This window comes from Papio anubis, chromosome 13, assembly GCF_008728515.1.
Source record: "Papio anubis isolate 15944 chromosome 13, Panubis1.0, whole genome shotgun sequence".
Taxonomy (NCBI): domain Eukaryota; kingdom Metazoa; phylum Chordata; class Mammalia; order Primates; family Cercopithecidae; genus Papio; species Papio anubis.
In genome coordinates, this window is record NC_044988.1 from 24,166,545 (window position 1) to 24,238,633 (window position 72,089).

The window sequence follows — 72,089 nt, forward strand, 5'->3', positions numbered from 1 at the left end:
AAGCAAATAAGGCTATTTAGGATATCTATCCCCTCAAATATTTGTGTGTGTGTGCGTGTGTGTGTATGTGTTGAGAACATTTCAAATATTCTAGCTATTTTGAAATGTAAATTGTTGTTAACTATAGTCACTCTACTTATGCTATTAAACAATAGAACTTATTTCTTCTAGCTAACTATATGTTCATACCAATTCAACCAACTTCCTTTCACCCCCACCCACCCTTCCCAGATTCTGATAACTATTATTCTGCTCTCTATCCAAGTGAGATCCACTATTTATCTCCCACATATGAGTGAGAACATGTGATATTTATTTGTCCTTCTATGGCTGGCTTATTTTACTTAACATGATGACCTCCAGTTCTGTCCATGTTGCTGCAAATGAGAAGATTTTATCTTCTATTAGGAATAGTATTGAGTTATGTTTATATCTATTTATCTATTGATCACATTTTTATTCATCATCCATTAATGAACACTTAGATTGATTTCATATCTTGGCTATCATGAATAAGTTGCAATAAACATGGGAGTGTAGGTAATTCTTTGATTTACTAGTTTCCTTTCTTTGGAATAAATACCCTGTAGTAAGATTGCTGGATCATATGATAATTTTACTTTCAGCTTTTTAGGAAATCTCCATACTGTTTTTCATAATGGCTATCCTAATTTACATTCTCACCAACAGTGTATAAGTGTTCTCTTTGGATCATCTCTAGAATTTGTCAATTTTTTGTCTTTTTGATAATAGCCGTTTTAACTGGAGTGAGAAGATATCTCAATGTGGTTTTGATTTTCACTTCCCTGATGATTAGTGATGTTGAACATTTTTTTACAAATATCTATTGATCATTTGTATGTCTTCTTTTGAAAAATGCCTATTAAAATTCTTTGCCCAATTATTTAAAAATTATTTGGTTTTTTATTTGCTGTTGAGTTGTTTTAGGTCCTTTTATATTCTGGATAATATTTCCTTGTGAAATAAATAATTTGCAAATATTTTGTCCGATTCTAGAGGTTCTGTCTTTGCTCTGTCGATTGCTTCCTTTGCTATGCAGAAGCTTCTTAGTTTAATGCAGTCTATTTATCTATTTTTGTTTTTTTTTTTCCTGTGCTTGTGAAGTCTTAGCCATAAAAATGTTGATTTGAATAATTTTCTGAGCATTTCCCCTATGCTCTCTTATAGTAGTCTTATAGTTTTAGGCCTTATGCTTAAACTTTGATTCATTTTGAGTTGATTTTTATATAAGGTGAGAGATGAGAGTCTAGTTTTATCCCTCTGCATATAGAAATCCAGTTTTTCCAATGTGAAGAAGAAAATATCTTTTCCCCAGTATATGTTCTTGGCACCTTTGTAAAGAATGAGTTTGCTGTAAATACATGAATTTGCTTATGGGTTCCCTATTCTGTTTATCGTTCCATGTGTCTGATTTTAGACCAATATCATGTTGTTTTGGTTACTATAGCTTTGTAGTATATTTAGAAGTCAGGTGGTGTGATGCCTCCAGCTTTTTTCTTTTTGCTCAGGATCACTGTGTCTATTCAGGGTATTTTGCAGTTCTATACCAACTGTAGGAAATTTTTTTCATTTCTGTGAAGAATGTCATTGGCGTTATGATAGGAAATGCAAATGCACTGAATCTGTAGATTGCTTTATATAATATGGTTATTTTAACAATATCAGTTCTTCTGATCTGTAAGTGTGGCATGTCTTTCCATTTATTTGTGTCCTCTTCAATTTCTTTTATTAAATAATTGAATGGAAATTTTACAGTTTTTCTTTAAGAAATCTTTCATCTTCTTGTTTAAATTTATTCCTAGGTATTTTTGGTAGCCATTGTAAAGACATTGCTTTATTGATTTATTTTTGGCTAGTTTGTGATTAGTGTATAGAAAAACTACTGATTTCTGTATTTTGATTTTGTACCTTGCAGCTTTACTTGTTTATCAGTTTGAAGGGTTTTCTGGTGGAGTCTTTAGTTTTTTCTATATATAAGATAATCCTTCCTGCAGAGAGGGACAATTTGACTTCCTCTTTTCCTATTTAGATGCCTTTTATTTATTTTTCTTGCCTAATTGCTCTCTCTAGGACTTTCAATATTGTGTTTAATAGAGTGGTGAAAATGCCATCCTTATCTTGTTCCAGTTGTCAGAGGTAAGGTTTTCAGCTTTTCTCCATTTAGCATGTTAGCTATGGGTTTGCTATATATAGCCTTTATTATGTTGACGTATATTCCTACTATGCCTAATTTGCTGATAGTTTTTATCATAAAGGGATGTTAAATTTTATCAAATGCTTTATCTGCATCTATCTAGATAATCATACGGTTTCTAGGCTTCATTCTGTTAATGTAATGTGTCACATTTATTGATTTTCATGTGTTGAACTATCCTTGCATCCCTGGGTTAACTCCTACTTGATTATGATGTGTTATCTTTTAGATGTGCTGTTTAATTCAGTTGGCTAATATTTTTGTTGAGAATTTATGAATCTGTGTTCATCAGGGATATTGTCATGTAGTTCTCTTTTTTCGTTGTTGTATCCTTGTCTGGTTTTGACATCAGGTAATGCTGATCTGGTAGAATGCATTAGAAAAAATTTCCTCCTCTTCAATTTTTTGAAATAGTTTAAAAAGAATTGGTCTTACCTCTTCTTTATAATTTGATAGAATTTAACAGTAAAGTCATTTAATCCTAGGCTTTTCTTTTTAGGAAGATTGTTTATTGCTGATTCAGTCTCATCATGTGTCACTTATTTGTGCTCATTTTCTGTGTCTTCCTGGTTCAGTCTTCATAGATTGAATCCAGGAATTTTTCCATTTTCTGTATGTTTTCCAACTTGTTATCATATAGTGGTTCGTAACAGTCTCTTATGATCCTTTGTATTTCTGTGGTATCAGTTGTAATGTCTCCTTATTTGTTTCTAATTGTATTTGTTTGGGTCTTCTTTCTCTTCTTTTGGTTAGTATAGCTAGTGGTTTATCAAATTTGTTTATCTCTTCATAAAACCAATTTTTGGGGTTTTTTATTTTTCTGTTATTTATTTAGTTTCTGTTTTGTTCAGTTCTGCTCTAATCTTTATTATTTCTTTCCTAATTTTGGGTTAAGTTTGTTCCTGCTTTTCTAGTTATTTAAGCAGCTTCATTAGGTTATTTGAAATCTTTCTACTTTTTGATGTAGACTTTTATGGTGATAAACTTCTCTCTTAGCACTGTTTTTGCTATGTTCCATAGGTTTTGATATGTTGTGTGTCAATTTTTATTTGTTTCAAGAATGTTTGAAGTTTTTTTCTTAACTTCTTTATTGATCCAATGGTTGTTCAGAGGCCTATTGTTTAATTTCCATGTATTTGCACAGTTTCCAAAGTTCTCTGGTTATTGATTTCCAGCTTTATTTTATTGAGATCTGAAAAAGTACTTGATATAATTTTGATTTTTAAAATTTGCTGAGACTTGTTTCATGTTCTAACATATGATTTGTCCTGGAGAATGTTTTATGTGCTGATGAGAAGAACATATATTCTGCAGTTGTGTGACGAAATATTCTGTAAATGTCTGTTAGGTCCATTTAGTCTATAGTACATTCCAAGTACCATGTTTCATGGTCAATTTTTGTCTAGATGATGTGTCCCATGCTGAAAGTGGGGTGTTGAAATTCTCAACTATTATTGTATTTAAGTATCTTTCTCTTTAACTCTCATAATATTTGCTGTATATATTTAAGTGCTCCAGTATTGGGTACAGATATATTTACAATGTTAAATCTTCTTGCTGAATTGATCCCTTTATCTTGTATGTAATAATCTTCATCTATTTTTATTTTTGACTAAAAGACTATTTCTTTCTGGTAAGAGTGTAGTTACTTCTGCATGTTTTTGGTTTTCCTTTGTGTGGAATATTTTTTCCATCCCTTTTCTTTCAGTCTATGTATGTCTTTACAGGTTTAAATGAATTTTTTGTAGATGGCATATAGATGTGTCTTGGTGTTTTGTGTGTTTTATTTATATATGTTTTTATCCATTCAGCAAGTCCATATCTTGTAATTGAGGAATTTAAAACATGTACATTTAAGGTTGTTATTGATAGGTGAGGACTTGTTCCTATCACTTTGTTCATTGTTTTCTGATCATTTTGTATATTCTGTTTCCTTTTGTCTCTTTCATTGTTTACCCTATGATTTGTTGGGCTTTTTTCTGTGATAACATTTGACTCCTTTCTTCTTCTCATTTGTATATCTGCTCTAAAACTTAGTTATATACTTTCTTTGTTATGTTGATGATAAATATTATCCTTTCATTTTCAAATGTAGAACTCACTTAGGCATTTCTTGTAGGGTCAGTCTAGTGGTGAGGCATTCCCTTAGGGTTTGCTTGTCTGGAAAAGATTTTATTTGTCCTTCATTTTTGAAGGACAGCTTTGTTGGGTGTAGTATTCTTGGTCATTGGGGTTTGGGGTTTTTAATACTTTGAATATATCATTCCATTCTCTTCTGGCCTGTAAGATTTATGCAAGAAGTTCACTGTTATTCTGATGAGAATTCCCTTACATGTGACTTGATATTTTTTCTTGCCGTTTTTAGAATCTATTCCTGTCTCTTTTTGAGAGTTTGACAATAATGTGCCTCAGAGGAGATCTTTTTGAGTTGAATCTATTTGGTTATCTTTGAATATTCTGTACCTGAATGTCTATATATCCTATAAGACTTGGAAAGTTTTCATTTAGTTTTTGTTAAATAGTTTTAAAATGTCCTTGGCTATCTCTTCCCCTTCTAGAAATTCCAAAATTCAAATATCTGATCACTTTATTGTGTCCCATATGTGACATAGGCTTTCATTCTTTTTATTATTTATTTATGGGTTTTACTGGGTTATTTCAAATGACCTGTCTTCAAGTTCAGAAATTCTTCCTTCTGCTTGATCTGGTCTATTGTTGTGGCTCTTGATTGTATTTCTTATTTCAAACATTGGACTCTTCAGTTCCAGGATGCCTATTTATTTCTTTTTAATATTTATATTTTTGTTGAATTTCTCATTGAGAATATATATATATATATATATATATTTTTTTTTTTTTTTTTCTGATCACTCTGTATTGTTTACCTGCTATATCTCTTTGAGTTGTTTATCTGTTCTATCTCTTTGAGTTTCTTTAGTATCATTATTTTGAATTCTTTCTCAGGTATTTTGTGTGTGTGTGTGTGTGTGTGTGTAAATTGTTGGTATCTGTTACTAGAGAATTATTGTATTCCTATTGAAGTGTAATATTTCCTTGCTTTATCATGCTTCTTTGTCTCATTGATATCTGTGTATCTGATCTAACAGTCACCTCTTCCAATTTTATTGATTGACTTTCATAGGAAAAGACTTTTCAAAATAGAAATATCTATACTGGTTGAGTAAAGTGGTTGAGTAAAGTGTTTTGGCTCTGATTCTGGTGAATGCAGTAGTGTAGTCTCTGATTTCTTCGGCTACAATCAGTGTTATTGGTGCCTGTGAGTTTCTCAGTGGCTTAGGCTACAGCTGTAAGTGGATGCTGTGGTGAGCCTTTACTGGGGATGGAGACACCAGGTGAGCCAGTCCTCAGTCACCAGTGGTGGCAACAGCTGAATAGGCAGGCTGGTTCTTGGAACCTCAGGCAGTATACATGGGTGTTGGTGGTAGTGAGTCCAGGCAGACCGGTCCTCAGGCTTCCAGGCAGTTTGCTTAAGTAATGGTAGTAGCAGTGGTGGGCTGGGCAAGTGGGTAGGTCCCTGGGTCCTTGGGTAGTGCGTGGGGGGTTGGCAGTGGGCAGAATGGGCCTTTCCTCAGGATCCTTACGGTGTACATGGGTGCTAGCAATGGCAGTGTATCAGTCTGTTCTTACGCTGCTAATAAAGACACACCCAAGACTGGGTAATTTATAAAGCAAAGAGGTTTAATTGACTCACAATTCCACATGGCTGGGAGGTCTCACAATCATGGTGGAAGGTGAAGGAGAAGCAAAGTCACGTCTTACACGGTGACAGGCAAAAATAGCATGTGTAGGGGAACTTCCCTTTATAAAACCATCAGATCTTGTGAGACTTACTCACTATCAGGAGAAGAACATGGGAAAGACTCTTCCCCATGATTCAATTACCTCCCATCTGGATCCCTCCCATGCCATGTGAGAATTATGGGAACTACAATTCAAGATGAGATTTGGGTGAGGACACAGCCAAACCATATCAAGTGGGCAGGTGGATCAGTCCCCAGGCCCCAGAATGATGTGTGTTAGCACTGGTAGTGGTGATGATGGCAGAGGGCATCGTGGGTCTTTCTTCAGGCCTCAGAACCAGTCTTTAGGTCCTCTGAAGGCATATGCAGTTGCATAGTATTCTTGCCACTAAAGGGGATAGTTGCCGTCAGTGGCAGTGGCAGCCATCTCTCAGGCTCTGAGGAGTGCACACTTCTGATCTCTTTGTCCTGGGTCAGCCTCCCTAGTGCGCCTCACCACACATTCACTGGGGTGTAGGACACTGTGTTGGCTAAAATGCTGGAAACCCTGTCTCACTGCCTGGTCTAACCAGCATTGTGCTGCTATAGCCCTCTAGGTGAATGTGGAGGGATGTCAGTGGTTCTCCAGGGATGTGGGGATGAATGGGACTGTTGGGCCCAAGGGAAGAAATGCAGTCTAGTGGGAGCTGAGTTCTCCAACTGATGCCATGGTGCCAACTTCTTGGGACTCAGTGGGTGAGGGTGGCCCAGGATGAGTTCCCTCTTTGGAGTAATGCCATTGTGTGGACTCCAGATGAATTTCAGTGTTCTCTTTTAGACGCTCTTTTCAATGGATGTGTGGTTATGTACTGCATGAGTTGTTCTTTGTGGAGGAGATGAGTGCCAGGCACCTTTATTCAGCCATATTGAAGCCCCCTCCCATCCATTAATACTATGCACAGTAAATCTGAATTATCTTTCTAATGCTTTATTTCAAATACATACTATAAATATATTATACAAAATAATCATTTTATATTTCCACAGTGTGTGTATATATATGTGTATGTATGTGTGTGTGTATGTATATACACATATATATAATACATAGTTCTTATCCATTGTTGACAATTTTAGTTCTTTTATATTCTTTAAATTTTTCCCCAATATTTTTCATTCCTAGGGCTTATGTGTCCTAGGTTAGACTGCATACCTTTTGAAGCAACAGAACATGCTTTTACATTTTACTTTTACATTTTATAATACAGTATTTTTTCATTTTGTAATATAGTTCTTCTTATACACTTAGAAGGAATTTTTTAAACATTACCACTAGATGGCAGAAAAGATTAAAAGTTGGACGAAACCAAAGGCAAAAATTTTCATGAGTGATCATTTAAAATAAATATTTATTTTTATCTTTTACTATAAATTGACAATTTATAATTATAGAAATTTATGGAGTACAAAGCAACATTATAATTTATGAATACAATGTGGTATAATTAAATTAAGCTAATTTATATATCCATTACCTCAAACACTTAATATTATTTTGTGGTGAGAACATATGCAATTTGAATTGTGAAATGTGCACTTCTGTATTATTAACTATATTTCTCATTCTATGTGATAAAGCTCAAAAGAATTCTTTATCTTTTCTGAGATTTTGTACCATTTGACCACCATCTTCCCATTCCTCCCACTTCCTGGTCTCTGTAACCACCATTCTGCACTCTGTCTCTATGAGTTAAATTGTCTTGGACTCCACATGTAAGTTAGAACATGTGGTATTTGTCTTTGTTTCTGGCTTATCACTTAGCATAGCGTTCTCCAATTTTGTCTATGTTGCTACACATGAAAAAATACCCTTCTTTTTTAAGGTTGAATAGTACTTGATTGTTTATAGGTACCACATTTTCTTTATCCACCCACCTGTGCCTGGTCACTGAGGTCAATTCAAAAACTTGGCTATTGTGAACAGTGCTGTAATGAACATAGTAGTGCAGACATCTCTTTAACAGACTTCAATTTTGGGGGGTGCATACCCAGAAGTGAAATTTTCAGATGATATGGTAATTCTTGTTTTTGAGGAACCTCCACCAGTTTTTTACAATACTTTTACTAATTTAAATTTCCCTCAACAGTGTACGAGAGTTGAAATTGTACATTTAAAATCATTGTCAATTATACTGCCAAATACTATAGCTAATGCATATCAAAAAATATGCTGACATACTTGGGAAATCTATGGAAATACTGAAGCCAACAGATTAAAAATTACAACCTAGTAACGCTATGCCTGTTTGTATCACAGTCGTGTCTTTTACAGATCCCTAGAGACAAACTTACAAGCTTTGTGCATGATATGAGAATCATGTTGAAAAGATTATAGTTCATTTCTGTTCTTTCTGTCAGAAAATATGTTCTGCAAAAAGTACAATAGATAAATTTATTTAGTATTCTAACATTCTTTATTCCAACACTTTCCTCATTTTTCTAGAATAATTGGCTAATATCAAATAGTATTAAGATAGTACATCATCATTCTATAGTAAATATATTTACTAGCAGAGTTTTTTTATTTAAAATAATTTCACAGTTCTTAATCTTTGTGCCACTATTTTATTGGAGAAAGGTTATACTATTTACTGTCAAATATGAGTAGTTATGATAGGATATTTTAGTTATTAAGGCTTTGCACTCTGAATAACACCATTTATCCCCTTTAATCAAAACTCAAAGGATCCTTTTAACACCCACATAGATATATTCACCTCCTACCACAGAAGTAGGATAGTCTGGTGAAGAACCCAGTGAATCAGAAATTCCTCCTCTCAGGTCTGTTTTGATGTCATTTTTCACTAAACAGCCCTTATGATGACTTACCCATTACTTAACTGAAGTGGGTAATGCTGTCCTTAGCTTACGGTGGCAGCAGAAGCCATGGGCATATATTAGATCAGACGCTATTTAGTTTTGCTTTTATTTTTTGCAGATGGAAAATTCTTAAATGTTTTAAATGAAGACCGAAGAGAACCAATAAAGGAAGATTTAAAGTACAAAGGAGCAATAATATGCCCCACCAATGTCTGTTCCTGCTAAATTCATCAAAACAAGTCACAGAGAAACAATGGGCAAAATGTATCCGCTTTTTTAAAATCTTCACTTAATACACGGTTTTACTGCGCTGTTCTTTTATATAGGAAGTCAAATTTGTAGCTTTTAAATATAAATGAGATTTTTATTTTGTCACCTCAAAAATTTTTACAAAAGTCACTGAAAGTATAAATAAATATTTTTTCATACATTTAAAATAATTTTAGAAAAACTATCACATATGACTAGGACGTACATTTACTATGAATCACAGCTTATATGTACAGCAAATGTACAATCCTTTTATTTTGTCTTTGGTTAATCTGGTCTTTCTCCCTAGTTTTCATACACTAGAAAAAAAAATAACTTTGTGTCTTACCTTATTTAAGATCTGATGATGACAATCCTTCTTGGAATAATGGCAGTCTCCCAGTTAGCCAGCTGCAGACTTTGGCCTCCAATATCAAGGATTCCCCAAGTGAATAAGAGATGTTAACAAGCAAACAGTAGAGTCAGAAGACACTGGGCCAGAGATATCTACAGTGATATCCGTCCCCCTGTACACACTTCTGAGCCAGGGAAGGAAGAGGTGGAAGAGAAATTGAAAACTAAGCCTTGTTTTTCTAAACAAATTGAGAAATAATAAAAGGTAAATTATCGGAGCTGACCTGGTGGCTCACACCTGTAACTCCAGCTATTCAGGAGGCTGAGGTGGGAAGATCACTTGAACCCAGGAGTTTGAGACCAGCCTGGGCAACATAGTGAGTCCCCATCTCTTCAAAAAAAAAATTAAAAATTAGTTGGGCATGGTGGCGCATGCCTGTAGTTCCCAATACTCAGGAGGCTCAGGTGGAAGGACTGCTTGAGCCCAGGAGTTAGAGGCTGCAGTGAATTATGATTATGCCACTGCCCTCCAGCCTGGGTGGCAGAGCAAGACCCAATCTTAAATATGTAAATAAATAAATAAATAAATAGTAGATTATCAGATCAGACTAAGAGTCATACCAGATGGCAATAAAAGTTAATGTCTCTCCTCCTTGAGTATGAGTATTCATTCTGGAGAATAGATTATTTTTAAGCAAAAAAAGAAACTGTATTCAAGGCCATCTTCATGGATGTACAATCTGCACACACACACTCACAGGGTCTTGTGCTCAGAACAGCCCCACATTTCATTTAATAATCCACCCTCATCTTCTTGAAATTAGTAATTTTTGATAGGGGCCCCCATATTTTTATTTTGCATTGTCCTCACAAGTTATGTAGCCATGCTTGACTATATTTTCTTGCTTTTTTCAAATTATGATGTGAGTTCAACTTTTTATCCCACCACACACAAGCCAAAACCTTGTATTCTTTCTCCCTCCCTTTCTTCTTTCTCTCTTTTTCTCTTGAGAATTAACATACAATTAAGTTTTCTCTGACTATGTAGACAGATACTGTGTGTGCTTCTTTGATACTTTTCTTCTATAGTAATACATTTAGAAAGACTAATCTAAAAGAAAGGTACATAGATGATAGATAAAACAGGATAAAGATAGTTAAAGAATAAAGTTGAGGCATTTGAAATCAACAGCTGGTTTGCATTCTGCCAACATGGAGTTTCCAACGGTCACAATCTCCATGAAAATGAAACGACAATAATCGTTTCCAGTTAGACCCAAGAGACTAAAGTGTATTTCCATTAGTCTGGCCAAAACCAGTCTGCTCTCCAGATGGGTTGTTTGGTTGATGACTCAGCTTGGGGCTAAACCTGAATTTTTTTATAGACTTCATAGTTGGGGCCTAAAAACAAAAGAAGTAAAATTATTAATATGCAGATATATTAATGACATTTTCATTTCCTTTCTTTTCTCTCATATCTAATTTTTTGCATTCTACTCTGCTATTTTTCACAAACATATTCTTTACTCCTGCATTGGAGCCATTTGTAGTTCCATATTTGCAGAAAAGAACAGCCTATAAATAAACTTTCTACTACTTAAAAGACTAACACTATTAACTTTAATCTGCAGTGAGACAAGAATATAATGAATATAACCCATAACTTAGCTTACTACATGTGAAAAATCTCATTACATTTTTCTTTGCAATAGCTGGAAATGATCTAATGTTTCAAATAATATAGGATATTTCATAATGTATTATCTTGTTAAAGGAAAGTTTCTTGGTTGGAAATGCATTACAAGCTTCTTACAGTAGCAGCAGCTACTATGTATTAGTATTTACAGAGTGCTTTCTGTGTGCTAGATATGGACTATCTCATTTAGTTTTGATCGTGACCTTCAATATCCTTATTTTACAGATGAGCAAACTAAGTTACATAACTTGGCCAAGTTTCACTGCCAGTGAGGGGTCGGGCTGGGATTTGAATCACATAGCCTAATTCTGAATTAGGGTTGTGAAGACACTGAACTCTGAGTCAATCTTCAGGGTCAAAAAGTAAGTAATGATAATAATTGTATGAAGGCACGTTGTTTACACATCAAAGCCAAAGAAAGGATTTAGCAGGCAGGTCACTTGACTATTGAGTCAACCTCCCACATCTTTACCATTGAAGTTAAGAGAAAAGGATCATTTCCACATGACTGCATTTTGGGTTTCCAGTTACTAAAAGCCCTTTCTCTTCCTGTATTTCTGGCAGAGCCTGTAGCTGGTACACAAACTCCAGTCCAAAAGTTCCTTCTCAGATCATTCTGTCTTCTGTACAGCAGTTGGTAGTAGTAGTAGCAGTATTTCACTGATGAGAAACTATCACTTAAAAGAAGCAATTACTATCTTTGAGGTCACTTAACCAATAAGTGGTGGAGGCTTGATTCAAACTCAGATCTCTCTGGCTCCCAAGTCACTATCCACTCTGCTCCCATACTATAATGAATCCTTAGCAAACACATACAAATGTTTTTTTCCCTCTTATTGGCTAGCAATGTTTCATGGCTTTTGCAAAGGAAAATAATCATGATTCATCTCAGTCTTCATTTACTGAGTATAATTTTCAGCACAATGTAGCTAATACATTAAGCATGGCTTGTCAGCATCCCCCCGCCCCCCCGCTGGAAATATTGCTCAAGGCGGTTATTTCTTGGGTTAAAATATTAAGAATACGAGAACCTTGGCTTTCTTTTTTAAATTAACGATGATCTATGAATTTTCATAGCCAGTCTATGGAAGATATTTCAAAGGAAGTACAAGGAATGTGATTAAATAGATTATTGTCCTTTATACAGGGATAATAGTGTTTCCTCTAAATGGTTGCAACGATCTCTCTGCTCTTCTCCAAATCATCTAGGACCTCACTACTCACCCTTTGAGAGGTGGAATCTAATTACTGTTGCTTTGAAACTGAGCCTGTAACTTGCTTGTAACCAAAAGAATGTGACAGGAGTCATTTGTGATTTGTGAGACTAGGTGGTAGAAGATAGTGTAGCATCTGCCTCGGTAGCTGGAACACTTGTATTGAAGCCCTGGGCTGCTGCCTCAGTGGACTGACTTCCCTGAGACTACCATGCAGGGAGGATGCTGAATCTAGTCTCCTTCGACAAGCCCTGAGATTATTATATAAAGAAAGAGATGCCTGGCCAGCCCTGAGCTGCTCCATCTTCCATTTTTCCAGCTCCAGCCACCATTTGACTGCAATTGCAAGTGATTCCTTTAGCCAGAACCACCTGTCAGGAAGAGAAAGATTTGCATATATTTCCCTGCAGCGGTCTTGGTGACAGCAGAGTGGTGGTCTCCTGATTAGGATGTTTGAGCAATGAGAAAGTGGCTGTACGTTTGTTTCCCTCTGCTTCTTGTACTTCGTAACTCCTAAATTTCTTGCCTAGTTCTCAACCTGGGCTTCCAATCCTACACCCACTATGAGTTCTTTACTCTAACACTCTTATATGCTTCTATAAGTTCCTCTTTCATAAGTTCGCTCATCAGTTTCTGTTGCTTGCAACCAAGGACTCAACTGCTACTCCTCACATTTCAGCTTTTAGAGGCCTATTGCTTCATATCAACATACTCACATAATCACCTGGTTTTGTTTCCGAGTAAAAGGATTAGTTTAAGGAGCCACTTAGTCATCACTTTTAGAACTGTATAAAATTTTTGGCTAAGTACCTAAATTATTTTCTCAAATTATCAGATATCCTATAAGAAAGCATTTTGAATGTTTTTTTAAAAGTATTCATGTTTCTATAAATCGAAAGGCAATACAGGTTGCGATTAGATGTCACTAGATTAAAAAAAACAAAAGACAAATTTCATTCAACAAATAGAGGGTGAAACAGCTTTGCTTAGCTAACATTCATTCCCAGAGCTCTTTGTGTGTTACAATGAATACATAAATAACAATACAACTTTCAGTTTACAGAAAGCCTAATCTTTGGTTTGTGAATGTGGAAGAATGAAGGAACGTAGACCAAATAGCCAATGTAGGTAACACATATAGTATTGAAGGAGTTGAAGAAATAGTAGTGTTAGATTAATTATTCTTTAAACCCAGTGTTCAAGAGAATGTAAAAGGGACATTCCAGAGGACCAAAAGAAAACTGTGTCCATGATTCTCCCATGGTGCTCTCCTGATCTTTCTAGTCCTATTTAGCTCTCAATCTGTCTCACATCAATCTGGATCTTGTCTATGCTCAGACCTTCAATAGAGTTTAGCAATGATGTTCATTCAGCTCATCTTATGATTAGCAAAAAAACAAAATGCTGAAAACAAATGCTCCCTGTCAGTTGGGGCTATGTTGAAATGGTAGAACCACTCCATCTCTAAGGGATCTTATAGAAGCATACTAGTCCTTGATGTAAAGCAACTTTCCTGCTGCAGTTGTGGCCCTGGTGGCTTCTCTAGAATGGATCTTTCCTCCAACGTGTTGGACTAGCCAAGAAAAGAGAGCTAGAGAGACCATATGACAATGCAGTGCTCTATTCTTGTATACTTGGTATTTGAGTATAATTCTTAATGTCCACCAAATGCCTTAGCAGTAAAAAATAAGCACTTTGAACTAACATGTAATAGTACAAGCTATCATTTTTGGTCATCATTTTACTAAGTGCTAGCTATTGTACCAGACAATAGCAATACAATAAAAGGCAAAAAAAGAAGAAAGGAAAGAAATAGTCTATGCAAAGAAACTGTTTGCATTCTAGAAGAGGTGACAAATATTAACTAAATAATCACTTAAACATAAAATTACAACTCTGGCATTTAATGTAATACAGAGATATGTAGTATTAAAAGGGTCAGTGAGATATTTGAGCTGATATTTGTAGGATTAGCAAAGTTAACAAGAATGAAATGAGAAAAATACAGTGTTTAGGCTGGGGAAGTCCAAAGCCCCTGAGGCAGGCAGGAAGACAGAGTAAGGCTTGTAGAAGGCCAGTGCAGGGGAATACAGAAAGTGCTGGAAAGTATGCTGCCCAAAGAAGATGGAAAGCTGGGTGGAAGCCATGCCATACTGGCACTAAGCTGAGTGACTAATGAGATTGGCATTTTGTGGAACCACAAACAAAAGCTTCTCAGTATTCTAAGGTGCCACCCAAGGGGTTGCATGGGGCAGCCACATTAACATCTGCCATCTGGGCAGAGCAAAGTGCATGAGACGAAACATAGACATTAGTCACTCAGCTTAGTGCCATTATTGAACTGGCAAGGCTCACACCTTCCCCTGGTAAGGCTCTGTCATCTTTAATCCATTCAAAGTGGATTAAAGAAGTTTCAACATGTGGTATCTGGGAAAGATGGTTGCCCTGAATTAAAGAAAAGATAGGAAAGGGAAAGGAGAGAAAGAGAGAGAAAAGCATAGCCTATGGTGAGGTAGGGAAGGCGAGTAGCTCAGGGAGGCCAGAGAAAGACCCACCCATTTTAGCAACACTGAATCAAAAGTTTAGGCCCTTGCTTGTCAGTTGTGAAGGGATCTTTTCCAGGGGTCCTATCAGCTCTCAAGGTTCCCGCTTTGGGGAGGAAAAAGCTCCCCATGTCCCATGATCCTGTACACACCTAATCCTTTCACCTATAGCCACCAGCAAATAGTGCAAGGCAGATTAATCCACAGAGAATAGTGGTTAACATTCCATAGGGTCAAATCCATTTTTAACAAAGAGGGACTTTACTGAGAGGGGCCTCTAAGTCCCTACATTTTAGGAAGGACTCTAACCTTCCTATGCTGGGCCTCAAACCCAAGTTCAGTCAAGCGTCCTTGCCTTTTATTCATGGCTGTAATCCCAGCACTTTGGGAGGCCAAGACAGGTGGATTGCCTGAGGTCAGGAGTTCCACCAGCCTGACAAACCTAGAGAAGCCGTGTCTCTACTAAAAAATACAAAAATTAGCTTGGTGTGGTAGCACATGCCTGTAATCCCAGCTACTCGGGAGGCTGAAGCATGAGAATCGCTTGAACCCGGGAGGCAGAGGTTGCACAGCCTGGACGACAAGAGTGAAACTCTGTCTCAAAATATATGTAAATAAATAAATAAATAAATAAATAAATAATTTTTAAAAGGGGGGGGAACTTTAACCTTCTTTGTCTTAGGATAGACTCTCCTAAGTTGGGCCTCTAACTGAATCCCATCCTTTACTGGGGCAAAATGTACCCGACCACTTGCTCAAAGTTGATGCTGCAATCTGTTTCCTTTGGGTCGGGGGTCTTCTCAGTATACTCCCTTCATGGTCACCAGGAAGATGTTACCAGAAAAGGGTCCTGATCCAGACCCCAAGAGAGGGTTCTTGGATCTCACACAAGAAAGAATTCCGGGCCAGTCCACTGAGGAGAGCGAAAGCAAGTTCATCAAGAAAGTAAAGAAATAAAGAATGGCTACTCCATAAGCAGAGTAGCCTTTTCTCCTAAATCTTGACAATAAATATATTTATTTCTAATATTTGACAGTTACAACTCTCATGTGTTTTTTTCTTTAAACCTAACCATTTAAGGGGAATATGATATCCCCAAAAAAAGTGGAAAATATACAAATGCCCTTCATGTCCTTGTTTATTAGATTTGCCAAAAAAAAATTCACTGTATCTATAAGCAAAAGACAATATTTCTATTTTTACTTTTTGGGTAAAAAAGTATTTATTTATATATAGTTCCTAGGTTTTTATATATTCGAAAACATGATTACAATTTTGTTTAAGAGATTTCTCACTGTTTGTACAGAGTTTCCACTACTCCATGCCATAACCAACTTATTTTGTGATAGTATCTTGTAACAAGACCTGCCATCTGAAGCAGGTTCTCATTTAGTTTCATTTCTTCCTCATGCCTATGGTCTTTCTTCTCACAATTTTCTTCCTGTAACTTTAGTGAAATGGATCCATAGTCAGAAAGCCTGTGTTCCAATTTGTGTTTATTCATTCACCTACTGTATGAACTTGGACAAGTCCAGTGAAATCTGGAAACTTTGGGGTCTTCATTTGTAAAAAGCAGATAACACCTCCCTCCCAGGTTTATTTGAACACTGAATAATATTTTTGTAAAAACGCGTCTATTTATAGCTTTTAGCTCTTAATTCTCAATACAAAAGATAATTAATTCTTTCAGAAATATGAAATGCCACTAGCCAATCAGGGTTTTGCTATTTTGTAGCCTTTCCTGATTCCGTTACTCTCTCTTGATTTACCAAAGCACTTCATATGTGCCTATATATTATCCTTATTACATTATACCATCATCTTTTGCATAGTTTTTTTCTCCTTGGCTATATTATGAGCTTTACAATTAGAGAACTATTTTTAATAGACTTTATTTTTATAGAGCAGTTTTAGGTTTACAGAAAAATTGCCCAGAAATTAGAGTCTCCACACACCCTTTCTATCTCTCCCTTATATTTCCCTTGACACATTATTATTAACCAATATCCATAGTTTATATAAGATTCACTCTTTGTATTGTACAGTTCTACAGGTTCTTAGAAATGTGTAACTGTCATGTATCTACCATTATAGCATCATACAGAATAGCTTCATTGCCCTAAAACTGTTTTGTGCTCCTCCTATTTATCCCACCCTTCTTCAACCTAACCCCTGGAAATCATTGATCTTGTTACTGTCTCCATAGTTTTGTCTTTTTCAGTATTTTCAGTATTTATATAGTTGGAATCATGTAGTATGTAGACTTTCAAACTGGCCTCTTTCACTCAGCAGTATGTGTTTAAGATTCTTCCGTGTGTTCTGCTGAATGGCTCATTTCCTTTTATTATTGAATAGTATTCTACTGTTTGAATGTACCCAGTTTGTTCATTCACTCACCTTTTGAAAGACATCTTGGTTGCTTCTAAGTTTTGGAAATGACGAGTAACCCTGCTATAATCATTTGTGTGCAGGTTTCTTGCTTGTGGACATAAATTTTCAACTTGTTTGCATAAATACCTAGGAGTATGATTGCTGGATGATGTAAGACTATGTTTAGCTTTGTAAAAAAAAAAAAAAAAAAAAAAAGCCAAATTGTCTTCCAAAGTGGCTGTACCATTTTGCATTCACACCAGGAATGAAGAAGAGTTTCTGTTGCTTGATGTGGAATGGATTTTAGTCATTCTAATAGCAGTGTAGTGGTGTCTCATTGTTTTAATTTGCAATTCTCTAATGGTATATGACATTGAACATATTTTCATATGCTTATTTACCATCTTTATATCTTCTTTAGTGAGTTACCTGTTCACATCTATTGCTTATTTTTTAAATTTTTTAACTTTTTTTTTTAACTGTTCAGTCTTTAGAGGTTTTTTTATGTTTTTGTATATCAGTTCTCTATCAGATATTTGTCTTGCAAAAATTTTCTCCAAGTCTGTAGTTTACCTTTTTAATTTCATAATAGTGTATTTGCAAAGAAGTTTTTAATCTTAGTGAAATTCACCTTACCATTTTTTTCCCATGGATTATGGAAAGCTATATATTTTTATTGTCCAAAATTTTGCTTTTTACTGCTACTTACTGAGGTGGCTCTACTATTCATTTGTGTATCCACTTACCTATCACCATGTCTAGAATTTATTCAGGAGCCTTCCAAGTAGTTTTGATAAAGTAAGTAAGTTTAGCACTTTCGGAAGGTATATCAGACAGGGTCCTAGAAGGAAATGGCTAGTATAACAAGCTGGACATTTCAGGAGTGTTTTAATTAAGGGAGTACCGAGGTGTACTTCCTTAGAGGTGTGGGCAAGTTAAGAGAACCCACATGCAATATTGCAGTATCTACGGACCAGCAGCAGCAGGAATCTCAAGTCCAAAGGGCAAGGAGAGGAAATAGTTGAGAGCTAGAACCTCAGACAAGGTGACACCTGATGAAAGTTGTGATTGTAGAAGAACACAAATGTTAATCAGTCTTTAGACTCAGGGAGGGAGCAGGAGTACCTCCGCCTCATTTCCCATCTCCTGCCAGGTTCTTCAGTAAGCTGAATTCAGCCAGAAATCAGAAGGCAAGAGAACCTGCATGATAAAGCCTTCAGAAGTCACATTTCAGAGCAGAACAGAAAAGAGCAAATGATGGGCAGGGAGGGAAAGAAGGACACAGAGAGAGTAAACAGCTCAGGCGGTTTCTTTAAAATTAATTGGAAGTAGGAAGAGGTGGGGATGCAATCTTAAAAAAGTAGCTCTCTTACTGACTGGCAAAACTTTTGGCAGGGTGCGGTGGCTAACGCCTGTAATCCCAGCACTTTGGGAGGATGAGGCGGACAGATCACCTAAGGTCAGGAGTTCAAAACCAGCCTGATCAACATGGTGAAACCCCGTTTCTACTAAAAATACAAAAATTAGCCAGGCGTGGTGGCATTTGCCTGTAATCCCAGCTACCCTGGAGCTAAGGCAAGAGAATCACTTGAGCCTGGGAGGCGGAGGTTGTAGTGAACTGAGATTGCACCATTGCACTCCAGCCTGGGCAACAAGAGCAAGACTCCATCTCATAAATAAATAAATAAATAAATAAATAAATAAATAAATAAATAAAACAAAACACCTGTCCCCAATTATTAGAATAGTGCTGACAAAAGTATCTTGATAACTTCATCCTGCCTTGATATAACAGCTCCAGGTTCCCTCCGATTTACCACATAGGTACTTCTTCCAAATCAAGCATAAAAAGGCAATATGATATATAATAGAATCCAGGGCCAAAAGAGGTAGCACATCTGTCAACCCATTTGCCAGTATGCTGTGCACCAAGTAATCGTGACTGTAACACATGATACGCAGGACAGGTGTGTGTAGCAGAAAGTTAAGGTCAATGATCAAGACAAGCTACAAGCAGGTGAAGGAGGGTTAACTCTGATTGCATCTCAGGGTGATCAGAATATCCCATGGCCAACCCAAGGCTTTTTTTTTTTTTTTTTTTTTTTTTTGGAGACGGAATCTTCTCTGTTGCCCAGAGTGGAGTTCAGTGACTCGATCTCAGCTCACTGGAAGCGCCGCCTCCCGCAACCCAAGTCTTTTGAGGATGAATAAGTTGTTACCACCTTTATCCAGCTCTACCTGGTAAGAAAATGCTCACGGGAAAGTAACTCTTCCTATTGTCTTTTTAAAAAAGAGCTCGTACCATAGCTGATGCTCTCCTTGAAATAAACAGCGTAACTAAATTGATATCTATAATCTATTCTTAGAGAATGAGAAATTGCAAGGTCTTATATTTTCATTAAACATAAATATCAAAAATTAAAGAAAGACCAACACAAATATGTCCAATTGTTTTTGACGACAGTGCAAAAGCAGATTAACAAAGGATACCCTTTTCAACCAACAACAAATGGTACAGGTGCAATTGGACATTTATAACGACGCCAACCAAAAAAGAACCAGACCTAAGTCTCTCCCTTTATACAAAAATCAACTCAAAATGGATCACAAATTTACATGTAAAATGTAAAACCATAAATTTTTTAGCAAAAACATGAATTATTAAAGCCAAGGGTTAAAGAACTTGTAGACATGACATCAAAAGTACAACTATAAAAGGAAAAGAAATAATAAATTGGATCTCATTAAAATTAAAAATTTTTACACTGTAAAAGAACCTGCTAAGAGGATGAAAAGAAAAGCTATAGACTACCACAGAATATTTGCAAACCATGTATCTGATGGACTAATATCCAGAATGTATAAAGAATTTTCAAAATTCGACAATAAATTTTTTAAAAAGTGCTGGGCACAGTGGCTCATGCTTGTAATCCCAGCACTTTGGGAGGCCGGGGCGGGTGGATCTCCTGAGGTCAGGAGTTAAGGCCAGCCTGACCAACATGGCGAAACTCCATCTCTACTAAAAATACAAAAAACTGGGTGCGGTGGTGGATGCCTGTAATCCCAGCTACTCGGGAGGCTGAGGCAGGAGAATCACTTGAACCTGGGAGATGGAGGTTGCAGTGAGCCGAGATCACACCAGTGCACTCCAGCCTGGGCAACAAAGCGAGGCTCCGTCTCAAATACATAAATAAATAGCAATGCTAAAAATACAAAATAGTGACAACTTCAAATGCTGACAAGGATGTGGAGAAACTGAACCAATGTTAGATTTATGGTGGTAAAGTGGAATAGTATTACCACTCAGGAAAACAATTTGGCAGTTTCTTAGAAAAAATAAATGTAAACTTACCATGAAACAAACATGAGAACTCTTTACAAATATTGCCATTTCGTCTTTATACTAGTTAATGAAATATAGAATATACCAAATTGTTATAATGCTAGTGCAATAAATTTATTATACAGGGACACCATCTCAATAGTCTGTACACAGATGATAAAATGTAGTGTCCCTAGTCAAAATCTATAACTATTTTATTCAATTCAGAATGTGAACTCTATTTCATTAAATAATTATAACCTAGGATTCAGGCTCCTATCACTTAATGTCAAATTAAACCACTGAATTACACATAAAAAAATCAAAATACAAGAGTCAATGACATACCAACTGTCTTGTAATGTCATTTTATTTTCAGCTACATAGACATCTTTTTCATGTATTGTTACTAGAACAACTTGTATAGGGTTTTATGGTTTGGGGTAAACATTTTTAAAAAAGGAACTTGTCTCTGTTATACAGAGTTACAATATAAAAATGATTTATAGACTATATTTTTCAGCATATAGGTAGCTACACTGTAATCCTGTTGAAGAAACTTTCCTATTTAAGCTTATAGGATGAAAATATATAATTAAAGTCTTCTGATCATAGCTTGAGACCATCAAGGGAATGTTTAGTTTCCTCCACAAAGAGCCACCAGGATTTTTTCATAATCTCCCTTGGTTTCATCCTGTTGATTCAAAAGTAAAGTATGTTACTCGAAACCATAATTACTCTAATTTTTTTAATTATACAAGAATTATTTTTAGACTCAGCTGTAGATGAGATTATACATTACCATTCATTTAATTAAACAATATGTACAACAGATAACTGACTTTTTTTTTATCATTTCATTAAAAAGCAATAGCCTTCAAGACTGAGATTACAAACTTCTCTGAATTAATTATGTTTTATATTAGTGCCATTATTTTCTATGAATGAAATATCATAGAATTAAATAAGTATAACACAATATAATCTCATATCCTGTGTGAGGGAATACCTGATTCACTCACCAGAAGAAGAGAAACGTATAGTGCCTGTAATTTTCTCACGTTTTCTGGGTAGATTTTAGTTGTCCAATATGAATAATTAATTAAATTTAAATAGTTATCTACCTTTCAATAAGTCCAAAACCCTTGACTGCTCTTTGTCTTATTTTTTTTAACATTCTTATGAGATAACTTGAACATAAGTTTTAAACATTTTACATGTGATAAAATTAAGATAAATATTTTGAATAAGAAGTTTCTAATCCTCTGACCAATATTAATAGCAAAATAAACCATAATGTCTATCTACTTTAGGGGGAACACTAGAATATTTTGCTTTCTGAATTTATGCATGGGAAACTAAATGTTTCCATGACTTTGGTTGAAAAATGTACCTAGTATTTCAGTAGAGAACTCACTAGTAGATTTTACCAGTGAAAGTTCAATTTACTCATGAAGTATACACTATACTATATTAAATTAATCTTACATATTAAATTTATAGATACAATAAGTCAATTATTCTCTTTGAAGATCTTGCAAAAAGAACTTTCATGTGTGGGGATGGCATTAGAGGAATCACAACATACCAGGATGGCTTGGCAAAGGGAGATACCATACATCTTCTGATAGAATGCTTTGATATCATTCATGTCAATTTCAGAACGTGAAACCATAATCCTGATCAATGCCTTATGGCGAGTTCCAGCACCCTGACCAAAACAAATGATGGTAAGTGTCTCTTATATTCAGAAAATACTCTCATTAAAGAACATCAATTTTAAAGTTAAGGCTTCTTACTCTTCCATATAATTTCTATAGAGAAATTAGCTATACACACACACACACACACACACACATCCCTTACACAAATGGTAATGAAATGAAAATAAACAATCCTCTACATTAGCAGTAGGTATAGAGAGCTGTCAACTTCCTAACTCGTCTCTCACCATCCAGTCTCTACACTATTCAGTAATTACAAATAAAGGGAACTTCTAAACTGGAAATCTAATAGTCTAGTCTATTTAAAATACTATCAGTGATCTTCTGTTGCTCTTAGGATAGAAACTAATCAGGGCTTATGATATCCTGCCTAATTCTTTTCAAGACTTACAATATCCTGCCTAATTCTACCATCTCTTCCACTGTGCACCTTCACTCTATACTTACTGTCTTGAAAAGGTTCTGTTAAAGCCTGTGTGTGGGTTACTTCCTCCTCTTGGATTACCCTTGCTTTATCCCCCATCTCTTCCACTCTTGCCCTCATCTGGCTCATTTTTATTCAAACTTCAGGTCTTAGTTTAGCTGACAGCAATGCTACATGAATTTCCAGAGTCTGGAGTATATGTCCCACTTTGCTCTTCCATGGCACCAGGTGTTCATCATTACCCAATGAAATATCACACTAGAGTATCACAGAAAGGGGCAGCAACTATGCTAACCACTACAGAGCAGTACCTAGCACGTCTATCATTTCCTAGATGCTCCTTCATATTATTCAAACAGTTAGATCTTTCTCTCTTTCTCTTTCTCTGAAAACCTCTTTATTTTGGAGCTGCAAAGAAAAAACGAAGATAACTTCATACTCTTCATTTATGGGCTCAAACCATCAGTACAGAAATGGCACCTTGTATAATGCCATGCATGTCAGAGAGTAAAGTAAAAGTGACATAGCTGATCTCAAATACATCTTTCTACATCCTTAATCATCGAATGACATTTCAAAAGAGTCAACTATTAATCTGTGGCATGAAAGACAGAGTAATAAAAACGACAATTCAGACTCATAAAGTGGGAGATTATAAAACTCACAACCATAGAGGAAGTAGGCCACTAAAATTACACATTAAAAAAGAAAGTATATCACCTTTCCAGTGGCCACACAGGTTTTAAGCAAATCACAAGTGAGCTATAAATCACTTACCAGGCTCACTTTACAATCTCACCTATAAACAAAAGGGACTGAATCTAACAGAAGTTTATTCTAAGAAGGTAGTGTATTACCTCTTCCATTGAATAGAACAATGATTCTCTCTAATGGGAAGATATTAAATGTGTGATTTTCAAACAATGTGAGGTTTTCTGTTCTTTCTACAAATAATTCTTCCTCTAAGCAGGGCATATAAGTAGAATGGTACGTACTTTCATGGCCTGATGAAGTTTCTCTGCAAAGAAAGCTGGTTTGCTTGTGGCACACTTCACTGTAAGAGGAGAAAATTTTAGTTGATGTATTTACCTTGAAAAAAATGAAATATGCATATGAAAGAAACAGGAAATGTAGAATTTTGCCAACAGGATTCTATCCCTCATCACCATTCTTCACCTGTCATCTCCCAGTATAGGGCAGTTAACTTATGAGAAGATATTTGTGACACTCTAGATGGTGGTTTTGAATATTCTCTCCCCTGACGACCAATTTTTTATTACCTTAAATACATTTCAACAGCAATTTCAGTAGTTAGTGCTATTCTGCATATATTCTCCTTGGAAATGGAGAAACTGCTAGGTGTTCGAGGCTGTATAAGTACTTTATGTTACTATAAGAACATTTAAAAAGAACATTCTGTGAACAACACACACTGCAGACTATGAGAGAGGGCAGGGAGAGAGGGTGCATGGGTCAAAAAACTACTTATTGGGTACTATGCTCACTACCTGAGTGCAGTACACGCATGGAACAAACCTGCACATGCACCTCTGCATCTAAAATAAGAGTTGCACAAACAAATAAGTAAAAATAAATGAATGAATAAATAAAACACTCTGGGATAGGATGGGCTTAAATATAAAGCAGAACCCAAATAATATTAGCACATGTCAATTCATAGTGTTCTTCATCTTGTTGGGATCTATGGACCAACAGCATTGGCATCAATGGGGAGCTTGTCAGAAAAGCAGAATCTAAGCTCCGCCCCAGACCTGGGGAATCAGAATCTGCATTTGAACAAGCTTTCCAGGGGATTCAAGTGCGTAGTCACGTGTGAGAAACACTGTTTGAGAACATAGGTTCCCCAACCCTAATGGCTTTCTGAATAACCTGGGAAATCTTTAAAAAGTACTGATTTTTAGAAGCCAACTCAGACCCACTGAACCAGACTTTCCTGGACGTGCCCAAGATTGTACAATTAACAAGCAGTAGACCAGGACTTGAAGTTACATTTATCTGTTTCCAGATCCCGTGCTCACAGTGACCATTCTGAATTGCCTCTGTGGTGTGTGCCCAGCCTGGTACATTGCTTGATATAAGTAGGTGCTCAGTTAAGTATAGTCTATCTCTCCATATTTTCGAAAAGGGGAATAATATCTGTTGTTATTAAGGTTATAGTACTTTGCCAATCTTTTATGTTGCTTCAGTCGAAACAGATGCACTACTTCTGGTTGTTTTTTTCTTTTATTGGTTTTGTTGCTGTTGTTGTTGTTAAGTATAGGATAGCATTGAAAATACAATTTCTAGTTAGAAAACTCTTTCAGTTGCAGGACTACATACCGATAGCTGTGAGGCATTTCTCAATGTCACCTTTCAACTCCAGGTCCAGAACTTTGTTCATGTCATGCTTACTGTACTTGGTGTATTTCTGAAACACTGAATATTAAATTTAAACTAAGATACATACAAAACATCCTTTTCTTTAGAAAACTTTAGCAAAGTCAAGGCCACTGACTCAAAGAATTTTTTAGAATAACAACTTTGGCTACACCTTTTAAAGCAATATACACAATTAATCATAACATGAATACTTAATCCTCTCCTAGGAATGTAACTCACATGGCCATTTTGGTATTCCTGTATATTTTGGGGAAGTGTTTGCAAGCGTTGACAGTTATTAGAAATGGCATGTGATTGACAACCGTAACACTTCCTACAGCAGTTCTAAGAACCACAGCAAATGGATCTTCCCTTATATAAAGACCTGTGAACTAAGTTTCTCTTACATTTAACAGTAAAAATCAGTATACCATTATAAGATGATGAACTTTGGTAATCATCATGACTTTTCCATTGCCTTGGCTTCCAAGAGGCTCAGAGCTAAATCTTGCTCTCAAAGGCCAGGCCTTTTTCTGAGTTTTGTCTTGTTGTTTTTCCAAAGCACCTACATATTTCTTTCTTCATTTAGCTCTAAGGGTTTGTTTTGTTTTGTTTTGTTTTTCTTCATACTAATTTCATTTGTTCTGTTATGCATGTCTTTTCCCACATATATTCCAAATCTTTCAGGGGAGTAAAAGCAGTGAAAATAACAAAATGATGTTCCACATGCCCAAGTCACAAAATGTATTAAATATTATAAAGTAGTGGCTGTACAAAATTGGACAAATGGACAAATAACAACAAGTCAGGAATGCCATGTCTGTTTGATACAGGAGAGATATTGATAAAGGGTTCTGTTTTTACTTTCTCTTATTTGTTCTCAAAGAAGAAAATTGCATCTTCCATAAACAGATTCCAGAAAAAAAAAATTTATTGTTACCTCTGCGAAGATGTGGATAGCTTCTGGTGGTAAGGATGGTATTGAACACGTTTACGTCTGTCCCCTTTCTCCTTTCTCCCGCTTCATACAAGGCCTGTCAAGAAACATAAAAGTAAACACTTCACTATCTGCTGAAATGATATCTGCACAATAATGTTAGACTTTGTCAAAGATTATCTAGGCAGTCGCTTTGTGCCCAATACAATCAGAGTAGTCAACAATAAGATTGCAAGTTCTTTAAAGATAGGGACCTTATTTTGTTTGTCAAATATCTCCCACAGTTTCTCTCAAGGTGCCTTGTAAACACTAGAGACTGAATATATGTTTGCAGAATAAATGTTTGCTGAACTAAATTGCTTCAAGATTATGCTCTATAGCAAGACAACTCCACGGGGATCTCTAAAAAGATTTTTTACTCTGTTGTTCAAAGTAATTATCAGCAAATGTTACTTATAAATCAATAATTCGACCATAACCTGGACCTTGCATTTTGATGTTAGAATTTCTGGATTCAAATTCTGACTCTGCAATTTCAAAGCCGTATAATCTTAGACAAATATTTCAACCTTACTAAATTACAGATTTTTTTTCTATTACATATGAAAAATATGATCCCTGCCCTATTTGTCACAAGCAGTCTCTATTAACTTTGAAATGTTAACTACCATCATTCTCTTGGGTCACACTAATCCATGTAGCCTCCTTAAATATATATTAAGAACCCTGATAGTCTTAAAATGGAAAGCAAACTCAGAAATGTCAAAAGCAAATAAGAATTTTTTATTATGGGCAATTATTCAAATGCTAACTCTTGTTCTTTAATATGCTTGAACAATTTCTATTGAAATGATAAAACCTCCAATGTATGTAAAAAGTTATTTTGCACTTTTCAAGCAAATTGATCTGATATGTATGCATTTATTGAACAAAAAGTTCATGAGTGCCAATTATGTGCATGATAATGTACTGGTATAGCAGAAGTGCATGGAGGTACACAAAGAAATCTCTATCCTTAGTGAAGCATTGTAATGAATTCTCTAGAGAATACTGTTCCATGAGAAGGCATAATGCAAACATTAGTTGTCTGTTTTAAATGGAAATTCCAGACTTTAAAATGGTATGATTTTTCTTACATTGCCAGTGGTTTTGCATATAAATAACCAGCAATGTCACTGAAACTATATAAAACAATATGTTAGAAAGTATATATTATTATAATTTATCCTATACTCTTATCATTGCAGTAATATTTTAACAATATAAATCAACATCTATAAACCATTCCAAAGTTCTCTGTTAAAAATAATGTTAAGTATGCTTACTCTTTCCATTCACATAATAAAAAAATTACACTTCCCTTTCTTATACCTAGTTCAATGAAAGGTCAGAGTTTTTTTTAACAAACAGTTCTTGTGAATGACAAATCAAATTTGTATTGTCCTTCTTTAGTTCTCTCTGGTTTTATGAATAATGAGAGATATTGAAAACTTACAAAGACTACATTTTTTCTCTTTTGGGCTACAGAAAGTCATGCCTCATTCAGGAAATGTACGTTAAGAAGCCATTGGTCTCTCAGGAGATCTTAGATTTGCTTTCACAGGGCATCATGTGGTAGCCCCACCTAAGGTAGGAAGATGGACTGCAGCAGTATTTTGTAAGCACTTCCTTACCCTGGCATCTGAATCAGCCAAGTCTTCATTCACACCAAAGTCCTCAGATCGGTCACCCTGAAAGAAATCCCATTCTATTGTAAGTTCTTCTCTAGCATGTAATTGGATGATTTACTTAATTCTCTTAACCTCAGATAAATAATATTTTTTGAGAAAAAGATATTCTATTACTCATTTCTAAATGGAGTTCAGATCCAAGATTTTACTTGCGATGATTTTAGATGTTCTTCCCCTCCAAACCTCATGTTGAAATTTGATCCCCAGTGTTAAAGGTGGGGCCTAGAGGGAGGTAGTTGGGTCCTGGGGCTGATCTCTCACGAAGAGATTAATGCCATCTCTGGGAATAAGTTCTTGCTCATGAGAACCACAAGAGCTGGTTGTTAAACAGGCTGGTACCTCCCCATTCTCTCTCTTGCTTCCTTTCTTGCCATGTGGTCTCTGCACACACCAGCTCCCTTTCCTCTTCTGTCAGGAGTGGAAGCAGCCTGAGGCTCTCACCAGACACGATGCCCAATCTTGAACTTGTTAGCCATCAGAATCCTGAGCCAAATAAACCTTTTTATCTTTAAAAATTACCTAGCCTCAGATATTCCTTTATAGGAACACAAAATGGACTAAGAAATTAGTCTTTATAAAACAAGAGGCATTTCCTAAAGTATCTGAGTTGTACCTTAGCAAGAGAAAGCAAAGCGTTCCGAAAATCTCCAGATGTGTCTGAGGTTATGTCTTTGGCCAGATCTCTCTTCAGTTCTGAGAAAAGAGAAAAATAGATTTTATAGTAAACCAGTGATGAATAAGAAGAAGAATGTCTGACATCTCTAAGTTGGTTGAAAATTCACAGTGCCATAGTGTTCAATGACTTATGGAACACGTTTCAAAATATTATCATTTTTAAATAAGAAGAGAAAAATTAAAGCAGATAAATTTTTGGATCATTGAATTTATTTCATATGAAGCAATGGGAGCAATTTAGATAATACTGTGATTGAAAATTCACAGTCATAAAGCTTTTGTTAAGAATAAATTGTATAGGTATACATTAGTAATTAATTCTGAAATACAACATGGCAGAATTTAAGCAATAGAATGAATAAAATAATTGTTTAAAAGAACAAAATGAGGTACTTGCTTGAATACAAATTATTTAGTTTAAAAATTATAAATGTCTTATAAGTAACGCAGTTTGATGATTTATGTGTGTGTAAACACTTCTGCTTAACTACGTAAAATTATATTGTAATAGGAAAAATAAATTGAATTTGTAATTGACTAGTGCTATGGTTTTGATATTGTTTGTTTGGCCCTGCCAAGGCTCATGTTGCACTTTATTCTCCATTGTTGAAGGTGGGGCCTGTTGGGAGATGTTTGGATAATGGGGGCAGATCCCTCATGAATGGCTGGGTGTGAGTGATTTCTCATTTATAGTTTCTTTAAGAACTGGCTGTTTAAAAGAGCCTGCCACCTCCTTTTCTCTCTCTCCCTCTCTGCACATAATCTGCTTCTGTCTGCTTTCTCCCATGAGTAGAAGTAGTATGAGGCCCTCATCAGAAGCAGACGCTGGTCCCATACTTCTTTACAGTATTTCCTTTCTTTATACATTACTTGGTCTCAGATATTCCTTTATAGCAACAAACAGACTAAAACAACTTGAAACTGAGCAATTTAATAAGCTATCACTGGCCTGTATCATGGCATAATAAAAAAAAACCACTTATTTTTATAAACTCTGTTTTATTAAACAGAAAATTATTATTATTATTATCACTGATACATGGATCTAACATAAACATTGGTAATTAAATAAGAATTGCAGAAAATGAGGTTTAAAAGCTTCTTTATTTTTATTATTTTATTAAATTCCTCTGAAAACGACATGCAAAAGCTATTGTATTCTCCATGCTTGGTATGAGAAGCAAGCAGAAAGATCTTCCATGTGCCACATATTGGGTTGGGAAAGCAAAAAAGCCAGCAGCTCAGGGAAATGAGAGAAGGAAAATGGTAACAGATTTGCAATTACCCTCTTTTTGGTGTTGAGCACATCATTTAAATGAGATGCTTCACTGAAGAGACAAAATAAGCTAAGACTAGTCTTTTATTCTGTGAATTTAACTGGAGATAAAGAGTGAGTTGCTTATGTTCATAACGATAAAGTTAAGGTTTCCAACAGAGAATTATAAGCAGCTAATTCTTTACTTTTTCAAGGACAAATGAAGAGCATTTTGTTAGAAGATTTTTTTTGTTATTATGTATTCTTTTCAAAATAAATGACATTGGGACATTTTTATAAAACACATTCCAGAATAATAGAAAAATGTTTTTCAGAAATTTTTAAAAATTCGGTGCTCTCAATTGAGGTTTCCATTATAATTGTATGTGGCCATTTATCCTAGAGGAAAATTTTATATTAAAACGCAAGCTTGTTGGGGATTGGGACACCATCTCCGTTGTCAACAACCTAGCAACACAAGCGTTGCCTGGTAACAGCATTTAATAGACATGTGCCAAACAATAAAGAAATATTTTGATATGTAGAGATTCCAAAGCTGCCATAATTAACATACACATTCAATTTTAAGAAAGTATATCAGATTTCCTTTTCAACTAAGGCACTTGGACTGTTGGACATTACAACTTACCCTCTCTGTAGACCCTGTTAATGTCTCTGATTTCTTTGTTAGTTCTTGATGCCAAAATCTCAATCAGAGTGTCTTCATCAGTTCCAAGGCCCTAAATTTGAAGAGAAGAAAAGGAGAAATGTAGAAAAAAATCTTCATTCAAGAGGATCAACTAGTTTTTGGTGTTCCAAAATTTGTTTGACTCTGTCATTTAGTAAATTTCACCCACAATATTTAATAATTACAATAAGCTCTATTACATTGCCCTAAAACAAAACAAGTTTATCATCAATATTTTGGGTAAAAATAAAAATGCAAATACATGACTCATACAGGGACATGACGTGAAAGGTGTTAGTGCCAACATTTACGTTTTCATGTATATATTAATTCATTGAGTTATTAATTTATTTATCCTTCAACCTCCCACTGATTGATGGGCACTGTACTAGATTTTGAAAAGAACATAAGCATAAGTGACTTGCCCAATACATCCTCTTGAGGAAAGGAGTTTGCTTAAATTGGGTGATTTACCTTCATGGCAGCCCGAAGTTCATCAGCATCAAATTGCGCTGGAGTTTTTAGCAGAGCTAAAACAACCTCCTCAAGGTGACCCATAAGGGCTTTCTTCAGTGTTTCATCCAGGGGCTACAAAAAAAAAAAAAAAGATTAGAATCAGGGCTTCAAATAAGTAACGTGCTAGGTTAAAAAATGTGGTATTACCTGACTTTAAGTCATCACACAACTCATCCCTAAACCCAACCATCTTTTAGAGCTTCTTTCCTTCACATACAATGTGTACCAAATATTTTGAAACATTATCTTATTCTTTTAGATCTAGAGGGATTAGAATAAAATTTACTGAATTCATCGATAACTTCTTAAAGGATAGGTTAGTAGTCTTTTATACAGGGGAGAAATCACAAAGCGGACTGTGTGCTAACAGAAAACAGAAGTAAAATTACTTTTAAAATAATATATTCATGTTTCCAATCTTTGAGGTTTGTACTTCTCAAATAAGCAGTATAATCAGATATTGAAATTATATAGTTTTCTAATTTCGTTGCTTTAAAAAACTCATATTTGGTATAAAAGACATAAGGTTTATTTTTAAAGTAGAATTATATATAAACTTTAGGCATTAAACAGCTCAGTTTAAATATTAGTACATTTCAGTCAGACTATATTCTTTATTGACAACAGCGATCTTGGTGTTTATGTTCAAATTAAAAATTTGACCCCAAAGCACCACATCTGCAAAGAATATACACCAAGATGACTAATGTATAAAAATAGGAAATTTGATAAAATGCATTCAATTGCAACAAAGTGGATAAACACTGCAATCCCAGTCATAGATATAATGAGAAAACAGTGGTTAGAAACTTAAAGAACTAGGTAACTGTGCTTCCGAATCCATGGTTAAGTATAAATATGCTGAAATTGAATATCTAACTTTACCACTCTAACTCACCTTTCCTGTTTCCTGGAGATATGCTGCTTTGATCTGTTGACGCTGTGCATTGTTTCGCTTAGTTAGAATGTCAATGATGGTTGCTTCATCCACACCTGGAAATAAAGGGCCGACAGCCTTTAACATCAATTTTCTTCATCATCAGTTGACATAAAAGAATTCATTATCGAGATGTTCCAAATGAACTTCTTAACAAATTAAGAGGTATAAATTATTTATCAGCATAGAAAATCAATGTTATACTATATATCAGGGAAGCAATTGGGAGAATGACATTTCATTCATTTGAGTGAGAAAGGAAGAGACAATTAACTTTTCCTGGCCCTCAGTGTTGCAGTGTTTGATCCTAGTTCCAACTCTATATGTGAACAGAGGTTTTAATTTCAGCATGGAGTTTCCGCTAGAAATGAGCTAGTAATATCTGCTGTAACAGTAGAGATTCCACAGATTTGAACACAATTTCCTCAGTGTTAAGTAAATAATTATATCTTCATTTGGCAAAGAAATTTTTTATCTTCAAAATGAAACAGATTCTTCCCATTGCACATGTCTGTTTTTTGACAGTCATTCAAATAGCCATTCTGAAACGTCCAGGAGGGAACTGTTTTCAGGAAACACATTACCTTTAACCATTATGGCCTTGTGCAAGGCAGCGACATCCGAGGATGGATTGAAGGTAGGATAGGGGCTCACTGCTGATCCAGGACCACCTTTGGATGATTTCACAGTTTGCTAAGAATGAGAAATAAATTAATGGCCATTTACTTATATTCGTTTTTATTTCAATATTGCAATCATCATTTTATTATCATTCTACTTACAACATATTCCTGCTCTTCATTTTCAATAAACCAGGCCTGCTTGAGGAATTCTGATACCATTGCCATTTTTGAAAAAGTGTCTGGAAAGAAAACAGGTAGATGCTTTTACAAAACAAATGCACCATACACAACCTCTCCTTCCTCACCTCTTACATACATAAGAGGCAGCATTAGGGAGTAGCCTTGCTCTTACTTTCCAGGATTAACTACATTTAGGAGCATAACAAAATGTAAGACGTGACTTTATTTTTTTTTAAAGGAAGCCTTTATCCTTAAAATGAAGCCATACCCTCCTCTCTGAAACTGAACTCTTTCTTGGCATATTCAATTCTAAACTTCAGGGATCAGACAACTACTACAAGTAAGCACACAGGCTGAAGAGAGGAGTTTGTGGTTCCCTACATTGTTCTAAATTTATAGACCATCCACCATATGCCAAGCACTGACAGTACAAAAACATTGAAAAATCATCTTACGTACCCTCAGGACTTAAAACTAGTGTGTGTTCTCCACAGGAAAACATAAAGGCTAAAGAAACTTCTTAGAGTAGGCCCTGGCTGACCCAAGCCTCTCTTGAAATGAGTCAAAATTAACCTGGCAGAAAAGTTAAAGAGCACAAACAAGAAGCTTGTCATATTTGGGAAGCTGAAGAAAGTTTGCTGGAGCAAGAAATGTTGGCAAGAAGTTTAAATGTGTCCACAAAAAGGGTTTCTTTTTGAGTGTTTTTTTAAAGCAGCATGGTTTCATTTATGTTTCAGAAAGACCATTCATCCTGTATCATGGAGAATGGCTAAGAGATAGACAAGATGGAGGATTAGAACACTATTTAGTAGACCATTAGACCATCTATGTAGAATTAATGAGAGCCTGTCCAAAAGTAATGGCTAGATGAAAAGCTTAATGATTGCTTTTGTTTTTGTTTTTGTTTTTGAGATAGAGTCTTGCTCCGTCGCCCAGGCTGGAGTGCAGTGATAGGACTGCAACCTCCATCTCCTGAGGTCAAGTGATTCTCCTGCCTCAGCCTCCTGAGTAGCTGGGATTACAGGCACTGGCCACCACACCCAGCTAATTTTTGTATTTTTAGTAGAGACGGGTTTTCACTATGTTGGCCAGGCTGGTCTTGAACTCCTGACCTCAGGTGATCCGCCCACCTTGGCCTCCCAAAGTACTGGATTTACAGGTGTGAGCCACCGCTCCCAGACAATGATTACATTTATAAGGTAAAATAATCTGTGACAACCTGTACAAGTGAATTCAGATTTAAAATTTTATCTGTAAAAAGATATCCAGGTGATATTTCTCCCTGAATAATTTAGTTTCCTTTTCTATTTCTTGGTATAAAATTATTCAGCATTGAAATAATTGCTGTCTTCACATTTCATCCTATTTGAGCTGTTTAACTAGTAGTCCTACGTATTTTTCCACCCAAGACAAAAAACCCAGAAAAGGATTACTTTATACAGGATTTTTGGTTCTAAAGGGAAGCCTAAAGGTGAAATTTGTAACATGCATGTTCTTTTGGCAAACTCTATCTTAAAGGAAATTTCTTGAATTGCTATCATGACTTGGCAATATTTTTATTTAATGAGACATATATTTTTAAGATCTTAGGTATATTAAAAATTAATGTATTCTGTGTTTTGGCCACACACACATAAAAAGCCATCACGATCCTTTTAGTCTGGGGACATTTTTCAGAGGCCTTGCTCAAGGTCTACACTGATCTGTCTATCCACACCATTCTGTTTCACCCCTCTAGAGACTACTCTCATGAATGCTTGCGAGAGAGGTTGAGAGGATAATCTTGGCAGTTTTAAATTCTTGATATGATGATAAATGACTCATGAGGCATAAAACCCATAAACTAATTCCACAACAGCATGTTCAGACAAACCCTTTCAATTTACACCTGCTAAAAAATAACTGGAGTTCCAAGTAATAACACTGAATGCATGAAGAAAATAATATCCAAAGCAGAAACCATCTCCACTGAATTCTCATGGGATTGCTCTTATTACTATTCTGTCATCTGTGAGAAGAACCAATACCTTTTCCACTCATTTAAAGTCGCCTCTTTCCTAAATTTAATCAATAAATTTAAAATTGTTTCCTAAGGTGAAGTAACAACGTGCAATTTTGCACAAGGTTTTAGTTCCCATTACAATCTAGTCTGACGCAATTGCGGTTGCCACATGGAGTTTCATATTCCAACTTCTTAATTGGCACACCCAATACTTTAAAAGCAATTCTAGCAGCTTCAGGCACTCTAAATTTCCATTTTCATCATCTCATCCAAGGCTTCGATAAAGAAGAATCATCAAAATAAGTGTTATAATTCATCATTTGGCAAAGTACTACTCCATCACTTATAAAAACATGTTCATTAATTCCATTCTTTTCAAATAGCAAATAAAAACTTCAAAAGAAAGCAAAACAAAGACTAAAGATATAGTCCAGTCTAAAATTAAAGGTGTCTCTGATAACTTCAAAATAAACTTTACAAAAACTTTACCGTAGTAGTTTTTTTTGTTTTTTTTTTTTTTACTTCTAAAAAATACTTGAATAATGTCCATTTAAAAAAAAAAAAAAAAAAAAAAAAAAAGCTAGACAGAGCCTAGGAAACGGTATACTAATTACACAATACAAGATAACAAAAATAAGTGGTTTAAGTCACTTATTTGACAGAGAGAGCATCCCTAGAGGAGATAGCTTTGTGATTTATATCTTTTAAGTTCCTACATTCCAGCCTGAAGTATTTGGATAGACTAAAAGCATAATCTAGGAAAGAAAAGCAGCCAATAGAGAATTTTCTTCAAATCGATTAGAGAAAAACGGAAGCTGAATTCAGCCAAATTCACCACTAGCTCTTAGCAAAGATTAAAGACAGGAGCATCAAGGCAGGATATAGAAATTGCTCTAAAGGAAACAGATTTTATCACATACAGCTGGTTAAGGGCCCAAAGCCAACTGCACATATTAACTGAGCTTCCTAATAATTATAATACATCTAACAAATACCAAATACATTTTTTATATATATTGGCCAAATTCTATCCATAAGCCATTCTGACTCTCAATACCTATACTCTGCATGAAAATCTACCTGTGCCAATGAGTTCACAAAAGGTTTTCTTTTTTCTGTCTTTTTGTTTGCAGTGTATAAAGCTCGCAATAGATCTTAAAGAGCCTGTTCTATCAACTTACAGATTTTAACTAACTCAATACAGATTTCAACTAACCAACAATAAGCTCTAAAACTAAATTTATTTAAGTACTTAGCATGAGCTCAATGAAAGTGAAATTAGCCATTTATACATAGGCTAATCTATAAGGAAATTAACAATATTTCACATTTCTTCTAATTAATGGTCTTTTTGTGAATATGCATTGCCTACCAATGTCAACTTATCTATTATTTGAATGTATAACTTTCTAAAGAGTAGCATTTTTTGCATATTTATGTGTCCTAAAGGAGAACCCCCTTCATTTTTCCATCTCTCAGCCTCATGAAAGGCTACCTCTAGTATTTGTGACAGAGGAAGCTGAGTTTTGTGGTTGATTATATCTTCCTGGTTACAATCTAGAACTATCAGAGTTTTACAATGATAGTAACAGCAACAACTAACCCTTGCTTGGAATAACAGCCTTTCATCATTATCCTCAGTTTCTATCTGGGAAAACTGAGTATTATTTTCAGATAGTCTTCCTGCTAGTACTGGTAAGAATGGTGACATAAATCCATCCCTTTTGATTCCAAAGTGTTGTATATTTTGGCTGGGCATGGTGGCTCACGCCTGTAATCCCAGCAATTTAGGAGGCCAAGGTGGGCAGATTACTTGGCTAAACTCCGTCTCTACTGAAAGTACAAAAATTAGGAAGGCATGGTGGTGAGTGCCTGTAGTCCCATCTACTCAGAAGGTTAAGGCAGGAGAATCACTGGAACCTAGGAAGAGGTGGAGTCTTCAGTGAGCCGAGATCATGCCAGTGTACTCCATCCTGGGCTACACAGCAAGACAAGAAAGAAAGAGAGAAAGAGAGAGAGAGAGAGAGAGAGAGAGGAAGGAAGGAGAAGGAAGGAAGGAAGGAAGGAAGGGAAAAAAAGAAAGAAAGAAAGAAAGAAAGAAAGAAAGAAAGAAAGAAAGAAAGAAAGAAAGAAAGAAAGAAAGAAAGAAAGAAAGAAAGAAAGAAAGAGAGAAAGAGAAAGAAAGAAAGAAAGAAAGAGAGAAAGAAAGAAAGGGAAAGAAAGGAAGGAGGGAAGGAAGGCAAAGAAAGAAAGAAAGAAAGGGAGAAAGAAAGAAAAGAAGGAAGGAAGGAAGGAGAAAGGAAGGAAGGAAGGAAGGAAGGAAGGAAGGACAGAAAAGAAAGTTGTTGTTGTTGTTGAAAGAAAGAAAGAAAGAAAGAAAGAAAGAAAGAAAGAAAGAAAGAAAGAAAGAAAGGCTGGAGGGAGGAGGGAAGAAGGAAGGAAGGAAGGAAGGAAGGAAGGAAGGAATAGCTGGCTGAAGGAAGGAAGAAGAGAGAGGAGGGAGGAGGAGGATATGAAGAGGAAGGATGTTATTCTTTTAAATTAGTGACCAAAAAGAAAACGACATGATCAGTGTTCTTTTTAATAACTCACACCTGAGAATCAAATTCATTAACAGTCAACTTGTGCAGACCATGGCAAGTTTCACCCAGCCTTAGGGAGTTTATTTTTAAATGCATGCCTTGTGCATAGTTTTTCCTCGAATATATATTTCACAAGTCCTTCCCACACCTTTCCTGATGAGAGAAGGCAATTAAGACTACACAATGGCATGATTTACAAAAAGCAATTTATGAAAGGTAGCCTCACTAATGTTTTGCTTCCGGGCTTTTCGATAGGGTGTTCTTCTTGCCTGGAATACTTGTTCCTTCTCCACATTCAGTTCTCTTTGCCTAACTAATAGCTACTCCTAAGTGAGGCGTCAGCATTGACCTCATCGTGTTCTTCAGAAACCCTTCATTCGTTCCTCAGTCCTGGATTAGGTGACCTTCCATGCTCTCCCATAGCATCCTGACTTCACCCCTACACCAGCCCCACCATTCTGTATTATCACTTTCCATTGGTTTATTTATATTCCCCAGGAGCAGGCCATGAGGCCCGTGCTAACATAATAATATTCATTATGTATGTACTTCCAATACCTAGCAAAATGCCTGGAATTTTGGATGTTAATAAGTATTATTGAATGAGTATCATGTATCATTGCTAATATTTTTAAAAACATATCTACACTAATTTAACAAACATTTTCTCCCCACAACTATAGGATATAAAATACAAATTGAAGTGTACTAGTTCTTGATTATCTGGCGATCTGACCTCAAGAAAAACATTTAGCTTCTCCAGAGGGTCTTCATTTATAAAATAAAAATGTTGAAGTAATTAGTATCTAAGATCCATTTACAGCTCTGAAGTGCCAATCTTAAATTTTACTTCAAGTGGATGAAGATGAAGAAAACTAGCATAATGAAGGAAGGTATTGTGTAAATTGGATCTGTTCTGAGCTTCCTGATGAAATTCTCTCCAACTTTAAAGGGAAAGGAAATAGTTGACTTCAAAAAACTGTTTATAGTTTATCATTGAAAATATTCCACTGGTTTAGTATTTTAAATGTCATAAATTAATAGGCCTAAAGAGAGCTAATGTCATCTTCAGAAATCAACCTTTGCAGACATTTTGGTTGAAAAAGTATTTAATAAGCCTGAAACTCTGGTTGGTTCCTTAATAATATTATTCTTAACTATTTTGTCAACATCTGTTAAATGCTGACTATGTGCCAGATGTGGTTGAGCCTGGAGCTAGGGTGGTAATGTCACTTTTGGGGAAGAGGCCATTTCAGAATTATGAAACCAACATTTTACCACATTTGAGTCATTTGCAAAGTGCACTCTCTCACAGCTACCAAAATACTCCTGTGGAAAGGGGGTAACATTGCTTTTTCAAAGTTTATACAATCTTTTAGACATAATCGAGGCAGGAAAAATCTCATCCTTGTTAATTAACTAGCAGTGAACATAAGAAATCAGAACATTTAATAAACATTTAAAATGAAAAAACAGAAAAATCTTTGAAGGAATATGTTTAAGAAAAAATACCCAGATATATGGTCATGATTTGTAATCTCACTTTTACAAATATATCCAACACCAGTAAATACTCTTCTTTAGTTTTGCTTTGCGCTTTTCTAAGGAGTTTTATGGCCATTAGCTCATGCAACACTCAAGTGGAATAGCTGTTAGAGGGCCTTACTAACATTCCCTTAGGCTAATGTATCTGACACTACCCAGTAAGTATTTCCCTTCTTCTTAGGTTTTCCAGCCAGCATTTGAAAAGCCTGTATATGACACAGAGCCTACAAGAAAAGGAATGTGACCACACCCTCTTTAAATGAAACAAGTAATAAGCGGACCTTCTTATTTTAAATAGCACGAGCAAACATAACATATATTTTTAATTTAAATAGCACGAGCAAACATAACATATATTTAAAAATGTTTATTACAAAGGGCATGATTATCACTTTGAGGTCTGATCTATCTCGTTTTCCTTACAAAAGAGGAAAATAAATTATGAAAGTCCTACTATTTTGAAACAGTTCCCTGCAGCTCACTCTTATCACTTTTGTTCTTGCCCCCAAAAAGCAGCCCCCATCATGATTTCTCTGTAAAACACACACAGCTCTTGGGAAGAAATATTTCAAGGGGAAGAAAAGGAAAAACACATTCTTTAAAGGCTACCAAAAGAAAAGCACATTCTTTCCTTCTTTCTCATGGCAACTTACCAAGAATACAATGAGCCAGTATTAAGCAAACATCATATTTTTACTTGTATTTGTTAACTAAGAAGAACAAAAACATTGTAATTTGTGATTCCTAAAATATAAATATCCAATGTAATTCTACAGAAAGATTTATGAATGACTTACCATGTTAAATGCAACTAACCATAAATCCTGTAGAAGCAGACATTTAACATAGTGATGAGAAAAGTTTTCAAAACAACCAAAACTAACTAAAAGGAAAACCAAGACTTACCTTTATCTCTACCTTCTTGCAAAGAACTAAGGGGAAATTCTTCTCTGAAGATTTCACACTAGCCGTGGAGACTTGGGCTCCTGATTTTATAGGATTTGAAAGGAAGCCACACCTAGCAACCAGAAGTTAGTAATTGGCTGCCTTCTGTTTGAAGTACGTGGCTCAGCTATGTCCAAAAACAAAGTGAAACAAGTCTTGCAAAACTACTCACTAAACCAACTCAACTGGCATTACAAAGGAAAAGAAATGGAAGGACTGATTTTTCCCCCCTCTGTATTTTGCACTTTTATTTCCAGATGGTATATTTATTTTGCACTTTTATTTTCAGAGTATACATCTGCCCCAATCCTAATACCACTGATTGGCACACTTTTGTAGTTAAATAGGTTGTAGACTAAAAAAAGTATGTTACCTTCAAAACTAAACAAACAAAATTTTACATTTGAATTCCACCTCCACTTATTATTCTGTGACTTTAGGGACATATTTAATTTTCCTGAACCTGTTTTTACTTTTGTTTTGTTGTCTTTTTTTTCCCTCCCTTTTAGTGGAGAATGGGTTCTTGTTATATTGCCCAGGCAGGTCTCAAACTCCTGAGCTCAAGCTATCCTCCTGCCGCTGCCTCCCTAAGAGTTGGAATTACAGGTGTGAGCCACCATGCCTAGCTGTTTTTACTTTTGTATATAGGAGCATTATCTAAGTTGTCTACCCACTAGAATTCTTGTGACAATGGAGAAATAACATAATATTTGTAAATTTTAACATTACGCAGTGCCGAATGACATTCTATTTATATTTTTTTGCCTTCAAAAACAAAAGACTTTTGTTCCTAGATATAGCTTGTTGTTATAAGAAATATAGAAATAATAAAGTTCCAGATTGGCTCAAAATTTTGAACAAAGGTAATGCCAAAAATTTGATCATTATGACATTCAATAAAAGCATTGACATTAAAAGGCCTATCTACATTAATTCTTTTAAATAGAGTCAGTTACATAGAACTGTATATATAAATTGTAATATAGATCAGTTATGCATAAATTTTGATACGAATAGATCTTTGACATTGTAAACTAGTTGAACAACAAAACGAGGAACTAGACCTATGAAATGAAAAGATTATTGGAGCAGCAACTATTACAGAACACATTCCATAAGAAATTTCCCACCTGATGGAAGGAAAATTGGTTCTGGTAACTTCCATAGTGGCTCATTTTCATTCTTCGTGAAACCCAACAAAATATTATATGATGTTTCTATTAAAGTGCACAAGTGTAAACTCCCACAGCATTATGGCTCAATTTATGCTACATTTAGTGGTTTGTTCTTTTCCTCTTTTTCTCATAGATATCTCTGGTAAAATACATCAAGTTCAGGAAGTTAATGAAAATACTTTGTAAAGATCAACAGTATTTCATAATACAGTCTAAGTTCTCAAGGCCAATATCAATGAAGTCAACATATCCTGAAGTAGGACGATCATCTAATCTAAATATTTCAGAAAATGTCAATATATGTTTTTACTATCATATGTGTAAGTTGAAAAATAATTAGTTATCTGCTAACAAGTTAACTGATATTGCACATTGATCTTGACAAATGTAGACTAACTTTCTAATACCATATTTATGTCATCAGGTGAGAAGGAATAAGATACTTATACAAAATCTGGTTTTCTTTTTGTCTTTAATTTGCATTTGTATTCCTAACTCTGGTAATGGAACTATTGGAACATTCCTGTACAGTGACGCTCTTGTGAAATGAAGAAAAAGGTTCACTTACATTTTATAAAATATAACAACCTAGAAAACATATATAGTCTCATTTTGTTTTGTTGCTGCTATTACCAGTGCCATAAACTGAATGGAATTAGTTTATATATTTGGATTTGTAATACATAGACAAACCTAAAATATCAACAATAAACATGGTAATTGTAGCAGAATTAAGAAAAAAACTGAAAAGAATGTGTTTCCAAAATTAACTTCCAGCTGTAACACTAAAGGCAAGTGAAACTCCTAAACATAAAACAAAAAGAAAGCCACTAATCATCTAGGTATATTGCTGTGAATAATCTGTCAGAATCTTTTTCTTCACACAATAATAATGTCGAGTAGATTTATGGAAATAAAAGAACAAGTAAAATACGTTATCATTAACAGTTAGGGGATAATCATGGGTTAAATGTTTTTTGTGGGTGAAACGCCACATACTCCAGAGAAATGACTCACCACTCTTGCTGTTTCTAGAAGATGATGATTCATTGGCTCCGCTTACTTTACAAACAGAGAAAATAAAGAAAGAGAAGGAAAGAAAAAAGACAGTTAAAATCAATCACTATATGTTATGTTTTTCACAACATGTTTATTTTCACTCATTTGGTTTAGAATCTGACAGTGAAGAGGAAACGAAACAAAACAAGGAGAGGAAATATGGAGTCTCTCACATACATCTCATTGTGCATAAGACTCTTGCAAAATATCTGATCTTAGTAAGGTATCCCCTCATCCTTTACATTCAGCTCTATCTAAGCATTACTTGTTATATGGAAGAAAGGGTATATTCTGAATGATCAAGAACAGCATTTCACTGAAATTCCAAAATCTCCCCTCAGCTTCCTCATACCCCTATCCACAGCCAGTGAAAATCATTATTTTAGTGTGTATTTCTCATGTGTCCCCAGGTCAAAGCATTTTGAGAACTAGTGATATAAATGTTTTTCCCTTTGCCTCTTAACATGGCAAATAATTATCACACACACACTGAGTTATTGGGATTCTCCTTATTATTATTCCTCAGTTATTCACATAAATTAAAGACAGAATTTTTTTCAAATTTTGCTCTTTCAGGTTAATGAAGTAGTCACGTGGGTAGCGAAAGCCAAAGGGAGGTGCCTTTGTTGGACTTCACTTAGGGAAAAAGATCTTACCTCCCTGCCTCTCTATATTTCCTTTTGTGGGTGGAATGTCTTAGAGAAGATAAAATCTCAGATTCAGTGATGGCTTAGTATCTATCACTGTGTGACTTAGGAAAAGTCAGCCAATGACTTGGTGATTCAACTATTATACTTCCAACATCAGGATCATGCTAGGATTAGTAATTTTGTATTTCACAAGTCTTTTTCTATTTCCCTAAATATAGTATCCATATCCCTCTCTATATTATTCTAAAGTAAGAGAATAAGACCTTGTCACATTCACTATGATGACAAATTTTACTTCAATACATTTTCAAGAAGTTTTACAGAAGGAAAATTAAGATATGTGTTAAGGTCAAAAGGTCAAACTCTGCTTTCTAGGTTCCAGCTGTTTTAAAATAGTCTAGCAGTTACTTACAAACGTAGACACAGTCTTACAATGCAGTCTAGCAATTGTGCTCATAGATATTCACCCAAATGAGTTAGGAAATCATGTTTACACAAAAACCTGCACATGTATGCTTACAGCAATTTATTCATAATTACCAAAAATTGGAAGCAACTGAGATATTTCTCAAGAGGTAAATGAATACATAGACTACAGTACATTTATATAATGGAATATTACTCAATGATAAAAAGAAATGCTTTTAAACGAGGAAAAGAAATGAAGGAATCATAAATGAGTATCGCTAAGAAAAGGAAGCCAGTATGAAAAGGCTATGTCTGTTTCTTTCCAATAAGATGCATTCCGGAGAAGGTAAACTATAGAGAAATTAAAAAGATCAATGGTTGCCAGGAGTTGGTGGCAGAGAGGAGTAATAAATAAGAGATTTTTAGGGAAGTGGGCTGGGTATGGTGGCTCACACCTTTAATCCCAGGACTTTGAGAGGCCAAGGTGGGCGGATTATCAGGTCAGGAGTTCAAGACCAGACTGACCAACATGGTGAAACCCCATCTACTAAAAACACACAAAAAAAATTAGCTGGGCCTGGTGGTGCACGACTATAGTCCCAGCTACTCAGGAGGTTGAGGCAGGAGAATCACTGGAACCCAGGAGGCAGAGGTTGCAGTGAACCAAGATTGTGCCACTGTATTCCAGCCTGGGCAACAGAGAGAGACTACGTCTCAGAAAAATAAAAGAGATTTTTAGGGAAGTGAAACTATTCTGTATGATACTATAATGGTGTTTGCATTTGGCAAAACGCATAGAAATGTATAACATGAAGAGTAAGCCCTAATGTAAACTATGGCAATTAGCTAATAATAATGTATTCACCAATATAACAAATGGACCACAACATTCCAAGATATTAGTAATAGGGGAAACTAAGAGCAGGCAGAAATTGAGTATATGAGAATTCTCTGTACTTTCTGCTCAATTTTTCTGTAAACCTAAAATTTCTCTAAAAACTAGAGTCTATTAATGAAAAAGAAGAAAGTTCATTTGATTATATACTTTCTAAGATGTACCAGTACCATATAATTTCTAATACAATAATTCAAAAATTGTTATGTAATCAGAACACAAAAAATACAGCAAGTCTTCACATAATCATTGACAACTCCATGGATTTATGATATAAACCAAAGATTCATATCCTTCAATTTAATAATTTTGTTTTCAATTTCTATTTTAACTCAATAGGTTTAAAAAGTGATTTAAAACAATTATTTAAACTGGAATAGTTAAACAAAAGCTGGATCCTTATACTATATTAAAAAATAAAAAACATGGATCTGGATGGATCTAGAATTAAAATGGGAGTAAATATATAAAACAAACTATAAACTTTACAAGATATTCTGTAAATATCTTGTAGCTAAATTTGTAATGAAAAGTTTCCAGACCAAGTCACAATAAATGTTTGCTTTGCATTGGTTGGGGTGGATTTTGGTTAACTTTATTATAAGTAGATTATTATCCAATAGAAAAATGACATTTTCTTTCAAACAGAAACTTGATAAATCCTAAATCTCATTTTCTCATTTACAAGTCGAATATGATTATACTTTGTTAAAAGTAACTTGCAAAAGATCACTATTCAGGATGATCTATTCTGGGAATAATATACATAATCTCTGTGTTGGGAGACTCTAATCTGTGGCTGAAAGCCTGCTATTATAAAAGAAGTGAGAGGTGTTTTGAATATAGGCAAATAAAAATCTTCAAGTGGAAAAAATAAGCAAAATCAGTAGATTCTTACAACTTCAAATTTCTTTACATGCACTAACAAAGTGTTACTATCTACATTGTACCAGGAGCTCTTATAAATTGTAAAGCAAGCAACCCAAACAACAAAAAAAATGGATGAAACCTGAGTACAGTCAAATGCCTCCGAGTCAGCAGATATGCAAATCCACATTGCCAAACAAACAGCAAAAGTTGTTCACATTTACAGTGGTGAGGGAAATAGTGTTTAAAGAAATGACCGGATATGGATATATACCCATCAGGCTGGTGATCACCTCAAATTTTCTGTAACACCTTTACTGGCAATAATGGTAAATACTATTAGAAAAGGATACACTCATATATTGCTGGTGCTTGTTTGTTTGTTGGTTTGAGAGTCATTTGGCAGCAACTAATAAAATAAAAAACACACAGAAGAAGATAATTAAGAGGGGCAGAAAGCAAGCCAAGAGAATGTCATCCTGATGAAGCAACTGTAGGCGAAAGTGTCAGGAAGAAAGCTGTGAAAAACATTGCCAAAGGATACAAAATGGTCATTTAGAAAGAGGCTCTAAAAGGAAGTCATTTAGAAATGGCTCTAGTACTTGGAAATTAAGAAAGAGGTGGTGGTATTAAGGATAAAGGGTTTTGGAAACACACTGGAGAGAAATTGTTTGAGAAGACCATAGGAGCTGAGGATATGGAGTTAAGTGTAAGCAACTCTTAGACATACACGCTTTCACTAAATGGTGGAAAACCGAAAGAGAGTAACAAGATAATAATTGTGAGGTAGCATTGGGAAGTCTGAACATGTTTTCAGGTAGACCATAAGGAGCTATAAAAGAAGAGGGAAGTCACAGGAAAACAAACAAACAAACAACAACAACAAAACAGAATAGTTGATGGAATAAGCTTCCAGAATATTTGGGAGAACAGGTAAACCGGTACAGAGAAAGAGTTACTAGCCTTCGAGATGAGGGCCATTCCTTTCACTCAGGATCTCCTCATATCTTCCTTTCCTGGTTGGAGATTTGATAGGAGGAAAGAGATGAACCCTAGTCCTCTGGTGGGACAAATAGAGTAATGGTGAGGGGCAGAGACTAAGAAACAGCACTGGCAAGAATCGTCAAAGGGAAGATGATGTGAAGACATAGGGAGAAGACAGTCATCCACAGCCAAGGAGAGAGGCCTGGGGCACATACTTCCCTCATGGCCTCAAAAGGAATCGACCCTGCTAACTTCCTGATAACGGGCTCATAGCTTCCAGAACTGTGAGGAAATAAAATTCTGTTAAGCCACCCGGTCTGTGTAGAGTTGGGTCTAGACGCTTGTATAGTCTTAAGGGAGGCAATGGATGGGCCAGAATGTCTCTTTCGTGAAGTAGCAGTGCACCTACAAATCTAAAGATCACCAAAAAGTCCCTTGATGTGCACCTCCAAGAACATGCAGAATTGGTTACAATTGAAGTGAAAAGACACCTTTTTTGCACTATTTTGGACAGTAAGTGCACAGTAGAATAACCCTTTGACTGATTTTTGTTCTTGATGTCTTGAAGTATTGATTATTATAAAGAATTTTGCAAGTAGTTGTCTAGGCTGGTCCAAGTATATTGGTGTTTAAAACTAATTGAACACAATCAGTTACAGATTTCTTTGTTCCTTCTCCACTCCCACTGCTTCACTTGACTAGCCTAAAATTAAAAAAAATAAATTAAATAAAGTAAAATAAAATAAGACTTTGCCAAGAGTATTTGGTTATCTCGGATTTTGACAAGGCCCCAAAGCAACCTATTTCACTTTAATGTTGCAAAACAGATGTAACCATAGTTTAAAGGTAACAATGCTTAAATTTTGCAACAACACATCTTTTTTTTTTCTACATGCATAATGATAGCAAGGGATATAAGACAAATTTTAATAACCAAATAATTTAAAATGTCTTGCAATGTAGTTGTACAGAAATATTAAAACTGACACTTGTGTAGCTACTTAGTATACAAAAATCATTCTCTTTTCAAGTATTTGTATTTTTTATATATCTATACAATTATGGAAGGCCACAAAACTGCCATAAAAAAGGGTAAAAATATAACATAAGAAGGGGGATAACCTGCACACTTTACATAACTATGATCATCTTTAAGCTCAAAGCCAAACATGCAAATTCTAACATTTTCCCTAAATCTGATACATAACCAGGAGTCCTTTGGAGAGACTAAAAATAAGCAAAATGTGAAAAAGAAACAATTCTAAATTCCACATGTAATAGCCAGATTCAGAAGAACTCCGAGAAATTTAAATTCAGCTAATGGGTTTACAGTGGTCAATCCAGAGAATTAAAGATTCTTAGCCTCCGTCAGAAACTCCTTTTCCTATTTGAAACTGTATCTTGTTGCCTGGTTAAGGTTTGGCATTTTTAAGAAGCTGTGGCAGGTGCTTATAATATGCACATTGCAGTTTTGTTTCCATCTGGGTGAACAAGAAGTCAGCTGCCTGGAGCTGAGACTTATTTGCTTATGGACACAGGTAAATTTGCTTAAAGTGTTCTAAATGTAAAGAGAATAAAGGTTTAGTTGGGTGAAGGAGGAGCACCAAAAACTCACTGGGATTAGAAATGATGGGTTAGGCAAATATTTTCATAGTATTTGATATTTGCAATATGGAAATGAAATGCAGATCAGAGCTGCCTCATGGACTTCTTAAAATACAGTGTTTCCTAAACTTCCTTTAAACTGAAACATCTAAGTTACATTTCTATGCAGCTTGAATGTACTAAACTTAATATAACTATGAGATAATTTTTAAAACTCTATAGACAGAGTTTTGTTAAAAATAAGTACTGCGTTGAGGAGAACTATTGTATAGTGAATGTCACTAACAGAAGAAACGTGTTTCTGGGAAAACTGATGAAGAGCCCATTTTGTGAACAAAGTTGCTTTTGCAGAAGTTTCAAGAGTTCAGGATGTCTAACTCTGGTTTGATGAATCATGACTTTAGAATTTGCACGAAGTGGGGAATTAGGGGAGAAAGATTTTCAGGGGATTGCATAATCCTCTCTGAAACTAAGTAATGGGAAGATAGTACCATTCCTGTTCTTGAAATACCTGTATATTTTTAAACAGGCAGTTCAACTTTAACTTGGCAGATGCTTTAAACTGAAATATGAGCTCTTTAGCAAAAGAAGAAAACAAAAGAGGTGTTTTCAAATTACTCATTTCACTTAAAAAAAAAAATGGTGGAAAAACCACATTTTTCCCAAAGGAGGGGACACTTAGAATTGCTTAAACTACTTGTCTTGAAGATCTTACATTGCTTAATAAATTAAAGTTATTTCAGCTATTGAGACATTTCTGCTGGTCTTACAGAGGCTCAGAAGACTTTCACACTGATTTCTGGGGCAAGGCATTCTCTGAGTTTGAGCTCTCTCTGTTGAAATCCTATTCACATTTTTAAGACCCAACTGGAAAGCCAATCCTCTACAGTATAATTTCAAATCTTTATAAAAAGGAGTGGTGCTTCTCTAAAAAGCATACTGCACACTGGTTGGATCTCGAATACTAAGCCATTTTACTTGACTTTGTAGTGTACTTGTTTTTATATTGTATCCGTCCCCTCCTAGACTGTTTCTTTACTACTCATTCACATTTATACCCGATCTTTTTCACAGGGCTTTGCACGTTGTAGGTGCACACACAAAATACTCAACATTTATTCAATTATTTAGCAAAGTGATTCGACTGTGGCCGGTAACTATGTGTTAGCTCTTCAAAAAAAAAAAAAAAAATTAGCAATCACATAATAGGTGCTATTCCAGGCACTAGGGGTTCTGTGACTGAACAAGACAAGAAGTCTACTACACACACAAAACTTACATTCTAGTAATAGAAGTTGTTGTTACTTAATATCAAAAAAAAAAAAAAAAAAGCTTAATCTTCATCTTATAGGATTTCCAGTCTACTCGTAAATAGTGCAGACTTTGAAACAGTACTTTTACCTTAAGCGGTAATTGCAGCCAACAGATCGTAAATAGAAGAGTGTCTCATCTTCTTACAAGCATAGCCAATATCTTCAATTAAAAAAAAAAAAAAGGCCAGGTGCAGTAGCTCACACCTGTAATCCCAGCACTTTGGGAGGCCGAGGGGGAAGAATCACGAGGTAAGGAGATCGAGACCATCCTGGCTAACACTGTGAAACCCCGGCTCCACTAAAAATACAAAAAATTAGCCGGGCGTGGTGGCGGGCGCCTGTAGTCCCAGCTACTCCGGAGGCTGAGGCAGGAGATTGGTGTGAACCCGGGAGGCGGAGCTTGCAGTGAGCTGAGATCGCACCACTGCACTCCAGCCTGGGCGACAGAGCGGGACTCGGTCTCAAGAAAAAGAAAAACCAAAACAGAATGGACTGATAACATTAAAGGCAGTCATGATTAGACCTTTGAAGGCATCCAAATTTAATATCTGCCCCTTGTGGCCATGTTGTGATGAGATTACAGCATTCATTCATATTGTGGGCCGCAAAGGGCTGTGAAAAAGGGGGCCATGGAAACGCCATTATCAGTGTTGTGTTTAAGAGCGAAAGTCAAATTGAGGAGGAATGATTCATCCTACCTGGGTCAATCAAAGCAGGGGCACAAAGTAGGGACATCAGAAGATAATTCAACTAAATCCAGCTGTAGTAGCTGTCAACAGCAGAGGACAGGGCGCCAGACGCTTCACAATGTATATAAAAGGCTGGGATGGGGCAGGTGGTGATAATTACTGACATTTATTGAGCTCTCACAATGGGCTGGGCTATAGCAAGTAGGCTTTACTGAAGGAGAGGGTAGAGAAATAGGTTCAAGATGGGTTCCAGAGAGCTTAACAAGGTAATCAATGCAGTGTCCTCAGCAACTCTCCCGGGAAAAGTGCCCTGTAAGCAAGGGCAGCTTTACAACCAGTATGTCTCAATTTTACTGATTAATCATTCCTTAATATAAATAGGATCCATGGTGTCATTCGAGAAAAATGATGAGACAAGTCTCAATCATTTTAGATTTGCCAAAGTTAAGGTTGTACGTCCATGACACAGTCTCAGGAGGTCCTGACAACATGTACCCAAGGTGGCCAGGGCACAGCTTGGTTTTATACATTTTAGGGGACATGAGACATCAATCAATGTATGTGAGAAGTACATTGCGTCCTTCCAGAAAGGTGGGGACAACTCAAAGTAGGGAGGCTTCCAGGTCACAGGTAGGAGAAAAACAAATGGTTACATTCTTAGAGTTTCTGATAAGCATTTCCAAAGGAGGCAATCAAAATACACATCTAAATCAGAGAGAGAGCAGAGGGATGACTTGAATAGAATGGGAGGAAGGTTTGTCCTGAGCAGTTCCCAGCTTGACTTTTCCCTTAGCTTAGTAATTTGGGGGCCCCAAGATTTTCCTTTCACAGTGGTATTATTGATTTGTATTTTTAAATATAAATTCCCCAGATTAGTCAGGATTACTAGTATGGAAGCTGAATTGCAATACATTTAGTCAGAAAGGGGGAAATGTACTGGAAAATTACTGGGGTATATTTTGTAACTCCACGTTTAGACTTGACTCTCAGACTCTTTTGGAACCAGGAATTTGAATCTTGCTGGAAGTTTCTTTTTCTTTCTCTTATCTCTGCATTTATCAGACTAGCTTTTCTCATCATGGTAGCAACATGACAGCCAACATTCTTATCCTTACATCTCACAGCTTCTTTATGAGGCAAGCATTGTTTTTCTCCACTGTTTGAGAAAATTAAAGTAAAAATCCTGTGGATGTGTATTGATTGATCTAGCCTGAGTCAGTGGCCTACACCTAAAACAATCCACTGAGGACATAGAGTTGATGACTGTGATGGCAAGCCCTCACTAGAACCACGTGGTTGGTTTTACCTAGAAGAAGATAAGGCTGTTCTTAACATCAGGGAGGAATACTTCTTAGACAAAATAATGGAATTCGACAACATTCTTTCAGAAATGACATCCACTCACTGTCTTACTTGGAATCTCCAGTTTTATTATCTGAAAAAGTTTCAAATCCATAAAGTTTTATCTAAAATAAATTATCTATATTTTCATCCTGGTATTCCTAAAAAACATTATTCTGTAATCTAAGCAGTGAACTATGGTTAAAATGGAATTTTGAAAGAAGGAAAAAAGTTAAGTATGTTACTTCCATTGGGTAGCAACAGACACATAATAAAGTCTTCTATTAGTACTGACTTAATCTGAAAAACAAACTCACTATCAGCATAAATACCATCTCATGACTATTGCAGCACTAAAAGTAATTGGCTTAATTCTTTATGCATTTGATGTTTTTGCAAAAGTGGTAAATCATGTTAACTACTTGTCATAATCAACTATAACATGACAAAATTTGAAAACATAAATAAGGCCTATCTTTTTATGACTATAAATCCTAATTTTCTTTCATTTATGCTTATTCTTTATGAAATATGAAGATAGGCAACTATAGTTTATTTTATGCCATTTTATGATCTTTTTGTGAGTCTTTCATTCTTGTTAACACTAATCATAGCCTTTTTCATTTGTATAGCACTTCACTCTTTATGAAGTCCCATTATATAATCTTCTCATTTTTGTCACGGTTGACTGCCAGGTACTTTTTAAAGCCCAGCTCAATCACAACGTAATGTAAAATACCATTTGGGCTAGATTGATGGACTTTGAGTAAGGTGTGCTTCTTTGAACAACTATGGCTACTACTAAGAATCAGAAACAAAATAAAGATTAGTTCTGAATTTTTATGACCTTCCATAAAATATACATTCAACTAGATAGCACCCCAAAGGTAGCAAATTTGAGATAATGAGGACTTATTAAAATTACGCTCAGTTGGAAATTTTGTGACTGGTTTTGAAGATTTCTCCAGTCTCCACCAGTTTACTGCTTAGTTTGGAGGTCCATTTATAGTCACAGAAGAGTGTCCAATAAAAGGCTGCAACCTACCCAAAGTTCTAGAGGGTCCATAGAGACATAAACTATATAGAGACAGAGAGTACTTGGGAATGTCCATTTTTTTACACTTAGGGAGAGGACAACTTCTCATCTGGAATCTGAGATTTGTGTTCAGTGGAGTTCTTAGAATCTACACTTAAGTCAATAGTGTATTTACCAAAGGTATTAATTCAAATCACTTTTTGGTTATAACTCTAACCAATATATATGTCATTGATGGCTCCAAAGGAAGGTTTGATTCAGGTTTTAGACAATAGAATGAAATTGCCCGAAGCCTTGGCAGATAGGTATGCAATATTACATTTATATTTTCTTTAAGAGAAAAACAAAATCTAAATCAAAAACTTTCATTTTGTTTTAAGAAATCAGGAAGACATTGTTCCATTAAAATATAATGTATTCTTTCTATGAAGACTGGCACCTTGTTTTTCTTTCTTTTCACATATTACTGAGAGCATTAATCAATATCCTCCAGTTTTAATCAGCATTAAAATCTTCTTTCTCTCCTAATAGTTGATCTTGCCTCATTATTTTTTTGCTGCCTGAAATAGTGATATCTTTCACATATATTCATTGCACTGGCATAAAGGGAATTATGATTTCAGAATTATGGTTCTACCTGAAAATAGATGTATGTATGTGTGTGCATGTATTCTATCAATGCTGAAAATGTACGTAAAAATATGTGTAGCAAAACAATAAAATCTTTCCTATTTCTAATGTGTCAGTTTAAGCAAACACCATGTTCATTAGGAGCCTGTTGTCCTAGCTCTGTACCTATTGTCAAATGAAATCATGTTTTCCAGGTACAGGGAGTAACTATTTCCATCATTTCTAAGAACACAGAACACAAAATGTCTAAAGTACAAATAGAAGTTTCTTCATGTGCCTTAATACCTAAACAGACCTAAAAATGGGAAGACAGCATATTTAATTTCTTTTTTCCTTTTCAATTTGCAGTTAAGAGCTAAAATGGTGACGACTTGTGTTTTCCCTTCCCATTCTGTACCGTCAGCTTCACATACATCCTCAGCCTAATGGAACCAGTTTCTCTACAATTTTCAAAATGTCCTTGACTCTCATTTATGCACATTTGCTCATCTTGTTCCCAGTAAATATGGTCCTTTCATTTTTCTATAAATTTTTGCATTTATGAAAGCCCAGTTGCAACACACATTATATATTTTTAACTTTCTCATTCAATCTTTTGAGTAATCAATCTTATCCTTATTTATATTAATATTTAATGCTTCCATATTCTTAGAAACTTCATTAGCGCATCCGATGTCTTTTTAATGCCTCTTTGAACCTCAGAACTATCATGTTGGAAATTATTACCATTTCCATTTTTCTGATAAGAACTGAAACTCACAGAAGTTTAGTCTTTCTTCCCTAAAGGCAAAGTGAATTAAGTAACAATATTTGAATTAAGGCTAGTTTGCTTATGACTTCAAATCACATGTCCACCTACCACTTAGAGTCATGTTCAATATATAATAGGTATTTGAATTAATTGTTATCCATGCATTCCCATTCAGAATTAGAGAGAAAAATAAACATATAACTATGACTTAAGAGGAATTAACTGAAGTTTTCTTTAGCAAATTTAGTGTGAACATACAGTTATTTGTGTGGTTAAGTCCATGTAATTACGAGTTTGATGTGTGTATCCCCAACAGACTATAAATTCCTTTGTTTCTTATTGGTCCCATTTCCTAGCACAGTGCCTGGTTCCTAATAGGCACTTAATAAATGCTTGTTACATTGATAATGAGTGATGAGGTGTCTCTATATTAGAATGAGGTTATATGTCCAAGGAGTTCTTTAATAATAAATAATCAGAGAGAGCAATCTTGTTTGCTTTTCACCATTGGAAAGTTGGTAGTATTTCTCTTAGAGTAGCCCAAAACGAAATGTGCCAGGAGTGCTTGAGCAGGATAAAGCTGATCCGATACTGACCTGCACCATATTTCAACACAAGTCCCATGATTGAGCAACAGATATGGAAGATTAATGTCTGTGAAATCAATTCTAGCTTCATTATCTGCATTCTAACATTCTTTTCCCCCCTTTCTTCGTCTTAAAATGAAGTCCTTCGCTGCTAATAATATGATGACAATAATGAAGAATGGCTTTCTTGTTTAATAACATGTTGTGAATATGTCATTAACAAAATTCAAAGTGAACAAAATGGAATTTAGAATGATCTTATTGTAAGGAACAATAAATATTACTTGGGTATAACTTTAAAAATTGATTGGAGGTGGCAGGGTTGTTGGGGCTAAGAACATATTAAGGATGAAGCTAAGTAAGAGAATCAAAGATAAAAGCATTGTTAATACCTCACTGACTTGGATAAGTTCCCGAGTAAATACTTTACAAGAGGCCAGTGCAGAGCCACTTGAAGTCAAATGAGTAAGGAGGGAATTCAATCCATCCTGGTAAAACTGAATGAACACTCTTTGTTTCTTTAATGCACTGGCTATTGCTATTATTTCTAATCAATCAACAGTGTTTTTGTGCCCACGACTCTGAAACTCTGAAACATAAAACTTTGCAGGGCATTACGCCCAGGTGGCAAGAGGCAAGGTAATGATGTTATTGTGTTTATTTATGGTTGACTAGCTGATTCTTTGCGGATTAAGACTGAAATGCAACAGATCCCACCCTCCAGTGTACACTCTGCGACGTATTGAGATCTTTCAGGCAAGCTTGAACTTCTCTGAAAAGACCAGCGGCCCTATGACTATCCCTGGCAACTTTCAGGATTTAAGTAACTCTCATTCGCTAAGATTCTTACATTAAGTGATCCATTCTTCGGCAGTATAAATGTTTTACCTACTCTAACAAGGTTTGGCCATTTAAATTACAAAACTGAATTGGTATTGTTCTGCCGTAGTACAGACAAATATATGTGAATGTGTATGCACGGTGTGCATTTTACATTCACTCAATGTCAAGGTTCATGGAAGAAGTAAATTATGTTTTCTCAATATTTTTGGCCAAATGATAATTGGCAGTATTACATTTGGAAAAAACGTTTAAACACATGGAAGTAATAGACTCTGCTACTGGACCTGAATCAAGGAGACAACAGTTATGACAATATGTTCCTTCTACTCTGATTCTTGCATAGAAGCCTCATTGGCACTTTGCTGAACATCACTGTAGAGATTTTTCTAAGAATAATAAAGCAAATTTTGATTCAGAAAGATAAATCTAATTACAGTCAGTATTCAATTTAAGGCCATTTTATATGGAAAATGCAGCACTAATAATGTACTAATTAGAGCTAGTAAAATTTAGTAATAATTCACTATATAAGACATATCAAACAGAGTGTTTCAACCTACTTTCTTAGTTGAATAAAATACATGTATCTATAAATGTTTATTTTTGAGTACAGATAGATACATTTGTCTACATGCCAACATTTAGGTCATTGTGCCACTAAAGTATGTAATTGACCACATGAAACTTTGTCTTCTGACTGCTTGATTCTCAATCTAGTACAAACCACTCTCAGGACAAAGACATTGATAAGTGCTTAGCATTTTCCTCTCAAATATATAATTACAAAGTCTTTTAAATCAAAGAGAAAGAAGTGAAATCCTATCTGCTACAACAATCAAGAGTGAAACTTTCCATTGGTTTAACACTTTAGTGCTTATAAAACTCTTTCATGTATATTTATTTCATCTTCATAATTGTATTGTGGGAAGGTGACATGATCATTATACATACACATATACATACACACACACACACACATACCCACACACACTGTGTGTGTCTCACTCTGTTGCTCAGGCTGCAGGGCAGTGGTGGATCACAGTTCACCACAAGCACATGTTACCCATGCCAGACATATATTTTAGTTTTTTATAGAGAAGAGATCTTGTTATGTTGCTCATGTGGGTCTTGAACTCCTGGTCTCAAATGATCCTTCCCCTTTGGCCTCCCTGTATACACCCTTGGCCTCCCAAAGTGCTGAGATTCCAAGTGTGAGCCACCATTGGCCCATTGTACATATTTCAAACTGAAGCCCAGTGAATTTTGGACTTAGCTAAAGCCAGTGATTGCTAAATAAAAAAGTTGCCACTTGAATCTAGGTCTTTCACCTTCTTTGAGTGAAGGGCTCTTTATGCCAGATCATGATGCCCACCTTGCCTTTGACATTAGGAGGCATAAAATTACTACCTGGAAGGCAAAATTTTGGATTTATAATAAGATCAAATAGAGGCCAAAGTATGAGGACTTCAGTGACCATGAACCCATATACAGCTACCTTTGAGTGCTGAAAAATCACCCATGAGCTCCTATATCTACAATCCCATAAAACTACAAGAATCCCCTTTGTTTCTCCATTTTGGGAGTGTGTGAGAACCTCAGAACTACACTTTTACTTCTAACTACTACATCATTACTTGGTTTCCTGTATAATTATACAGTTTCCTGTGTAATTCTTGAAAAACCAGCTATTCTGGAGTTAGCACTCATAGTGTGTTCATACTTTTCAAAAGTTTTTTCCTTTTGAAAACTTTTATTCTTCCCGGTAATTTTTCATACCTGACAGTTGAGACAAAGCTAGGTGATGAAATAATGAGACAGTTCAGCTTACTCATTGTCTTTATAATGAAATGAATGCAATGCGAAGGCATGGTGCATGCCTGGTTTTTGTCCATTTATGATCTTTTCTCAGGGTTGATTATTCTTGAACTCTATTTTTCATAATTTTCTTTAATATAGTCTCTGAAATTCTTTCATTTCTCAAATTAGCTTTTACCCTTCAGTTCTTATGTTTAAACCTCTTTTCATTTTTTCTTAGCCTCTATTCACTAAAAGTAATTGACTATAAATAAATGTTTAGATTCCAATTTTTAAAAAGTACTTTGGAAAAATAAATAAGCCTGATTCTCCAGGCAATTTACTTTGTATTTCAAACAAATTTACAGTCCCTAGAAAATTGCCAGATGTAAGTTATATTGATTACAGAAAATATAATACAAAATGCTTTATTCTGTCTTCAAAACAAACCAACCAGAAAAATATTAAAGCATAAATTAAGTCAACTAGATAGATATTAAGATTTACTCTGATCTCAGATGTTTTAGAAAGTAATCAAATTCAATACACTTCTAAGTACTCTGCCACTCTGAGTCTAAAATGTAGTTAAATAATTGTTGACACTATTGGTTGAAATTCATGTCTTATTTATCTTCCTAGAAATTTAGAAAATTTTATAACAAAATACTTTGCTTACATCAATGATATCAATGTATAATTTAAAGAAAGTATTAAAATTATATTGTAAAAATATTGCTAATAGTTGAAGATCAAAAAATAATTTATATGATTTTCATCTTTCTTAGGCTAATAGTCATATATTTCAAATAATTCTTCAACATGAGAGCTCCCAAAGAAAAAAGAAACTTTACATTTTCTACATGTCTGGACTGAAAAAATGAAAGAAATTATTTTTTAAAATAACAACAACAAAACCCTAGGAAACACTGTATTTCTTCTTCAGAAAATAAATTTGAGAAATTAAAAAACAACAAATCTACCAAAAATAGTTCATCACTTTCAAATAAGAGGAGATTTGGAAACTTCTAATGGGCCATGGACAGATTTTTTTTCCTAAGTGTGTGCTGAATTTATATTTCAGCACAATTTCAAGAAAAAGAGCAACACAATTAAGAAATGTTCCAGGAAATACCTTGTGCCATTTGACAGGATACATGGCTGATTCTAGGATGCATGACTCCTCTCTGAAAGCATGGGGGGACATATGTGCAAACACAGGGAGTATCAGTCTGAGAGTACTTTTTGAAAGAATCCAGATTGTGAACCATTACCTCAGGTGTCATAAACACCCAAGGCTGCTTTGGTGAGCAAGAGGTGGAACATCTTCTGGGTACAGAAGCTGGGGCTTGGCTTGCTACAACTGGTTCATCAGGGTGGGGCCATAATAGTCAACCAAGGAAAGCGCTACGTCACACAGAAAATGCAAACATTGAGCCAGTTGTTGGCCAGAGTCCTGAACATCTTACTGAGAAAGAAACGTCCTGGCTCACTGTGGTGCGTACAGTGTGAATCAAAATGTTCATCAAGGGAGCTAATTTGTATTGGCATTATGTCAGTTTCATATATTGGGGATAGAATTTTAAATATAGAGGCTACTCTATTCCTTTACTGGTTTGTTTACAGGATTGGGTGTACAAAAGAATTCATTCATCCAGTAACTTTACCTAGGTTTGTGTAATGAAACCTTGAATCATGAAGTGTTTTTTTTTTTAAATTAAACGATAACTTTAAACTTTCAATAAAAATGAAAATTAAGGCCTGGAGCAGTGGCTCACACCTGTAATCCCAGCACTTTGGGAGGCCAAGGTCAGGAGTTCGAGAGCAGCCTGGCCAACATGGTGAGACCCTGTCTCTACTAAAAATACAAAAATTAGCTGGGCCTAGTGGCAGGTGCCTGTAATCCCAGCTACTTGGGAGGCTGAGACAGAAGAATCGCTTGAACCCAGGAGATGGAAGTTGCAGTGAGCCAAGACCGTACCACTGCACTCCAGCCTGAGTGACAGAGTGAGACTGTGTCTCAAAAAAGGAAAAACCTAAAAGTAGTCAGAAAAACAAAAAAATCTTTAACAAAAACAAACCTTATAATTTTACAGAATCAATCAGTACAAAGCAAATCTATAGGTTACAGAATAAAGCAATGGCATTAGGTGACAATTTAAAGCTAGAATTGATGAAGCTGCTTCCAGTGAGTACCCATGCATTTCACTGTCATTTTCCTACACATCTGTGCCCCTTGAAGTGAAGATAAGCTGTTAATTTACACCGTCAGGGTGAGGGATGCCCCTTTTAAAAACATTAGCTGTCAGTTTAGGAACAAACGGAAAGGCAGATTTGGGTTGTTTAATTAATCAACTAATTAATTAATTTTTATGACTCAGCTTTCAAGTTTAACTCTTCCCTTTTGGCATAGTGAATTCGGGGTCGTGAGCTTTTCTTTTCCTTTCACAACAGTAAGGAAAAATTTTTTAAAGATAAAAGTGAGTCCTGAAATCAGACAAGTTTAGGTTTTCTTTTGGAAATGGTTCTTTCACCATTTTTCATGTTTTATGATGAAAGAGAAGTTATTTTGAAAAAGAAATTCGTTATTGTGTTCCTTGAAGTTCTCTGAAAGTGTTTCTATATTTTTAAAGACACTTGATCAAACTTCTCTAAGAGTTTGGCCCATAAGGAAAACAGATTAGTAGATACCTTATGAAGCTGAAGGAAAACAAGTGAATTATTTATTATTCCACTTTTTGTAATGCATTGTGTGTTCAGAACAACCATAATGCTTATCATGGTATTGTCAGAAGACTATATGTCATAAAACAGAAATGAAAGGACTGTTCTTATGAAAAACACTGAAGAAAGAGAAGGGGGATGTTAGAAAAAATTGCCAAAGATGCGGGAGGGCCAGAAATATTACAAATACTAGAAACTAATGAGGAAAGAAGGCAACAGCATGGGCTTCTACAGCTGTAGTGTTTAATACTGGAAACTCCAGGCGCTCCGAAGCCCCATGGCTGAGCCTGTCTCAGCATGTTTCTCTTTTGAGTCTGTGTGCTGGCAAGGCATTTCCTCAGCTGGTTGCTATAGAAATAATTACACTACACAACTTTGAGAAGCAGAAGCAGACGGAAGTTACAGCAGAAACACTGTCATCTTGGTGTTGTTCTAATAGCCTTAGGATTCGAAAATGAGACAAAATTGAAAACAAAAGCACCATTATTTAAATTGGAAATTTAGAAATGTGGGTTATTGTTTAACCAAGTATTCAAATTCAACACAACAGAACAATTAAGTGAGTGTTCTTACGCCAAACTCCTCAGAGCCACTGGCAAATGCTGAGAGAAAACAGGAAGTAAGGACCTCTGTCAAGCAGAATAATGTCTGATTTTAATCAAGAAATTGAGGATAAGTATATTTTTGAAGGGATGATATCATCTGGTGAATGGCCTCTTTTGTTTGTAGTATGTGCTGGAATGTCACCACCTTGGGAAAAAAGTATTCAAAAATTCATAGCCTTTTTTTTTTTTTTACTAACACCATATTCACTTTGATTCTTTCTTTTAAATTTTATTTCTTGTGAGATTTATCAACTATCTCTGTGTGATTGCATATGCATATTTGTATGTGCAGATATAGATATATAGATATATGTCTTTCTATTTTCTCTGTTCCCTTCCATCTATTTTTTTATCTTTCTCCATCGCAGTTCCCCAGTATCTTGATTTCCAAAGTTTTGAAATGAATTTTGATGTCTGAAACGGCAATCCCAACATCATTTTCTTCATGTCTCCCAAGCCAAGAAGCTAACAATTTTCCATTAGGAAACAGCCAGCCACATTTCCCAATTTTGGCATGGTAACATACTGAAGACTCCCGTGATAGTAATTGGAGCTTTTTAGTCATTACAAAGTGAAAGATGACAGAGTTAAGACAGGGCTTAAACTGCAAGACCATTCATTAGTTCTACAATGGCTATCAATTTTCATTTGACTCATCTGATGTTGACTGCTTACAGTTCCAGCTTCTAAACAAAAGTTGTTTAATCTATCTACACAAGTTAATCATTCTATATTAAGTATTCCTGTCTATTTTAGTTTATCTCAAGGATTTCAAGTAATTCAGCCAATTGACAATCTAGGATAAAGGGATGGCTATAATAATATTTGCATTTTGAGAATCAATAATTAACAGGTCTACTCTAAGTTTAATAAGTGGAATAAATTAAATATATTAAATGGACAATTCCAATTAAGAATTTATTAAGCATAGAGCATTGTAGTAAGTTCAGGGACATAAGATATTAATCCTGTTTGCAAGGATCTACAAATATAGTTGAAAAAAAACTTTATATAAAAATTTTAACAACCATTCAAAACCGAATATAGTAAATGTTAAATGAACAAGATAGCTGTTTGGAGGAAGTGATTTCTGCTGAGAAATAGAGGTCATTGAGAAAGGTTGCCTTAAGTCTTAAAACACAGAACAGCATTCACATAGAAAAGGTGCCAATGAGTATTCCAAAGACGAGAAGCATCATTACCCAAGATAAAGAGACTAGAATATGCATAGTGGACTCCCTGGTTGTAATTCAAATTATAACTGGATTATTTGTAAAATATATAAAACTGTATGCACAGAAATCTCTGTTGTGTATACTTGTAGCATTGCAGCTTCCTTCTGCGGGTCTGAGAATTGGTGCAGGTTTTTAAACTGGGTCAAGAAGTGATATTCCATGGGCATTGATGACATGAGGCTTCCAATTGCTCATCAAATTTTAATCATCGTTGATTATATATAGCCAACCATGCTCTTGTTGGCTATCCATCTATTTTTTTCTGTGTAAACACCTTGGGATATCAACCATTACCATAGATCTCTAGTAGTTGAGTATATTGCACTTGACCCATGATATTCTGGAATACAATCATTTCCATTGACACTAGGGAGTCCAGTTCTCTAACAATATTGCCTACTGTCAACTTTGGTCCAGCTACCACTAAGCTTCTCAAATATGCCAATCCCGCCATCACTAGCACATTCCTTCTCAGCTTTGTGATGAGAATGTTCTCTGGCCCTCCAATGAACATAATCAGCTGGTAGTCTCTCTGGTGTTAAACAATAGAATCATTCTAGCATGCTCACTTCTCTGAGCCTTTTGAGCCCTTCTTCAAAACTGCTAAGACAGTTCTGTCATCTCTACTTAACTTAATGTAAGCCTTTTTCTTCCCCCTACGGAGCTTTTAGTAACCATCCAAGCAGTGTAGTAGGACCATTCCCAGTCACTCTTGTTAGGGAGTTTTCAGTCATGGAAGAATGCTCCCTTGTTGACAAATGTTCCTTTATCTAGTTTCTCAGCTCTCACCCCAATCCAGCGCTATCAAGATATACTTCCTGGCATGCTCTCCTGATTCCTTTTGCTGCAAATTAATCACGTCTTGATGTTCTTTTGGAAAGTAATTTTTTTCCATTCCTTGTTTGTCCCATGCTGAGACTTAGATACAGAACCAGAAGACAGGAGACAAAGTAAAGTCAGATTTTTATTTTTAAATTTATTTATTATTATTATACTTTTAGGTTGTAGGGTACATGTATAGCGATGCAGGTTTGTTACATATGTATACTTGTGCCATGTTGGTGTGCTGCACCCATCAACTCGTCATTTACATCAGGTATAACTCCCAGTAATCCTTCCCTCCCCTCCCCATGATAGGCTGGTGTGTGATGTTTCTACCTTCACCAGGTCAAGTGATCTCGTTGTTCAGTTCCACCTATGGTGAGAACATGTGGTGTTTGGTTTTCTGTTCTTGTGATAGTTTGCTAGAATGATGGTTTCCAGCTGCATCCATGTCCCTAAAGGACTTTAAAACTCATCCTTTTTATGAAACATAGTATTCCATGGGTGTATATATTATACATTTTCTTAATCAATCTGTCACTGATGGACGTTTAGGTTGAGATCAAGTCTTTGCTATTGTGAATAGTGCACTTAATAAACATACATGTGCATGTGTCTTTATAGCAGCATAATTTATAATCCTTTGGGTATATACCCAGTAATGGGATAGCTGGGTCATATGGTACATCTAGTTCTAGATCCTTGAGGAATCGCCATACTGTTTTCCATAATGGTTGAACTAGTTTACAATCCCACCAACAGTGTCAAAGTGTTCCTATTTCTCCACATCCTCTCAGCACCTGTTGTTTCCTGACTTTTTAATGATAGCCATTCTAACTGGTGTGAGATGGTATCTCATTGTAGTTTTGATTTGTATTTCTCTGATGGCCAGTGATGATGAGCATTTTCCTTGTCTGTTGGCTGTATGAATGTCTTCTTTTTGAAAATGTCTGTTCATATCCCTTTGCCCACTTTTTGATGGGGTTGTTTGTTTTTTTCTTGTAAATTTGTTTGAGTTCTTTGTAGGTTCTGGATATTAGCCCTTTGTCAGATGAGTAGATTGCAAAAATTTTCTCCCCATTCTGTAGGTTGCCTGTTCACTCTGATGGTAGTTTCTTTTGCCCGTGCAAGAAGCTCTTTAGTTTAATTAGATCCCACATTTGTCAATTTTGGCTTTTGCTGCTGTTGCTTTTGGTGTTTTAGACATGAAGTCTTTGCCATACCTATGTCACAGATGGTACTACCTAGGTTTCCTCTAGGATTTTTTATGGTATTAAGGTCCTAACATTTAAGTCTCTAATCCATCTTGAATTAATTTTATTATAAGGAGTAAGGAAAGGATCCAGTTTCAAGCTTTCTACTGATGGCTAATAATTTTCCCAGCACCATTTATTAAATGAGAATCCTTTCCCATTTCGCATTTCTCAGGTTTGTCCAAGATCAGATGGCTGTAGGTGTGTGGTATTATTTCTGAGGACTCTGATGTTCTGTTCCATTGATCTATATCTCTGTTGGTACCAGTACCATGCTGTTTTCGGATTTACTGTAGCCTTGGTATAGTTTGAAGTCAGGTGGCGTGATGCCTCCAACTTTGTTCTTTTGACTTAGGATTGTCTTTGGAGATGTGGGCTCTTTTTGGTTCCATATGAACTTTAAAGCCAGTTTTCCAATTCTGTGAAGAAACTCATTGGTAGCTTGATAGAGGTTGGCATTGAATCTATAAAATTACCTTGGGCAGTATGGCCATTTCCGATATTAATTCTTCTATCCATGAGCATGGTATGTTCTTCCATTTGTTTGTGTCCTCTTTTACATTTCACTGAGCATGGTTTGTAGTTCTCCTTGAAGAGGAGTCCTTTACATCCCTTGTAAAGTTGGATTCCTAGGTATTTTTATTCTCTTTGAAGCAATTGTGAATGGAAGTTCATTTCACAGTTGGCTCTCTGTTTGTCTGTTGCTGTGAATTGTATAGAGAATGCTTGTGATTTTGCACATTAATTTTGTATCCTGGACTTTGCTACAGAGTTGCTTATCAGCTTAAGGAGATTTGGGCTCTTGAGAAAAGAAATCAAGGAATTGTTAGTTAGGAAAAGAAAGAAATCAAATTGTCCTCTTTGCAGATGACATGATTGTATATTTAGAAAGTCAGATCTTGATAAGGACAAATATCATCGTCAAAGGCATCCATCTCAGTTGAGGTTTTGGTGTGGCCTTCAAGCAAGAGAAGGCTGCTATGTTCCAGCAAAACTGAATAGGCCACTCTTATATGCCCAGGGGTTCAAAGGAATCTGGGAGTTCTATAATTTTGAGCACATCCACCTACAATTCTCTGCAACATCTCTATCGGGTTCTGACTTAGCATAAAACCTTGCCAAGGCTATTAACTCATCTTGTGTTCTGTTTCTACTACTTTTACAGTAAAGTTTATCATCCAGTCTTCCTTTTGATCTGTCTTCTAGCTATACAAAGTATGGGTTTCTTTAAATGCTGCCCTGAAGGCCTCCAATCTTTCTTACCACGCCCCTGGTTAGTAACGGACAAACCTGAGCTTATCAATTTTCTTCTTCAGCACAATGACACTTAGCAACAACCAACCAACTTACAGTCCTTATAATTAGTAAATCCCTCCATGGCTCTGAAATGGCACCATTCATATTGGATTTAGGGCCCACTCTAACATAGTGTTATCTCATCTTACCTTAATTACATCTACAGTGATTTGCATTTCCAAATAAGGTCATATTTGCAGGTTAGGACCTTAACGTATCTTTTTAAAGGACACAATTCAACCCACAACAGCATTCAAAAGACGAATCTTGTGATGAAAATTTGTGTATTAGCCCTTTGTCAGATGAGTGATTGCAAAATTTTCTCCCATTCTGTAGGTGCCTGTTCACTCTGATGGTAGTTTCTTTTGCTGTGCAGAAACTCTTTAGTTTAATTAGATCCCATTTGTCCAATTTTAGCTTTTGCTGCCGTTGCTTTTGGTGTTTTTAGACATGAAGTCTTTTACCCATGCCTATGTCACAGATAGTACTACCTAGGTTTTCCTCTAGGATTTTTATGGTATTAGGTCTAACATTTAAGTCTCTAATCCATCTTGAATTAATTTTAAATTATAAGAATTAAGGAAAAGTCCACTTTCAGCTTTCTACTGATAAGCTGTAATTTTCAGCACCATTTATTAAATAGGGAATCCTTTCCCCATTCTTGTTTTTTCTCAGGTTTGTCAAGATCAGATGGCTGGCAGATGTGTGGTATTATTTCTGGGGACTCTGTTCTGTTCCATTGGTCTATATCTGTTTTGGTACACCAGTACCATGCTGTTTTAGTTACTGTAGCCTTGTAGTATAGTTTACAAGAAAAAACAAGCAAACTACCATCAAAAAGTGGGCAAAGGATATGAACAGACATTTCTCAAAAAGAGGACATTCAACCACAGCCAACAGACATATGAAAAAATGCTCATCATCACTGGCCATCAAAATGCAAATCAAAACCAATGAGATACCATCTCACACCAGTTAGAATGGCGATCATTAAAAGTCAGAAGGAAACAACAGGTGCTGGAGAGGTGTGGAGAAATAGGAACACTTTTACACTGTTGGTGCAGGATTGGCAAACTGAAAAAGTTCAACCATTATGGAAAACAGTATGCGATTCCTCAAGGATCTAGAACTAGATGTACCATATGACCCAGCCATCCCATTACTGGGTATATACCCAAGGATTATAGAATTATGCTGCTGAATAAAAAGACACATGCACGTGTGTTTGCACGTTTTATTCTAATAGCAAGACTTGGAATCAACCCAAATGTCCATCAGTGACAGATTGGATTAAGAAAATGTGGCACATATACACCATGGAATACTATGCAGCCATAAAAGGATGAGTTTGTGTCCTTTGTGGGGACATGGTGCAACTGGAAACCATCATTCTTAGCCAAACTATCACCAAGAACAGAAAACCAAACACATGTTCTCACTCCTTAGGTGGGAACTGAACAACGAGATCACTTGGACTCAGGAGAGGGAACATCACACACGGGGCCTATCATGGGGGGAGGGAGGGAGGGATTGCATTGGGAGTTATACCTGATGTAAATGACGAGTTGATGGAGTGCAACGAACTAACATAGCACAAGTATACATATGTAACAAACCTGCATGTTATGCACATGTACCCTACAACTAAAGTATAATAATAATAAATAAATTTAAAAAAAAAAAAAAAAGAAAATTTGTGCATAAGTTGTGTATTAGAGTATATTCCCAAGAAATTACAGAGAAATGGGAATAATAACAGAAGAAAGTCAATCAAGGATGCGTTATCAAGCAATTTCCAATGAAAGACATCTTGTGTTCAAGCGTGTCATGCATTTCTGGGCACAGTATAAGTCTCAACTCTGAATTGGTCATTAGATGTAAAGAGGCTAGATTAGTCTTACCTGTGCACCTACCAGTCATTGATTCAGAGCTATGACTGAGGGAATGTGAATTCCCAGGCCTATTTAATTCCCTTGTGTGCAGATAAAGTGGTTGTGACAGCCTGAATTGCAGTTCTCTCACTCAGATTCGCAAGTCAAGGTCCTAACCTCCAGTACATCCGAATGTGACTTGTTTTGGAGACAGGGTCTTTAAAGAGAAATGGCCTCTCTCCTTGCCATACCAGGTGAGAGAGTTTTCTCAGAAAAACCGAAGCTGCTAATGCTTTAATCTTACATTTCTGGATTCCAGACCACGAGAAAATAAATGTTTATTGTTTAAGACACCCAGTCTGTGGTATTTTGTTATAGCACCCCTGGCAAACTAATACAGCCACTGACAATCATAGGGTGCTGTCTCATGGGACTGAGAGCACAGTGGGGCAGCTATGAATGTAGTGAAAGAGCAATCAGAGGGAAGAGCACCCGGAGTGTCTGCTCTGGCCCTAAGCCTTCGTTGCCAGGGAACCATTTGCAGAACTCGTGCTTTCTGTCCTCACAATTTTCGCTTTTGCACCATTAGATATCCTGTTTTTTCCAGAAAGGGCATAGAAAGGGTTCTACTGGAACCTGAAATTGCGACTCATACTTGATCAATGTAGGCTGCTTTACAAAGTTTATTCCATTTTATAATGGAGGCAGTATCAACTATGGACCTGGGAAGATCATTTGGATAGATCTTGACGTTTCTCCACCTGCTGATAAAAGTGAATGAGTAAATGCAGCAGCTGTAGTAGGATGAGGGCAGGGTACCAAGAGCACAGTTCCTTCAAGGTTGAGGAAATGAGGAAATGTGTCCCCCACAGAATGATCAATTTAAAAAAATTACAATAATGATGATCCAGCTTTCAAACTTTTAAGAACAAAACATAGATGCAGTTCTTTTTTTTAGAATGATATGCAAAATAATAAATGTGGTACAGCATTTTTTATTCAAATTAGGAATGTTTTGTATAAATGTATATAAAAATTAGGTGATTATATTTTTATTCTGTCAAACATAATAAGGGATGTGAAATCATTTAGTACCATTTTTAATAATAGAAATTGAAAATTTTGCATGTTACTTTATAAGTGATATGAGAAAATAATGTAAAAGGGGCTTTGGGTTATCTTCAGGGATGAATTTATGTGGAGACATTGTTTATATCCATACAGCAGAAAATATCTCAAACACAATTCAACTTAGAATAATCTTCAACACCTTTTTGGAGCTAAAATAAACATTTAAATAAATATTGCATGGAAATTATATTTCGTTTGGGAAACTTTTGATGTTAGTTTCACAAAATGCTTTATTCACTCCCAATGTTAATTAACTTCTAAATCTACTAATTAAAACATCAAAATCTCATGTTGTAATACAATAAAGAGACAATTTTATTCCCAGGAAACTATGCTGAGTTAGTATTCAGAGCCTGGAAACTAAATATAGACAAAAATATTAACTTTCCAACTCAGCCAACCTCCAATAAATACATGTAGGAAAAAGAGTGGGGGAAAGGGGGGGGAGAGCATTAAGACAAATACCTAATGCATGTGGGGCTTAAAACCTAGATGATGGTTTGGAGGCCGAGGCAGGTGGATCACAAGGTCAGGAGATCGAGACCATCCTGGCTAACACGGTGAAATCTCATCTCTACTAAAAACACAAAAAGTTAGCCGGGTGTGGTGGCAGGCGCCTGTAGTTCCAGCTACTCTGGAGGCTGAGGCAGGAGAATGGCTTGAACCCGGGAGGCAGAGTTTGCAGTGAGCTGAGATCGCGCCACTGCACTCCAGCCTGGGTGACAGAGCAAGACTCTGTCTCAAACAAACAAACAAACAAACCACTAGATGACGGGTTGATAGGTGCAGCAAACCACCATGGCACATGTACACCTATGTAACAAACCTGCACGTTCAGCACATGTATCCCAGAACTTAAAGTAAAATTTTTAAAAAATCTTAAAACAGAATAACTTCATGCTTACAGATCATAGGCTCATTGTGAGAAAAAAAAAACCCAAAGTCCATAATCCTTACAAAGTCGGACAAGATGTGAACTGAAAAGGCAAACATTTGGTAAGCACACAAATCAGTATATATTCTAATATTATAATGTTATCTCATTTAAACCTGTTCTTACTCATGTGTGTGTCATCCTAGTTTTCTCTGACTTACAGCGCCTCACCCTTATTCCTCATCCATCCATGTCTCTGAGTGTCTCCAGAGAAGCTGCAGTATTCAGTGGCTGAGAATAATGATTCAGAGGTCATACTACTTGCATTCATTTATCTTTGTAACCATATTGATTTAGCCAGGAAGTGTTTTAGGTCCTGAAAATATAGGAGTGAAAAAGAGTCCATACACAGTTAATCCTTGAACAACATAGGTTTGAACCACATAAGGCCACTTAATACATTATTTTTTTTCCAAAAAAGTTACATCAAGTATGCCTGCCTCTCCTGCCTCCCCTTCTACCTGTCTACCTCTTTCTCTGCCACCCCTGAGATAGCAACACCATCCCTTCTTGTTCCTCCTCCTCCTTAGTCTACTCAACATGAAGATGAGAAGGATGAAGACCTTTATGATGCTGCACTTCCATTGAATAGGAGGTAAAAATATCTTCTCTTCCTTATGATTTTCTTAATAACATTTTCTTTTTTCTAGCTTACTTTATTACAAGAAATCAGTATATATACATATAACATACAAAACATGTGTCAATCAATGGTTTATGTTATTGGAAAGGCTTCCAGTTAACAGCAGACTATTTAGCAGTTAGGTTTTTGGAGGGTTAAAAGTTCTACTCAGATTTTTGACTATATGAAGGGTTGGCACTCCTAATCCACATGCTGTTCAAGGGTCAACTGTACCTGTCTTCATTAAGGTGGTTTTTTAATGGTGTGATATACATAAATAAATTGAAAGATTCATAAATAAGTACATAAACAACTATCTTAACTTTCTGAATCTTTTACTTACTGTACAACTTTGAGTATGCTATTTAGCTAGCTAATCCTCAGAATATTTTTAACCTGTAAAATTGAGATGATAATATTGAATACAGTTAAGTATATAATATGAATATATGTGTGTGTGTATATATATGTATATATATATGTCTTTATCCATTTGATGTTGCTGTAATAGAATACCCACAATCTTGGTAATTTATAATGAACAGAATTTATTTGGTTCATAGTTCTGGAGGCTGGAAAGTCCAAGAGCAAGGTGCCAGGATCTGGTGAGGGCTCTCATGCTGCATCACCCCATGGTGGAAGGCAGAAGGGCGAGAGAATATGAGAGCAAGCAAGAGAGCATCAAACAGGCTTTTATAGATTTCCACTCTTGCAATAACAAACCCACTCCTGCAATAACAACATTAATTCATTCATGGGGTGGAGCCATCCTGACCTAATCACCTCGTAACTGTTCTACCTCTCAATGCTGTCACAATGGCAGTTCAATGTCAACATGAGTTTCGGAAGAGGCATTCAAACCATAGCCATACACACAGAGACACGCAAACACACACACACACACACACACACTATATATATCTATATATATTCTTTCTTGAGATTAAAAATTTGCTTTTATTGAAAAGTAACGATAAATAACAATCAGACTGAGCAAGGAGGCTTAGATAGATAGAAATCAAACTTATAAAACTAAACATATACTTCACTCAGGTTTTGCCCTATACGTTGCCTTTGTTGACATGATGAAATAGAAAGAAAATTAGAATATTTCTTGTCCTTTATCATAAATTAAAGATTTTTTTCTCCATCTTTTTTGACATCCAATGTAAAAAGATAATAAAGACTCTCTGATGCACCAAATCATTTTGCCAAAGAGGCCATTATTTTGTGTTAACTCTAAAACCTAGAAATCATTGTTTGTTTTTTAAGAAGTACTGAAATCTTAACTGTCTATTGTATGAAATAATGTTGGTTCATATAGTTTACCATTTATTAATGGCAGTTTATGAATAAGTTCAGGGTTTTTTTTTTCTTTTCTCTTATTTGATCTTCCAACAAATCTGTAGCCTCTTGTATGAGGAAAGCAGTTCACACAGGAGCAGCTCATCTTATGAAAGTGTAAAAGGCAGTCTTTGTCTGTTTCCTGACTGTAAACCAAATGCAAAGCTTTATTTCTTTCATATTACCTCATAAGCTTGTTCTGAAGTTAAAATGAGATAATCCATACAGAATTCTTTGCACAGTGCCTAGCATAGAGTAAATGCTCAATAAATGTTGATAACTGATCCCTCTCTATCTCATCTCTCGCTCTATTGTCACTGAGCTTATCATCATTTAGAATATCACTGCTTTTGCCTTGTTATATTTGCAATAGCCTTCTGATAGGTTTTCCCTTCTCTAATATTACCTTTCTCCTCTTCCCTATAATTATGTGTTGTCACCAGATTAAATGTCCTCATGAGTAATTCCGAATTATCCAGGTTTCTGATCAAACACCTTTAAGGAGTTCACACCTTGATTATTGAAGAACACCACTGTCTAGATCCACTGTCTAGATCCACTGTCTAGATCCACTGTCTAGATCCACTGTCCCTTTCTAATTTAGTTTCTTCTGTTATGCTTTGTAATGACTCTTGTGTTCCAGATAAAACAACTTGCTTGTTGTTCTTTTAAGTGTCTCAAAATTTATTTTCTACAAGAAATGCCCCCACTTACTATTTCACCCCCAACAGGCACAGATGGACACACCAGTCCTCCAAATGTCTTCTTATAATCTCCTACCTGAAAAGATTTTTTTCTCTTTTCTTATCTTTATTATTACTTTTCTCATAACCCTTTCTATGAAAAAGGACTTTTTACATTCTAGTTTCTAGCATTTTTACATGTGTACATGGTAAAAAAAAAAAAAAAAAAGTATACTCTTAGGAGAGTATACTGTCTTTGAAGGAAAAACTTGTCTCTGGTTCATATTTTTATTCCTAAAGTTTCCTAAAGTTTCCACATTGAATCAATATTTATTGACTAAATGGATGAATTAACTTTTCAAATTCTTCAGAAACATTAGAAGTTTAAACACCAAATAAAAAAATAATACTATAAAACTGATTTTTTAACCAGGTAGATGTGACTTCATTTTTGATATGATTGCTGGAAAACAAGGTGATTAACTCTGTTCCAAAATGACTCCCAACCCCTTGTATTCCCCCAGTAGAAAGCAACTAGAAGTTGATATTCCTAGTCTTCCTGATGATGGCTTTATCACATCTGATTCAAGAGACATGCAGTTGCTTGTTTGCTATATTATAGGACACAAAACAGACAATAAATAGTAAAATGACACTGAAAGTGGATATAGAATTGTGAAGAAGACACACTTTGCCTACATAGGACTTTTGAAATAGATGTCTCTGGTTTAGTATTTTGCAGGAATTTAATTTCTCAGTAGACTGTGTCAGAATCTACCTAACCTGAAGTAGACTGCCAGCAAGTTTCAAGAACCTGTCAGGTGGCAGAATCAGAGGGCACAGCTGACTGACAATAATTTGAGGGGATACGAAGACAGGTATGAGTCTATTTGAAGCTGGGAATGTTACAACCAGGAAAGAGAAGGTGGAGCTAGAACAATTCATATTTCTTTACTTATGCAAATTCAGAAGCCACTGTTGAGTCAAACCAGGCATGAACAGTCACCCAGTACCTTGAAAAAAATTCCAGAGAAGTTAAGGAAACAATTACGTTAAATAAGGAAGAGAGAGTCACTAAAGCAAACTCAAAAGGGAAACAACCCAAGTCAAAGCAGGGGAAATATTGGTGGTTGCAAAGTAGCAAAGGAAATAAACATATGGGGCCCATATGACCTTGTGTTAGACACTGCATTGCTCCATCCCATTTGTATTCCTCTTTA

The 72,089-nt window shown here is 35.6% G+C and overlaps 1 protein-coding gene across 1 annotated transcript; it reads right to left on the reverse strand.

Moving 5' to 3' along the window:
- Positions 1 to 20,928: 20,928 nt before the first annotated feature.
- Positions 20,929 to 39,875, reverse strand: ANXA1 (annexin A1). The gene is made up of 13 exons (XM_003911812.4): positions 39,687 to 39,875; positions 32,631 to 32,710; positions 32,433 to 32,541; positions 31,810 to 31,904; positions 30,870 to 30,983; positions 30,357 to 30,447; positions 28,391 to 28,470; positions 27,721 to 27,777; positions 26,051 to 26,144; positions 25,072 to 25,167; positions 23,727 to 23,785; positions 22,172 to 22,294; positions 20,929 to 21,277 (listed from the first exon to the last, which is right to left on the reverse strand). Exons 2-13 carry the CDS (start codon positions 32,694 to 32,696, stop codon positions 21,221 to 21,223), a joined length of 1,041 nt encoding a protein of 346 aa, XP_003911861.1. The 5' UTR covers positions 32,697 to 32,710; positions 39,687 to 39,875; the 3' UTR covers positions 20,929 to 21,220.
- Between the last annotated feature and the right edge of the window lie 32,214 nt (positions 39,876 to 72,089).

Coding starts and splice junctions, on each gene's coding strand:
- ANXA1 (XM_003911812.4), bottom strand. CDS start 32,696: ATGGCAATGGTATCAGAATTCCTCAAGCAGGCCTGGTTTATTGAAAAT. Junction 28,471..30,356: donor TAACAGGGTCTACAGAGAGG/GTAAGTTGTAAT, acceptor CTCTTTTCTCAG/AACTGAAGAGAGATCTGGCC. Junction 26,145..27,720: donor TGGCTGATTCAGATGCCAGG/GTAAGGAAGTGC, acceptor GTTTCTTGACAG/GCCTTGTATGAAGCGGGAGA.